The sequence below is a fragment of the Pinus tabuliformis genome, chromosome 9 (assembly GCF_031772625.1).
Source record: "Pinus tabuliformis cultivar Carrire ecotype Pingquan chromosome 9, CPIR1, whole genome shotgun sequence".
Lineage (NCBI taxonomy): Eukaryota > Viridiplantae > Streptophyta > Pinopsida > Pinales > Pinaceae > Pinus > Pinus tabuliformis.
This window is the reverse complement of record NC_142307.1, coordinates 1,736,612,912-1,736,685,000: the sequence shown is the minus strand read 5'-3', so window position 1 is coordinate 1,736,685,000 and position 72,089 is coordinate 1,736,612,912.

The following is a 72,089-nucleotide window of genomic DNA, read 5'->3' as shown; positions in this document are numbered from 1 at the left end:
ATTCTTAGCAATTGGTTATAGAGCTGGAACCTTACCGGCTCATTCCTGGCCTTGATTTCAGTGAATGCCTTCTTGATGTCAGAGCCCTGCTTGCTCTGTTACCTGGTGGATTTAATATCCACACCATGTTGCCTCTCTTGCTCTTGCTGAAAGGAGCTAGATGATGTTTCCCAATTGGAGGAATCCGCTATTCGGTTGTTTCCTCACCCCTTAGGTTGCCTGTTGTTTCTTCTATAAATTCTTCCTTAGACTAGGGGTTCAACCTTTGCCTCTTCTCCCCTTGTTGTTCTGTGGATGCCCCTATGGGTGTCTCTTCCTGCCTATCCCTTTTCTTGGCTCTTTCCTCATTGAGATGAGTTTGTAACACAGGGATTCAGTTACCTTTGCTTGTATTGAAGGGGCTTGCCCTTGACTTTTCTCTTTTGTTGTATCTAGTCGGTCTGTCATTGTCTCCTGCTACTCTGAATGTTGCACTTCCTTGCCTTTGGATGTCCCTGCAGATGGAGTAGTCCCTTAGGTAGGTTGTTGTGAAGTTGTGGCAGAGGTTGTGCCTGCTCCAGGGTGTTGAGGCAATATGAAAGGCACCTGTCCAAAAGAGTCCAGGTCAAGTGTCTTTTCAAACTTTTTCATTTATTTTTCTAATCTCTCCTCTTCAGTAAGTTCCTCAACTAGTGTGCCTTCTACCCATTCCTGCTGATTTGCATATTGTTCAATTTCAAGGATTCTAAGGTGCACATATCGTGTCAGCTTGTTTTTTATTCTCCTAAAACTTATGAAATGTTCAGGGTCATATGGTGACCAAAGAAAACTTTGTTTCAGCTTTAGTTTCTCTCTCATACTATTGTCAGCTTCCTTCCATGGTTCTTCCCTTTCGTTGAAGATAATAGGGCCCAATTGATGCCTTATCTTAAGCTGTGCTTTTTTCCTAGCACCATAGAAATGAGTCAAATTTGAACTACTGAATTGCGAGTAGTATTCCAGGGCAAAGAGTCTCATAGGGACATACTTTGGTAGCTTGTAGGGAGCTAATTGACAGCCATAGATCCTGATCATTGTGTCATTTTGGTAAAAATACCAGTCACCAATACTGTATTCCTTTGAGAGATGTAGGATTTTCTGCATTTCAGCTGAGAGCCTGGAAGGAGGAGTTGTTGACAACAAACAAGTTGCTGGATATATGAAAAGGTCAATAAACTCACAATATGTATATGGGGAGCTATGGACTTGATGGAATACTGAGGACCAAAATATTACAAACCTTCGCTCCCCCTTAGCATCCAATTTTTTGAGGGAAACTGGGAAACTATCAGGTTGATAGTACAGTAGAAAATGGTATATATATGAAGTGTACTTGAACACTCTCTCTCTGTCTAAACTCATGAATTGCTCGTGAATTTTGTTAGCTATGAAGGTGGCATAATCATACTTGACAGCAGGGGGTTGTCCTGGTGTAAACATGGACATCAAGGCAAAGACAGTCTCATCCACAATTTCACTTGTTCTGAATCCCAGGATGTAGGAAATCATGTCTATGACCATTTCTCCAGGCTAATCAAACAAGGCAAGGTGATAGGGAATTGTGTATCTGGAGTAGCAATCTGGTGGCATGAACATCTTGGCAATTCGGTCAACTTCTGCAGGGGATAACCTGGAGGCTTGATCCAGCAAATGTTTCATGGAGAGAGGGACCAAAGGCTGAGTTGGCTTGAAGTGCAGCATCTCATTTATAGATTGAGGGGTGATATGAAAGAGGACATTTCTAGAAGGGTCCATGACTACCCTTTGATAAGGCTCATAATTAGCACAACATTGATGGATGAGGTCAGGGAAGACATTCACTGAAGGCAGGTAGTATATAGGCATATTTGTTATAGACATTTTTGTGCCTTACAACATAGAGCATGAAATGTCAATAATCTAAGGGATCCAAAGTCCCTAAACATGTTGTTCTTACCCTTAGAGGAACAAGGTCAGCAAACCACAGCACTGCAAATCAGTTCTCCACTGAAAAACACTCAAAAACAGGTCAATTTTGGATCAAAGCAGTTGCTCCACTAGGGATCTGCACTGAATGTCAAGAGCTCTATGGTGTACCTGCGCTGCATAGCAAGTGCAACAAAGGCTACCTGCGCTGGGCGTACTTTGACATGTGGAGGAATCTTTTTCTCAATGTGCCAGTGCCTAGGAAGCTTCCAAAAAGACACTTGATCATAAGATTCACCTAATGATGAGTTAAGAGCTTCTAAAACTCCAAGTGGAAGACAGAAACTCCGAGTGAAGAACTGAAGAACAACTGGAGTTGAAGAGGACAACAAGTCACACATCAAGCTGACTTATCTTCACTCCAAAACTCTATATAAGGATCTCATCCCATGGGATCTGGAGGGCGGAATTCAGTGCAAAGAATCGATGTTGGTTTACAGTTGTGAGCATTGGGTGATTGCTTGAGGGAGGTGAAGAAGAGATTTCTCTCCGTCAGGAAGGTGATGCTGGATTGGACCTCTCATGGTTGTATCACCGCCTGAACCTTACTTCCATATATTAATAAAGCATTTGAGGTTCTTCTATTCACATGTGTTTCAATGGTGTATTGTCTTACTTGCGTCTTTGATTTATGCTAATCCTTGAATCGATTATGAATGCATGCTTCTTGTAGTTTCCTTTTCTTATCTTATTTGCAGGATCTCGTGTAGCTGGGCTCGTGAAAATACTTGGAGCTGGGAGAAAGCGGCAAACAAAGGAGATTGGATCAACCATTTGCGCTAGACATCGGTAAGTGGATCTCTCCCTTTTATCTCTTGCATGTCATAAAGAAGAAACTTTAGATAGCTTTGCTTTCAGCTGTTGCTAAGGAACTGTCACCCTTAGAGTGGGTTAGGTTCATTCCGAGTTGGATACTTTCCCCCACAACAGACTGGCGACTCCACTGGGGAGCGTGTCTTGTTGGTAGCTTGTGTTTCTCGCTATTCATTTCTTAAACAAAGAGAGTACCGAATCGAACTGCATTCGAGTCCTTCGAATGCAAAGTAGAGGGCAGCTACTCTAGCCCAGTGCTGGGCATGTTTATGATTTGAAGAGCTGATCCACAAGGACTCTTTTTAGCTCTTTGTGATAGTGTTCATCTTCCTTTAATCATCCTCTAGTGTATGCTTGACTGATAGCCTCTGATTTGGCCAAAAACCGTTGATTTTTGAGCAAACTGTGAGCCGGAATCTCAGAGAGATGAGAGTTGTCTCATCAGTGCAGCTACAGCAAAGGCTACCTGCACTGCAATGCAGGTCCCGAAGGGGCTACCTGCACTGCATCTCAGATTGACAGTGCAGCACCTGCGCTGATACAGTTTTGCCTTGTGCAACTGGGATTCCCCACTGTCTATTGCCCAGTTTTCAGTATTGTTTTTGCAGCCTGTTGTCAACCTGTATAGCCAGCTGAAACCACTTCTCTTTGCCTTCATTCCGCCTCAGTTGTATGAAGAAACCGTGATTGTTCTTATTGTATTTCTTGCTGTCATTCACAGTTTCCCATAGCGAAAGTGAACTAGTCTTGCTATGACCTCTTGGATCTATACCTATGAGAAAGTGTCGTTGTGATTCTAAGAGCTAGTTTATTGCTGTTCATAGCTGCTTGAGCATTTGCTTTCGTTATATGGTTCGAACTTCAGTATTTCTTGTGTTGAAACGAGTGAATCTTAAGGTGTTCTTTTGATTATTGGAAAAAACTTGTTTGCTTACTCTTGAAATCGAATTCGAAATTATACAACAGCTTTCTTTTTGTAATACACCAACATTAAGGAAGAAGAAAAGAAATACTTGCATTGTGCATGTGCATTTTGACAGTTTGCATGTCGATTTAGGAAAAGTGCATCAGTGTGTGCTCTATGATCTGTTTGAAAAGATGATGTCTTTCTTTTCCTTCAGTAGTTAAGGTTTTCATAAGTTGAAAAAATTGAAAAAAGCTTGCTTATCATTCTTAGACTGCATTTAGGAGTTGTATCATACATCACGTGGTGATCCATAAAGGCAAACTGCTAAGCAAGATCAACCTAAAAAGAACTAAATTTATCTAACAACGCTTTGAAACATAACGAAACACAGTAGAGGTCTAGGTAGAGACGTGAACCGGCGTCTTTAAACATAGTGACTGTCGATCTCTACGAAGGTGGGTGATTCCTCCTGAGGGACGATAGCACTAATACGGACTTGTGCCCCCGCGTACCGTCGCGTATATTAGGGGACCCCTATAGGAACAAAGCCTTTATCCATAGGAAGCCATGTCAGCCGCCCTACTGATCGCGATGCAGTGAACACAGCATTCACGAAGATCGACCACTCGTACCGTAAAACGTATTCTGTGGTTTCGCGAAAGGTTTGGCACACCTTTTGCCTAGAACTCCAGAGTAGTTTCTTTTGGCCTTTTTCAAACTCTACAACTGAAAAAGTCCATCAGAGCATTTGTCACTTCGGGCTTGTTAATACATCGAAGGAGACTAGAGTCATCTTTAGCTTTTTCGCGACTCTTAGAAAGTGAAAAAGCAAGTTGTGTCTAAAGCGTCGTCATATAAAATTCATCTTAAACAGAACATAATTACCCCTGATTCCTACGTTGATCTTAAGGTTGAGGACATGGAACACACCAACAAAGGGATTCCACATGATGGGACCCCTAGCCCTTTCTCCTCTTGGGGAGAAGTTGGTGCGCCCCACATGGCCACATTGTCGCTTCCAGGACTGACAATTGGCCTGCCAGGTTGGCTATTCTCAACCGCTGTAGTTCAGACCACCACGGTTCCTGAACAGTTGAGTCAACAGTTAGACCAGTCTAGAGCTACCCTCCAGCCTTCCACTTCTTATGCGCCTTCCTCCGATCCTTCTTCTTCGAAAGGTCAAGCCGCCAAGAGCACGGCTCCCATAGAAAAGAAGAAGGAAAAGAAGCAGAAGGAGCCAAAGGCACCTGGGGGCAAGAAAAAGGTATCTAACAAAAACCCACACACAGCACGGACCGGGCCCAAATCGCCATGTGTCATATGTAGAGGAGACCACTTCCACAGTGATTGTCCCGGTATTCCCCGGATACTAAGGGACTGGTCCCCTCGTTTGCACAGTTCGGAAGCGTCAACCTCTGACAACCAGGTTGAATGCTTACCGTCGACCAGCGAAAGTGAAGGTCCCAGACGACGAAGGGGAATGAGATTCCCCTGCGAACTGTGTGAAGGCAATCACACCCTTCGCCGTTGTCCCTTTTTAGACAAAGCAAAGAGAGTTTTGGAAGATCAACCGGTTGCACCATTGCTACTTCCTCCTGGATACCAAACACTCGCACCAAGTCCTTCGTTGGTCGAAAATACAGCTGCCCCGCTCATAGGGCCAGCTGAAGTGTCAGTCATTGAAAGTGAACCTACTGAATCCGGACCGGACGAAAGTCCAAAGGTCGAAACGGCAGTTGACCCGGTTCTCCCTTCAGAAGTTTCATCTTCAAATACCACAGTCACTGAGGATTCATCCTCAGTTGACACCCCTACCGAAGAGAGTAAGGATGACACCGTCCAGATTCTTTTCATCAACACCGATTCTGATGAACATCAGGGAAATTTGCCCACTCCTTTATCGCAGGAAGGAGCGTCGTCAGGATCATACCCGACCGTATATTCGGTCCCACCACCAAGAAACCTGGTTGTGTCCTTTGATTGGAACCAACTAGGCAGACCCCGGTTACCAGCCAGTATACCATTTAGAATTATAGTCCAAATATACAAAATGGTGATGGCTGGAACTAGCATTGATGAAGGGGCATCTGTGAGTATCCTGACCTCTATTTCTTGGAAAGCACTGGGTTGCCCAGCGCTTTTGCCCGAGACAAGGCGTCTCTCGGGTTTTGACAAAGGAACTAGTCGACCATTAGGGATTCTACCTAATGTGCCTATTACACTGAAAGGGAAGGCTATCAAGATGAGTTTGATGGTCATCCAAGGACCCTTGGATTATAACCTACTCCTTGGATGAGACTACATATATTGCATGGAAGCAATAGTCTCCTCGCTCTTTCGAATAATGTGTTTTCCATATGAAGGAAGAATGGTCAAGCTCGTAGACCAACTTTCACTTCCAGGATCACGCATCGCAAGTAGTCACATACCTATCCTCAATGGTCTATTTGATCAAGAAAGGTCTCTACCTCCGGTTCTTCTTCCTGATGAATGCGAGTAATTCGGGAAAGGAAGGCCGGAACCCAGGGGGCATGCATCCTGGTCTGCTCTGGAGGCAGAAGAAACCTTGGGTGTAAAGTAGAATTTCTGCGGGAGAATATGACTAGTCCGTACCCCGTCCCCTCCTTCTTCTTCGTAAAACAGAAGAGCCGGTAAGAGCTCTCATGCGGAAGAAGGGGCAATTGGGAATGGGGTTGTTCTGGAAAAAGATTCTTTTGTTAAAGTTAAGTGTGTGGCGGAGCGTCGTCATTCACCTTTGTCTAAATAAGTAGGCTCTACCAAAGAAGGGGATCCGTTTGCGGAAGCAAGTAGTAACCATCTTTGGGTAAAAGGCAAGCCTCACCCATTAAAACAAATGTTTTAAAGGATAAGTAGGGGCAGCCTCCAAAGAAAGGGATTCAATTGCTACAACAAATTGTAACCATCTTTGTGTAACCTAATGATAGACATCGCCGAAGAAAGTTTCTGTTTGAAAGGATTAGCAGAACAATCTTTGGGTAACCTGAAAGAGGTAAGCCTCACCTGTTGAAAACAAGGGTTTTTAATGGAAAAGTAGGGGCAGCCTTGAAATTAGACTTACACCTGGGGGCATGCAAACCTCTTGGAATACAAGCTCGGGCGGCTATTTAGTTTTAGGTAGGACTAACCCCGCTAACCCGTAGGATGGGCCGACACCCAGCTTGCATAAAGAGAGGATATGGAGAAATACGTAGGGAGATGAAGCTCTTTAAAAAATAGTGATCTTCCATGAGACCTTACTACTTTATGACTGGTAAAAACGAGCAGTTTTGGCAAAGTTCATGCTCGTTAAAAAATAAACGCAAGATCCGAGCAGTTTTAATGTGGAAATTCATGCTCGTTAAAAAATAAACATAAGCTAGTGAGCAGGCTTCCCCCAGAGTTCAAGCTCATCCAGAAAAAATGAACCGGTAAATAACCATTTGAGACCGTAAATTCATCAGCCATAAAAGCCTGGGTCGTGTTTGTGCACCGTCACATCCACTTTTCATTTGGCCGATCATTCACATCCACTTGATTGTTTACCTATTTTGAGGAACAACTGCGAAGAGTGATCCCACCTAGCCATCCTTGTAATACTGCCGTGATTGGAAAATTCCAACCTGTACCTGGAATCTGCTGCTATCCCTGTTTATCACTCGCTCCTCAAAATATGAGTCTTCTTTGAGCTCTTTTCACTGACTCGTAAAATATGAAAAGTTTGCCAAGTTTTGGCCTTCCAGCTCGTTAAAAGGACTGGAAGAGCTATCCCTCCTCTAGATTTTAATCTTTTTGGACCTGAGGGATTATTGCACAAAAAGATCGAGCGCTTGTCTAGTTTGGCTCGATAAAGATATCGAACATTCATCCCTTCTGTATTGTTTTATACTTTTTCGGACTCAAGGGATTAGATGACGAAAAAGGACCCCTGGAGTCCACTTTATGTACCCTTTTCAGACTCTCTAAAAATGAAAAGGACCGAGTTGTCTTTGTCGCTGGGCTCGTTAAAAATATTAGATAGCGACAAACTTGTCTTTAGACAAGAACGAGTTTCCCTATCGCTAGGCTCGTTAAAACATAGCGATGGGCTTGCCCGAAGGGCAGGTTATAGATCAAGCATATGTTATCCTCCTCAAGCTTGACAAAAATAAAGAGGTACTGGTCAGAAATGACTGGGGAAAATTGGGAAGAACCTCAAAGCTTAATGGTAGCAAGTCGCTCTTGAACATGACACTTTTGCCTCCGTAAATATCGGGTTGGGTTATTATCATTCACCGGTCCCTTCACCATGGTCTCGCCATACCATCCATACATGGGGTAATGCTACCGATCCATCACAGCAGTGTCGTTATATGTTCAAGAGATGTCATTCAGAAAGTGTCAACCGGGTCCCATCCACTACCATACATCATCTTTCATCCTTCCATGACCGCCACCCTGAATCATATTTCACAGATCATTTTCACCATCATCACTAGCTCCGTTCCGTGTCACTGATGTGGGATTCATTAAGGCCCTCCTTTGACGGATCACTTCTTGTCGACATCAGCTCATTATCCAAGAAGTTGATCTAGGAACACCCCCTCAGTACTTTGAAGCTTGCATGCCTCAATGGCAAGTTTCTCACTCCCGGCGATAGGTATACATTAATGACCTTCAACCAGGAGACTTTGCGTGGTGTTCGACGTCAGATCCTATATTCACACCACGTGAATTGTGCTGCAGTACCTTGAGGGTCATCATCATTATCGGTGATTCCTCTCGCGCTTGTTAACGGTTTACATTAGTGACCGGTAATCAAGCGATGTCTTTCCATGTTCGACTTCAAGAAATTCTCACATGGATCGACTTGTACCAGAGTGAAGATCGGACAAGTTTGAAGACCCCGAATCTAGTTTCATCCATCCGGGCTGCGATATATATTCAGGAGATAAAAACATAGACATGTGCAGCAGATGATCATCCTACTAAAAGAGGATGATAATTAAAAGCAGAGAATTATCAGTCTATTATCAGACGATCGTATGTTTATGTACAACAAATGTATTTATAGAGCTGAGCATGGGATATGCCCGCATCAGCTAGATCATGAAAAGAAAGTGTGAAAAGATAATGTATTGTATTGTATTTTGTTACAGGTCACCTCCCGGCGATTGAATGAACTTCGGATCCTCCTAATAAAGCATTTCACCCGATAAACGACCTCATACTTTAGGGGGCAACTGTTATAGACATTTTTGTGCCTTACAGCATAGAGCATGAAATGTCAATAATCTAAGGGATCCAAAGTCCCTAAACATGTTGTTCTTACCCTTAGAGGAACAAGGTCAGCAAACCACAGCACTGCAAATCAGTTCTCCACTGAAAAACACTCAAAAACAGGTCAATTTTGGATCAAAGCAGTTGCTCCACTAGGGATCTACGCTGAATGTCAAGAGCTCTATGGTGTACCTGCGCTGGGCGTACTTTGACATGTGGAGGAATCTTTTTCTCAATGTGCCAGTGCCCAGGAAGCTTCCAAAAAGACACTTGATCATAAGATTCGCCTAATGATGAGTTAAGAGCTTCTAAAACTCCAAGTGGAAGACAGAAACTCCGAGTGAAGAACTGAAGAACAACTGGAGTTGAAGAGGACAACAAGTCACACATAAAGCTGACTTATCTTCACTCTAAAACTCTATATAAGGATCTCATCCCATGGGATCTGGAGGGCAGAATTCAGTGCAAAGAATCGCTGTTGGTTTATAGTTGTGAGCATTGGGTGATTGCTTGAGGGAGGTGAAGAAGAGATTTCTCTCCGTCGGGAAGGTGATGCTGGATTGGACCTCTCATGGTTGTATCACCGCCTGAACCTTACTTCCATATATTAATAAAGCATTTGAGGTTCTTCTATTCGCATGTGTTTCAATGGTGTATTGTCTTACTTGCGTCTTTGATTTATGCTAATCCTTGAATCAATTATGAATGCATGCTTCTTGTAGTTTCCTTTTCTTGTCTTATTTGCAGGATCTTGTGTAGCTGGGCCCGTGAAAAGACTTGGGCTGGGAGCAAGCAGCAAACAAAGGAGATTGGATTGACCATTTGCGCAAGACATCGGTAAGTGGATCTCTCCCTTTTATCTCTTGCATGTCATAAAGAAGAAACTTTAGATAGCTTTGCTTTCAGCTGTTGCTAAGGAACTGTCACCCTTAGAGTGGGTTAGGGTCATTCCAAGTTGGATACTTTCCCCCACAACAATATTAGACTCCCAGATTCTAAATATGTCAGTTTTATTGCTGTAGCTATTCCTTATTTCACAAAAACCTTGAAGGTGAGGTTTATCACCCTCCATGTCATTAATCTGGAAATCTCTATCAGCAAGAGGTAGCCACTCCAACTCCTTATGTGGTGCATTCAAGGGTGCAATATTCAGGGCCACTGGAGCCTCCATTTTTAGTTTGTTAAGTGATCTTTAACTTGAAGTTAGAACTTTTGGAGCAACAGACAATAGAACACTGGTTTTGGTTTTCCTCAGGAAATCACAGACTGAGTTATGTTTCTAGAAATTACTGCTTTGGGTGAAGTTCACAGTAGAAACAGAGTTTGCAGAATTTGATTGGGAAGCTAGGTAAAAGCAAGGGAAAGGGTGCTCCTTTTACAGGTGTCTTTGGGCAGAATTCGCTCAGTATTTGGGCTCTTTCAGCGATTTACAAGCGGAAATGGGTTTGAGTTTCAGTTTTTATGGTTAATTTGCAGAGGAGCAGAATTCACAGGACTTGTTTTGAAAAAATGGGCAAACAGAGTGATTTGAAATATAAAGATGCACAGGCCACAATGTAATTCAACTGGAATTCTAACTGTTCGGGTGATTTTAGCAGAGAGAGTCAAAAAAACAGGGCTTATTAATGAGTTTTTGGTAAATACCTGTTCTATGGCGCCAGGTGTTAAATGCAGGTTGAGGAGCAAGGTGAGGGGCCGAGTTTGTGGACTGAACTCCTCAGGGTGGCGGACTAGAGCTATGGTGGCGAATTGGTCATACTTTGCATGTGCAGTCGTCGTAAATCAATAGGAGGAAATAAGTAAAACTATCGCTTTCGCGACCTTTTAATGAATTTTTGGGTTTTTTCGGGCTTTTTCGTGCTTTTTGTGGTGACATCATCATGACATAAATTTGTCCTGTAGTACGGTATTGAAGGTGACGTGGCAGATGATGTGGTCGCTGACATGGATAGATGAGATGGTGGACACGGCGGACGAAATAGTAACGCGGGCACTGGCGTAGGTGCAGACGTGGTGAATGACGTGAGTAGCGGGAACAGGAGGCAGTTTGTGGTTTCCATCGGACCGCTTTTTTTACGGGGGTGGTTTGCATCAGAACGGACTCGATGCAATAGAAGGGTGACGTGCGTCCTGGGGTATAGCGGGAAAACCGCTTTCCATCGGGAGCTAAATCTCGTACATAGGGGCGGCTCTGATGTCGGCGAGAGCCGTTGGATCTCGAGGGCGCGATCCAACGGTTAACGAGAAGGCAAGGTGGCGGGCGGTTATGGTGCAGGAGCCCACCAACCATTTAATGTTTTATATGCATAGCGGGAGTTTAAAAAACCTTGGTTATCGGGGTATGCGAATAAGTTTATTTAATTAACCGAATGTTAATCAAATCCCAATGTTATTGCGCGACGACTATGGTTATTTGTTTAACCAAAGGTCGAAAAAATACCGACGGAACACGTGGTGGGTTGTTATTGGCCCCAGGTGGACCAATGACTCTCGAGGACATTAAAACATAGCCATATTAGGCTGGGGGGGATATTTATAATGTTTTTGGGTTTTTTATGTCTTTTTATGTATAATAGGGGAGGGAAAATATAAGTGGGAGTTATATAATATAGTTAACATGTTAATATGAATATGAGGGGAAGTGCTAGGTGCATGAAACTAAATCACCTAGACTTGGGGGTGTGGGGAGAAATAAAACTTTACACAAGAAATGTGGCTTTGAGCTTTCAAGTAAACCTGAAGTTTCACTTAAGTTTTTATGGAGATGGAGTGAGGTTAAGAGTTTGAGCAGATCCCAATCTCTTTGAGGGATGTTAGTGAATAATTATTGTGAGGGGAGAGAGGGGGAATTAGACATGCAACATCTGATCACACCTTTGCCATGGCACTTGATATATCCATGAAATAGATCATATTCAAAAGATGACACTGCTGATAGACCTATTTCTGCAACTTCAATCTACTTACCCATTCTACAATTCCTAGCATTTTTTCTTCATTTTGATTGGGTGCACTTGAACTAGCAAACCCTAATTTTCCTCTTTTCTTTTGACTGCCCTCCTATCTAGATCTATCCTTATTTCTTCCAAGGGATCAGATTAAGCAGTTGGGCCCTTTATTTCTCTATCTATCTAGTGATCTGCCAAGCTTGAACTGTTTGGACAGACCTTCATTCTCTATTCTACAATAGGAAATTTAAATATGGACTGGCCCAGATTGAGCTGTTGGACCATCCATCAAGTGAGGCCAAATCACTGATTGCATGATTTTTGAAATTCTTTGCAAAAATAGGATAGTAGTGGCATTTTGACTAGCCACTTTCCTAGTCTTTCTTTGGGGTTCATTCTTCTTGCCCTTTGATTTTTCTTTTAGGGCATACCCTCTTTACATTTTTAAATTTTCTTTATTTGTTTACAAAATATGGAACCTTTGCAGCATGGAAAGTATGATCATATTTGGCACTTCCATAGTCAATCATGAGAAATGACACCTATTGGTATAGGAACCTAACAACAGTCACGCAAGAGTGTTGGCTTGTGGGGGCCTAACCCAGATTCAGAGTTAGATAGCCAAATGAATCCCTGTACTATTGGCCCTTTCGGCAATAGTCCGTGGAGTGCGGATTGAGGTCTCACCTGAAGTAGTATGAGAGGATGCTAGAACCAGGTTTCCACACCCTTGAGATGTCTCAGGGGTCGATTTAGTCCAACGATCAACACCTTTGCGCTGGGTGCTTCAAGCACTCTCCTATCCTATGAGGCCTCCACACCCTTGTTATACTCGCTCTCGTGCAGCCCTAACTAGGGGCTGTGGGGATTTCACGCTATTGGAGCAGTGATCTACACTATTTCCTCAAGTCACACCATGGATATTGCATATCTTCTTATGACTGTTATTTATCTTGACGTACACAGATGTGTTATATTATATTTATTTATTTAGCACATTCATATAAGTTCATGTAGTAAATAGAAAGTAAACTTTCGGTTCATACCCAATATAGTTTAATGCATAAAACATGACAAGATACACAAAAACATGGTAAAAGTTCTTCTTTATTAATGGTTTCAACCAGTTATAGACTCAACCTTCCTTGCACACTCAGTTGTGGACTACTAGGTGTTGAATGATAAAAGATGTCTTTTAAAACTCCTAATTATCCCACATTAATCATCAACCCAGGAAAGTCCTCTTATTTCAAGAGTGTACACAATATGTGCATGCTATAAATTCATAGAGTAATGTTTCTTAAATTTTAGTATAGATATTTGACACAAGAGTAAATGGATGCATCTAGTAAACTCAAATTGCAATTATTAAAGGAAATATGACATCTAGCTTCAAACTCAATCTTCTACTGAAATCAAATCTTACAGAAATTCAAGTAAAAATAGCATCAATCGAGAGCACAATAGCAATAACGCACCTCTTCTTGGTTGATTCAATCTAAACTATACTCAATCTCTATAAAGCAATCAAAATAGAAATGATATCAATCTGAGAGTCTAATAGCGATAACCAAACTCTTATTGCTGATTAAACCAATGTGATTCACTGTATAAGTAATTTACTTTGTAATAAACATAACTCGAATCAAATGACAGTGCCGTAAAAGTATATAAATAACATACAATACTTCAATAAAAGGAAGTGATAAACAGTGAATAAACTAAACTCACAGAAATAGGGAAATTACCAAATGCACCAAACTTTATGAGAATTAGAAATATAACACAAGAAAGTAGTTCAATCCACTAGAGGCTAGGCCCTTAGTTACTAGCAAACATTGCTGAGCTACTTCAAATAATGTGAGGGAGCAGCAACTTCAATTATATATTAATCATCGAACTTAAGTAATGTTACAATATGGTCGCATTCTCTAACAATGCGAGTCTGTAATTAAAATTACAATTTGAAAAATAATCGAGCTTCTAAGTATGGGGGATTTACGCAGTGCATTATATTAGATATCATTTTTTGGGATTCAACTGCGTTAAGTAAGTCATTCAAACGTATGACCATTTCCATGAGAGGTAGTCGTAACTGACTAATTTCTCATGATTTTTGAATAGTTCACTTAGCACTCTATTTCGTAAATGGGGTAGCAAGCTAAGTGGGCTTGATTGTGGGGAAAAACTCCACAGTTAAGTGCACTTGAGCAAGAGGAGTTCTGGGATGGGTGACCTCCTGGGAAGTCCTGGTTACCGGGTGCAAGCCCCGGAAGTGATGATTGATGCTATGTGATTCGTTCTCCACATTTCACTAGTTTCAATCCCACTTCTTCACCCCTGTGAGCATCACCCGACGCAATGAGTGCTAAGTGAACTATTCAAAAATCATGAGAAATTAGTCAGTTACGACTACCTCTCATGGAAATGGTCATACGTTTGAATGACTTACTTAACGCAGTTGAATCCCAAAAAATGATATCTAATATAATCGAGCTTCCCCTTTCTTCCTACAATTGCTTTCTTTTATAATCAGAAAGGGGTAAAGGATAAATATGATCCCTCGAGATATCCCGATCCTAAGGGATTTGCAACTGATTGCTAACTTCAGACACCTTTCCTATTTCACGTTGATCCTTCTAATTCACCCTCATCCTTGTCCACAACGGACGCATTCCATCCTTCATTTGTCGGTTTTTGATGTTCCATCGTTAGGGAACAACAATTCTTCCTTTTCTCGCTTTCCTACATAAAGAAGAGTAAAAGTTAGCTAAATCGTAACTGCAAAAAATTCATCCATTTCTTACCATAATTCGTCAATATATTAGCACATTAAGATATGAAAAAGATCATAATCAAGGAAAGAGATGATGAAATTAATAGTAAATACATACTCATTTCATAACTCAACATACTCCCCTGCTTACCCTGTTTCATGTCCTCATGAAAAGTAAGTAATTCTAATGGAGTGCAGTTAAAGAGTAGGCTGAAGAAGGAGCATAAAAAATTGGTTTAAAACCATGATGTTGAGCTAGGAGCACAAAGGCAGGCCCTTCCTTTCCTTCAGGAAATTCATAGATAGCCCTATAACCTTCAGGAGGATACCAAATGATGGGGCTACGAAACTAACATCCTAACCAATAAGGTCCTTCTCTTAAAATAAGGTTGCCATAGGTGAAAAAATGGGCGGAAACTGCTTTAAAATTTCTGTAATTAAATGGCTCCCTATCCTGCACACTACTAGTGGAGACCGTCCACCTGAGGTTGCATGCAGCGAGATAGCTTTCTTGAATGGATTGAAAATATGATACTCTGTTCTGTACAATCTCCTTATGAATAGGCCCTAAAATTTTAATCACCCCTTCCCTTGTCATCAGACTCTTATGGTTGGCAAGCATTTTCAAAGGGTGCTTGGGTTCACTTCTTACCCAAAGGTCCAATCCATGTTCTTGTCTTTGGAATGCATTATGAGCTTTAAACCATTTAAGTTGGTTTACTGGAAATGAGATAAAGGCTTGGAATTGAACACCTCCCACAAAAGGGTTAGGGTTCTTTTCCACATCCTTCTCTAATACAAAATTGTGCAGGTAAAATTTGCAAAGAAGCCTCTGAACCTTTACACCATGCTATTTGCAAAAATTTATAAAATCTTCAAATGTTTTAATTCAATTGGTTTTCCATCTCTCATGGCTTTAAATTTCAGAAATAGGTATCGTTCTAACAAAAACAAGGCATAATTGGTGGCGGAAGACCTACATGCCAAGACATCTATATATAGTGAACAGATGGTGTCTGTATGGCCTATGACCTTATCCATTTTGAGCTTGATTCTCTCTAATTTCTCTTCTGACTTTCTACATCTGTCGAAGGTCTCACTGTCTGTTGCATTCATTTCCTGAAGCTATCTCTACAGCTCTTGATATTTCTGCTAGGAAACAGTTTGTTGTTCAAGTCGTTCTAACACGAGCCGAGCATGTGCTAATTCTTCCTAAAGATTCAGTATAATGGGATCATTGTGTGTCATGACATCTTTGGCTTGTATGCATGTCTAAGTGCTTATGTTATGAGAAATGATGTTTTTTGTTTGAATCTCTTTATTATGGGAGGTCCAAGCCTCTATCTAAGTAGCCCTGCTATAAGAGGGTACATCGTCTGACTGAGTAGCTACGTCTACTAAAATTGCATGTTGCTCCTCTTGAGTGATGACTGGTTGAGTGGGTATGGGCTCAGTTTGAGTCCCTGTAGCCCTACCTTCATTTAACTATGTCTGTACAACTGTGTTTACTGTCTCCGGGGTTTTGTCTGGAACCTTTCCCACTGTGATTTCTTTTATTTTTCTTTTGAGCCTTTTGATTGTTTTTTGAAGCTTTTCAGGCCAGGGTAACTCCAAAATGGGTAGAAGAAAGCTGACTGATTATTTCATTAAATAACTATTGTTTATATACATAAAATGGACGGATCAGTTCATCATCTTGATGACTGTTCACGTTCCTGTTTACCCAACCATTGAAGATTAGGTGTGAAAATTCCCCCCCTTAATCTGAAGGGATGTTCGTGAGTCCAAGCATCGTTCTGAATCTTTCAAGCTTTTCTCTTCGAATCACTTTGGTGAAGATGTCTGCAATTTGCTCATTTGTGGAACAATGACGGAGATGGATTGTTTTGGCTTCAACATGATGTCGGATCAGATGATATTTAGTATTGATATGCTTAGTACGATCATGGAACTTTGGGTTCTTGGCCACCTTTATTGCAGAGGCGTTATCAATCATGAGTGGAGTTGATTGTACTTGTTTTACCTGCAAATCTTCAAGAATTTTCCTCAGCGACACAATTTCTTTCGTTGCTTCAGTTGCTGCCACGTATTCTACTTTTGTTGTGGAATCTGCTAGAACTGATTGTTTGCGTGATCTCCAGGAGACAACTCCTGATCCAAGACTCATAGCATATCCTGAAGTAGATACCCCAGTTTCTTTGTCTCCATCGAAGTCTGAATCAGAGTATCCAATCAAGCTGAAGTCGTCCACCTGTGTATACTTGATTCCAAGGTCTTGAGTTCCCTTCAAGTACCTTAGAACTATTTTTGTAGCAGACCAATGTCCCTCACAAGGATTTTGCATAAACCTGGAGAGGATTCCAACAGCAAATGAAATGTCTAGTCTGGTAGTAGTGAGGTAGATGAGACTTCCTACAAGCTGTCTATACTTTGTTGCATCCTCAAATTCCTTTCCTTCAATAGATGTGAGCTTCAAGTTTTGTTCCATTGGAGTAGAAAGAGGATTGCACTCTGTCATGCCAAATCTGTTTAACAAATCTCCAATGTATTTCTTTTGAGAAAGAAATATGGATTTTGGATGTTGGGTTACTTCAATGCCAAGATAGTAATGAACATAGCCCAAATCAGTCATTTCAAAACTTTTTCCTAATTCTTTCTTTATGGATGCAATATAGCTTTCATTGTTCCCTGTCATTAAAAGATCATCTACATATACCACAAGATATACAACTGTTTTGCCAACTTTCTTGACAAATAAAGTTGCATCATCAAGATCAAAATGTTTGAAGTTGAGTTTCAGAAGATGCTCAGTTAGTTTTTCATACCAGGCTCATGGTGCTTGTTTGAGGCCATACAAGGACTTCACAAGTTTGCATACTTTATGTTCATGTCCTTTCACAACAAATCCTTCAGGCTGGGACATAAAAACATTTTCTTTTAGATCTCCATTCAAGAATGCAGTTTTTACATCCATTTGATGGACTTTCCAACAGTTCTGAGCAGCTAGTGCAAAGAGTGTCCGAATGGTGGCCCATTTTGCTGTGGGGCAAAAAGTTTCCTCATAATCGACCCCTTCCTTCTGTGCAAAACCTTTTGCCACAAGCCTAGCTTTGTGCTTGTCAAGTGAGCCATCAGCTTTGTACTTGTTCTTGTAGACCCACTTGCAGCCAATTAGTTTGGTTCCAAATGGAGGATCAACCAGCTTCCAAGTGCCATTTTTTATGAGGGCATCATACTCCTTCTGCATTGCTTCTTTCCATTCATCATGAGAAGCAGATTCTTTGAAGGAAGTTGGTTCAAAATCTGTAGGCAAGTTCAATTCACAATCATAAGTAACATCCATATCAACAGGTGAATTAGAGTTATCTACATCACCTCCATCTTGTCGGTTTGTATTTCTGGTTCCTGTTTTTCCAATTTCATCAGGATGAACACTTTCAAGTGTCTTTGTCAGCCACTTTGGGGGACCTTTCTGAGATGGTCCAGGTTGCTCTGTTGATTGAGTTGGGACTGAATCAAGATTGAGTCTCCCAATTCTATCAATTACATCACTTAAAGGATCATCCGGTGTTGGAGTTTCATGCAAGGGAGATTGTTCTTCAGAAGAAGATTCCACATGTTGATCTAGTATAGGAATCCCCCCTTCAAGATGTGGAATCTGATTATCAAACTCTTGAAATGATTTTGTTTTTGTGAATCTACCCAAGCGATCAAGTTGCTGCTCAACAACACTGTCAGATTTGGATGATTCAAGAAAAATGACATCTCTAGATACAACAAACTTTTTATTTACTTCATCATAGAGACACTATGCTTTAGAACTATTTGAATACCCCAGGAAGATACACTTACGATTTCTAGCACCAAGTTTGTTTCTATGTACCTTTGGTATTAAAGCATAACAGGTGGAACCAAAAATCCTGAGATGTTTTACCGAAGGAACATGTCCATACCACAATTCATAAGGAGTCTTGTTTCTTATACCACTAGATGGACATATATTCTTTATATATGCAGCACATAGAACAACATCAGCCCAAAACATTATCTTTACATTTTTGAAGAAAAGCATGGATCATACCATATTCAAAATTGTTCTATTCATTCTTTCTGCTACACCATTCTATTGGGGATTATAAGGTACAGTTGTTTGATGTTTGATCCCATGTTGGCGAAGATAGTTTTCAAATTCATTTGATGTATATTCTTTTCCATTATTAGTGCGAATAGACCCAATATGAGATTGTGCATCATTTTCAATCCACTTATGAAAATTCTTGAATGTTTGAAAAGCATCAGATTTGTTCTTCAATAAATAAACCCAACACATTCTGGTGTAATCATCAATAAATGTCATGATATATTTATTTCTATTTGCAGAAGGAACATGCATTGGACCACATAAATCTGAATGAATGAGTTCAAGCTTCCTATGTTCTCTTGAATGTGAATCATGAAAAGACTGTTTGCTATGCTTTCCTAGAATGCAAGCATCACATTACTTATGTTTTCTAGGAATTCTAGGCAAACCAGCAACACCATTTTTCTTCAACAAGCGGAGACTATCATAGTTTAAATGTCCAAATCTAGCATGCCATAATAAACTTGATGGAAGTGTACCTTCTTCATGATGAGAAATATATGAGAAATGTTGTGCATGAGCAGAGGTTCCTTGCAGTTTAAGAAGTCTTTCTTCTTCTATACCCCTCATGACAAGTGAGTGGTCAGATGCCTTTCTTACCTCAAGCTTGCCATCAAACATATGAATGGAGTGACCTTGCTGGCGGATGTGGACCAGGGACAACAAGTTTCTCTTGAGCTGTGGGAGATCTAGAACATGATCCAGAAGAAAGTCTGGAAGACCAGGCAGTTTAAACCTGATTGTGCCAAGCCCTGATGGCTTTATTTTTGATTGATCTGCAAAGTATACTGCTCCATCAACATTGTCAGTGAAATCTTCAAAAAAATCCTTCCTATGAGTCATATGACAAGTTGCTCCTGAATCAAGCAACCAATCATTTTTCGAAGAAGCAAGTGAAGCATTAAACAAATCTTCATTTACTCCAATGTTACATCGTGCCTCAATATAGTGAGCGGATTCAGGTGCTTTACCTTTGTCTGTGTCATCAGTTTTACCTTTCTGCTGGTTTCTTCTCTGCTCAATTTTGTCCCATGGTAGATTTCATGTAGAAGCATCATGTGATCCATTTCGTTTGCAGCGAATGCAATGCAGATCTGTTTTTTCTGCTTGAGAATGTCTGCCCCCCTGCCTCTGAAGTATCTTCCTCTTCCTCTTCGTCCACCTCTTCCTCTTGTAGAATCTTGAGCAGGATGCTTTTCTTTATGAGCAAGGCAAACAATCCCTTCAGAAGATTCAGGGACTGTCTTCTTTCCAAAGGCTTTCTCTCTTTCAGCAAACTTTTTCACAAGAGAGTCAAAGGTTATATCTTTAAGATTTCCATTTGCTTGTAATGACTCAAGATAATTGGAGTAGGTAGGATAGAGTGCTTTGAGAAAGTCAATAAGAGGGATATCTAGCTCAACCTTAGTGGATTTAATATCATGCATTATAGACTTTACTTCAGATGCAAGAGCATGAGGATCATTATTTTCAGTTCAAGAGTGAAGAGTTTAATCATGAGTTGAACAACTTCAAGTGCAGAATGTGAATCATAGAGTTCTTTGTGGAATAAGATGAAATATGACGACTTACTTCTTCATTTACAAATGCTGCGATCAATGCATAGGCTTTGCTATTCTTGTTTTCCCAAATGACAAGTTCTTTATCTGACGTAGGCTGCACAGGTTCTTTGTCTTCTTCTCCGACACACACTCCTTTCCGCAACTCATTGTAGATGAGGGTGTGTTTTACCATCCGAGACCATTCAGAATAGTTCTCCTTGCCAATGAGAACTATTTCGACCATAGAGATGATTGAATGCATTCTGTAAAAAATTACTTCTGCTAAAAAAAAATCCTTACGTTACAACCTTCAAATCCCTCTAATATTTGCTAAAAGCATCAGCATTTCATTGTACATATCACTGCAATACTACTATGTTTTGAAAAATGTGCAATGGATCACTTCATTCTATTAATATATCACTTCAATATATCAATATATTATGCAATTGAAAAAATGTGCAAGGGATCACTTCACTTCATTGTATTAATATATCACTTCAATATATCAATATATTTTATGCAATACTACAAATGCTTCGGTATATAAGACATTCTGGAAACACCGCAATATTTTGAATGACATACAAACGCTTTGAATTATTTAAACTGTGTAATATCATGAAGTCAACAAACTGCTCAATGCTATACCAAAACCGCCATCATAAATATACATTGAAGTTAAAATCAACAGCACAACACTATACTCTCAACTATCCCAGCAGCTTCGTGTCCACGAATGTATGAAAAAGACCCTCGGGATCCTTTCCGCTTCAAGTATAGAGCCACATGCAATATATTATGTGAACCTCCCCAGCCTGAGGTGTGGCGGCTTAGACATATTCAATATACATGCGTTGGTTGTATCCATTCATATGATTTATGTTTCTGTGTATATAACCCTCGGCGATGTCGACACAGGGTCAGGTCATCACATGCAAAGCTGTTTGGTGAGGGTGTTACTGCGGTTCAACCATAGAGAGAGGAGCCGAGGCGCAGAGTGGACTTGCGAAAAGATTTGAATCGAAATGGCCAGAGCCAGGGCGGACTTGCGAAAAGAGTTGTTAAGCCAGCTCAAGGAGCTCAAGGCTGAGCTTGCCTTGCTCAGAGTTGCAAAAGTCACCGGAGGAGTGCCCAACAAACTCTCTAAAATCAAGGTCGTGAGGCTATCAATGGCTCTGATCTGAGGCTCGGGGGCATGACGAGATATGTCAACAGAGAACCGGATGAAAGAGGGGCAGAAAAAAATTTATTATGTCACCGGCGAGAGCAAGAAGGCGGTAGATGCTAATGTTATCGATGATTATGCCATCGGGAAGCTCAAGAAGTACGATACCATACGATGGGGGAATGTACCTGAGAACAACGAGCTGCAAGTTGGCACCATTTCCTTTGAAATCTCCTCAACGGAAGGATTTTTATTAATCTTCAGTATTTCCACAACGTCCTTAATGATCTGTTGCAGAGTCAGTGCGTCTGGTGTAGAGAGGCAGCGAATCAATGGAACGCAGGGCAATTAATGACTTTTAACTGATGCACAGAGAATTAATGACACTCATGATAGATGCAGCGCTTAGGGCAGAGCAGCGCTCAGGACTGAGCAGCGCTCAGGACAGAGGAGTGCTCAGGACAGAGATAAGGGAGTTACAAGGAATCTGGGACCTGCACTCTGATACCATGTCAGGACAGGGTAACTCCAAAATGGGCAGAAGAAAATTGACTAATTATTTCATTAGATAACTATTGTTTATATACATAAAATGGATGGATCAGTTCATCTTCTTGATGACTGTTCACGTTCCTGTTTACCCAACCGTTGAAGATTAGGTGTGAACAAAGCTTCTGTTGTTCTTTCCTAAGCTTTTTCAATTTGGCTCTATACTTTTTCAGAGGAGAAACTATTTTACTGACAGCCTCATTAGTAGTTTCTGCTTCTAAAGAGCCTGGTTGCTCCCTGGCTCTGCTCTAATAAGACTATATCTCCTGATTGATTATCAGCCTCCCGAATTATCTCTGTCTCTACTTCTTCTTGGCCTACGTTATCTGTTCTTAGGCCTAGCTAGCTGTTTTTCACTAGGAGCATGTCACTAGATTGGTTCTCTACTTCCTGAATGGCCTCTGCATCTGTCTCCACTTCACGGCTTGCATCTTTTGAGGGAGATAGAATTCTGGTATTGCCAGAATTCTAGGAGATTGGGTTGCTCCTAAGTTAAGATTGAGCGGGATTTCAGGCTACATGTAAACATTCATGTTGGCCAGGACTTGGGCTAATTTGAAATCGTGTGACAAACCATCTTGGGGGCTCATATTTGGTGTTGGGGAAGTCCCAATTCATTTCCTTCTTCATCTCCAGAATGCCCTGTTCCTTCCTCAGGTTCTGATTCAGGGTTATCTTGTCCTTATAACTCTAGCTACAAGTCTTGTTCACTTACTAGGATAGATAATTCTATGGGTTGACTAACACTGCCTTGAGGATTTTCAGACGCTCCCAGCTTTCCTCAACCTTGTGGATCGTCTGCGCTTGTGAGTTATGTTCCCTAAAAGAGTAATCCTCTTTATTTTTGGAATAGGGTTAGGTGTTTGTAGGGCTATACCTCCTTCGAGGGCTAATATTAGATCATCCCAGCTTGATTGTTGCTAGGCAAGGTTATAGCTAACTATTAGCCTGATCAGACAATGGCAGCTAACTACTGTTTCTATGTGTTAGGATCGTCTCAGCCTCTTGGAAGTGTCATGTAGTAATGAATTCAATAATGAAGGTAAATTAACAAAGCATTTTCATTTTAGAACTACTAAAATTTTGAGTTGTCATGGCCTTACCACGTCTTTATGCCCATCGCAGGTAATGTAGTTCTGGACAATTCATGCCAATTCTCCCCATGGCTCTCCAAGAGAGGATGGTCGAACACCTTTGCCCTTCTTAAATATCTCCTGTCCTTAATCCATAAAAGCCTCAATAATGTCCTGCAGCTTCAATCGCTTGCCATCCCATACTGGTCCTTCGACCGATAACCTGGATACTTCTGTTATCACAACATCAGATATAGTGATTTGCCTTCCTCTTACCATGGATTGTCCATTTTGTAGATTCCGTAAGAATTCGATGGAAATTTCCTTGTTGGGTGGTTGAAATCTCGTAAAGTATGCTATCCATCCTGCACAGGCTAGAATTTCCCTGGCTTCATCAATGACAGCCCAATGTTAGAGGTTCTCTATGCACTGTTCTTCCTCCCATGATGCTTGAATTCTACAAATGAATAGTGTAGCGAAAATAGCACAGCATCAAAGAGAGCTGAGTGATGGAACAACAAATGGTTGTAATGGCTCTATCAAGTGATACTTTATAAACATAAATACCGTTATTGAGGACTATTATAATGCCACATACTCTGTGATCATGGAATGTCATATCGTTCTGCAAAATCCAATGAAAAGATGACAGCACATGCAAAAGTACACTCGAGGTCCTCACCCCCCTTCGAAATAATAGGTTGCCTATGACCGAATGAATGAAAGGATAACGCACTAGCAGTGAAGTATAGGGGTGATGGATTGGAAAGGTATGCATATTAACGAAAGATCATAAAGGATATTGAAGTGGTGAAATCAAGGCATGTACGGAGAATCATCAATAAGTGATAGGATGTCATGAGGTGATGCGATAAAGAAAAAGGGACAGCATACACAGGAAATAGTACTTTACGTCGTTATTCCACTTAAAATTGTTGTGATCGATTTAAAAAATTACTCATGCATAAAGGTTCAAGGTACGTTAAGGACATAATCTCTCCGTAGAAAAGATAAAAACATAAGAAGAGGGTATTCTAATAATTATTGATGTACAATAAAGCTTCAATACCATCAGCATACCTTCTGTTACCTGCAGGCATCCATAGCCTCGACAGAGTTGCTTTCTAACCCTTGGGAACCATGGTCCTCTATGTATAATTGGGGAAGTGCCTTATGATGTCCATAGTAGAGACCAATGTGCTAGCATGCCAACCAGGTGAAAACATTGCCATTCACTGGGAAGTAGTGAAAGTGGTCAGGCTAGCACATGATGAGACCTCCTATTTCCAAGGACTTTGTTTCTTTATACATCCATTGGGTGATATCCCTGGTCTGGTGGCCATAGTGGGAATGCCACTTCGCTCCTTCCTTATGATCATTGTAGGTTTGCTCGTGATGAGACCCCCTATCCTCCATCTGTGGAAAAAAATCATAAAACTGTTAGTGAATATATCTATATATATATATATATATATATATATATATATATATATAGAGAGAGAGAGAGAGAGAGAGAGAGAGAGAGAGAGAGAGAGAGATTATTTTAATTTTTTTTACACTCCCCATTTTATACATAGAGGGTGGCTCATCACTCCTTAAGAGTAGGGATAGAGGAAGAAGTTTGAACATATCAATCGAAAAAAATATACCCATAATCTTATTGCTAATACACAAAGAGAGTTATACAGGAAAGGGGGGACCAAGCAAGGTACAGATAATAAATCGGTTTGATTTATAGTGGAAATGAGGACAATTAAGTGATATAGATAATTGTGTCCTTTCTTTTTTGATCATCACAAAGAAATCTTGTTAAAGATGATAGTATTCAAGATATTTTCATGTTCCAATAGACTCCATACTTGTTGTCCTTAAATATGTATTGTACTTTTTATGTCATTAAGAGGATCATAAAGAGTGAACTTGGATGGTCTAGGGATGATTATGCAAGGGAGAGAAAGAGGATTTTCTCAAAAATACTTACAAGGTGTTGTTCCTTGAAGGGGATAACAAAAGAAAAACCAACACAAAAAGTGTTGTTCCTTATAGGGAACAACAGTTGTTCCCTGTAAGGAACAACAAAGAAAAATACGCAAAAAAGTGTTGTTCCTTATAGGGAACAATAGCTTTTCCCTGTAGGGAATAGCAAAGAAAACAAATGCAAAATGGTGTTGTTCATTGTAGGGAACAACAAAGGAATATACACGAAAATTGTTGTTTCCTATAGGGAATAGCAGTTGATCCCTATAGGGAACAACAAGGGAAATATACGCTAAAATTGATGTTCCCTATAGGGAACAACAAGAGAAAATGCACAGAAAATTTGTTGTTCCTTATAGGGAACATCAGTTGTTCCCTGCAGGGAACATCAAAGAAAAATACACACGAAAATTTTTGTTCCTGTTAGGGAACAACAAAAGAAAAATGCACACAAAAATTGTTGTTCCTTATAGGGAACAGCAGTTGTTCCCTGTAGGGAATGGCAATTGTTCCCTGTAGGGAACAACAAGGAAAAATACACCAGAAAATTGTTGTTCCCTATGGGGAATAACAGTTCTTCCTTGTGGGGAACAAAAACTATTCCCTATAGGGAACAACTAAGCAAAATACAAGTAAAAATTGCTGCTCCCTATAGGGAACAATAGCCATTCCCTATAGGGAACAACAAGGGAAAATACACATGAAAATTGTTGTTCCCAGTAGGGAACAGCAGCTGTTCCCAGTAGGGAACAACAGCTGTTCCCTATAGGGAACAAAGTAGTTCCTTGTAGGGAACAACATGAGAAAATGGACACGAAAGTGTTGTTCCCTAGATGGAATAACAGTTGTTCCTTGTAGGGAACAATAAAGGAAAATACACACGAAAGAGTGTTGTTCCAGGTAGGGAACAATAGCTACTCCTTGTAGGGAACAGCAGGTGCTCCCTATAGGGAACAACAACTACTACTTATAGGGAACAACAAAGGAAAAATAGAGAAAAAAAACTAATATACAATATACTATCCAAGCAAATCCAATCAAATAGAAAGAAAACAGAAAGGAAAATTTATGTACAGGTTTCAAAGAATAAATTCTTCACTCGACTAGTGTTGTCGAAGGGTTGCCTTCTTCAGTGAGAATTTGTATTATGGAATCTTCCCGTAACTGTTGGTAAAAGGATTCCCTTGTAAGCGGTTTGTGATAGAGGCGTACTTGATGTCCAATTACTTTAAAATAGTAGCCAGACACATCAATGGTTGCTAATGTGAGTGTGCCATTATTGTGCACCTCTTGTATCTCATAGGGGCCTAACCATTTGGTCTGGAGTTTTCCCAGGAAATCCTCGAACCTAGAATCATACAGAAGTGCCCAATCACCTTCATGGAAGATCTTTTTCTTGATGAGGGCATCATGCCATTTTGCTCTTTGTTGTTGGATCAGTGCAGTATGCTGAAGAGCTGATAGTCGAATTTCATCCAATTCATTAATTTGATGTAGTCTATTAATCTGTGCTTCATTCAGATCCAGGCCTACTTCTTGGGCTATCCTCAATGTCTGAATTTCAAATTCTATTGGGAAGATAGGTTCTTTGCCAAACACTAGCTGATATGGGGAGTATCTTGTGGTATTCCTCCAAGTCGTGTGATATGCCCACAGGGCTTCTAGTAATCGAGTAGCCCAGTCACGTCTATGTGAGGCGACTGTCTTTGTTAGTATAGCCTCGATTACTTTGTTGGTACTTTCTACCTGGCCATTTGCCTGTGGGTGGTATGGAGATGTGATTCTATGCATAATATGATGATTTTTTAATGTAGCAGAAACCTTATGGCCTACAAATTTTGGCCCTCCATCCATGACTATTTCTCTAGGCAATCCATACAGCATGAAAATTTGGAAAAGAAATTGGATTATTGTGTCCTCTGTTGCCCTTGGTAATGCTTCTACCTCCACCCATTTAATCACATATTCTGTTGCAACCAGTATATATGTCTTTTGATTAGATGATGGGTTTATTGGGCCAATGAAATCTAATGCCCAACATTCAAAAGGTTCAATGACTAACTGTGGATGCAGGGGCATCTTGTTAGACTGGCTAGGGCGGCCCATTCTTTGGTAGCTATCGCATGCCTAGACAAACTTCTTGGCATCCTTAAAAATGGTGGGCCAATAATAGCCCATTTGTAAGACTTTATGCCTAGTCCTACAGTCTGAAAAATGTCCACTGCAAGGTCCATCATGGTAGGCTTTTATGATATCGAAGATTTTGTCTTCCCTGACACACCTTCGGATATGCATATAGGCTCTTGTGTGAAAGAGGTATCCTCTAGTCCAGGAGAACCGAGTGTTGCGTTGTACTATTAGTTTTCCTTCACTGGGCGTTAGGTGTTTGGGTAATTTTACCACTGCTAGGTAGTTCGCGAGATCCGCGTACCACGGTGTTTTCACGATTACAAAAAATAGGTGCTCATCAATGAACTGGTCTTCTATTGCTGCTAAATCATCTGTCTGTAGCATAAGTGAGAGGAAGTCTGCTATTGAATTTTCCTTTCTTGGTTGATCCTTGATTGTTATGTTGAATTCCTGCAAAATGATTAACCATCGTGTCACTCTTCCATTCGTAACAGGTTTATTAGCTAAATATTTGATAGCATAGTGATCAATATACAAAACCACAGGGTAATCCTGTTATATAATGTCTGAATTTGTTAATAGCATAGATTACAGCTAGAAACTCTTTCTCGGTCATGATGTAATTCAACTCAACAAGAGTTAAATTTTTGCTGATGTAGTATATAGCATAAGGTTTCTTATCTTCCTCTTGGCCGAGAACTACTCCGATGGCCATATCTGATGCATCGGATGAAATCTGAAATGGTAAATCCCAATTCGGGCCCCGTAATACTAGGGTTGTTGATACTGGATGTCACATTTGTCAATCCATATAAAATCGATATTTCCTGTCAAAGCATATAATGGTGCAACAATTTGGGAGAAATTATTTATAAATCTTCGATAATATCCAGAAAATCCCAAAAAACTACGTACCTTAGTTTGTGTGTAGGGGCTAGGTATAAAGAGGATTATCTAAATTTTTGCTGGATCTACCTGAATTTTGGCTGCTGAGATGTAGTGACCTAGGGTCAGGCCCTCGGTCATCATCATGTGGCATTTCTCGTGGCTTAAAAAGAGCCTGGTAGCAATGCATATTTGCAGGACTTTCTCTAGCATTTGTAATCCCAGCTTGATGTCATCTCCATAGGGTGTAAAATCATCCATGTATACCTCGAGTCCCTCATTTATCAAGTCTAAAAAAATGCTAAGTATGGCTCTTTGGAATGTGGCAGGTGCATTGCATAGTCCAAAAGGTAATACCGTGTAAGCAAACGTCCCCCAGGGGTAGGTGAAGGTAGTCTTATCTTGGTCTTCAAGGGCAATTTGGATTTTCTTGTAGCCACTGAAGCCGTCTAGGAAAGAGAAGAATTTTTTACCTGCCAATGTATCTAAAACCTGGTCGATGAATGTGAGGGGAAAATGATCTTTTTGGGTTTCTTTATTAATATTCTATAATCGACACATATACGCCACTTCCCATTCTTTTTAGGAACCACAACTAATGGAGAAACCAATTTTCTATCAGATTTAGGATAGATGAAATTTACATCTAATAGTTTTTATAGTTCATCTTTAACAACATTTTTAGGTGAGGGTTTAACCTTCGTTGAGGTTGTCTAATGGATCTCGCATCTTTCTCAGTATAGATGTGGTGCATACATAATTGGGGATCAAACCCTTTCATATCTGGGTAATCCCAAGTGAAAGCCTCTTTATATTTTCTAAGGAGTTGAATAAGCCTCTACTACTATTCATCAGTCAGGTTTTTGTTAATGTTTAGGACTTTCCCTAGCTCAATTTCAATGGGTTTGTTGTTCTAAAAAATTGTTGTTGTTATTGTTTGGTCATTGATATCTTTTAAGGGATCTTCTTCAATTTCGTTATCCAGGGCTACTTCAATCATGTGACATTTTAGATTAGATACGATATTTGGGTGGTTAATGTAAGTGTTAATAATGTCATCTTATATTTGATTCTTAAATTCAAGAGCATCTGCTACAGTTAGTGTTGATTGAATATTTTCAGTTAAATATGTTACAGGTTGTTTCCTAGTTTTTATTATTGTTAGGCTTGGCTAAGCTGGAGGATATAAGGCTAGATTCTTCACATTACTTCCTCTTACTATAGTCATACTTCCTATTGGACAGCTTATATAAGCATATGCGATCGCTAGCCAAGGTCTTCCTAGAATTATGGGATGTCCATATAGCCAATTTCTAAGATTAATAATCAAGAAATCTGCAGGGTATTCCCAAGAATCTACAGACACCATTACATCCTATAATGTCCCTTTTGGCTTGACAACCGATTGGTCAACAAGTTATAGCAAGGTCATAGTTGGATCTGAGGTTGTGATGCCAAGTTTTTGACAAGTTGTTGTTGTGAGAATATTAATGGCTACCCCTAGATCAACTAATGCATTGGGAAAGGAACATCCATTTATTTGTACTGTGACTATAGGGTTTCTTGGGTCCTCATATTTCACCGGTGTTTCTCTGCCTGATAATAAATTAGACAAAATTCTGACTGCGTGGACAGTTTGTGTTGTTTTTATTTTCCTCGTAGGCTTTTTAGTACACAATTCCTTAATAGTTTTTACATAAATTGGAATGTCCTGAATAGCCTGGAGGTGGGGTATTATTACACAAATATTTTTTAATTCTCCTAGAACATCGAAATCAGGATATTCAATTGAGCGGGCTATAATCAATCTTTCTGGGAATGGTGGAGAAGAGGTAATAGTTTGATCATGGCTCTTCTGGTTAACCGTATTCTCCATTTGAGGTGTTTGTTCTACAAGTAAAGGTTCTTCTAATTGTATATATTTATCACCCTCTAACTCAATTATCTGCCCAGACCTCAACTTGAGTTAATTACACTCCCTCAACTCATTTTCCAGCTCCAGTCCTTCAATAATTTGTACCGACTGGGCTGGTTTATTGTTGGGATTCAGGTTGGGCTGGGCTGGGAACTGTGGTCGTAGATTGGGTTGAGGGTTCTGTTGCAATGTGTAAGGTGCTGGTAGTGTAGGTTAAGGTAGGGGGATTGTTCCTGCTGGCTGGCTTGTAGTTCTTTGCCAGCATGACTACCAGATTTGGTTTTGTGAAGTATAGGGGGGCCATTGGGATGGATATGTATTGTTCTGCCAAAATGGTGGAAAGTAAGAGGAATTTGGCCAACTATTGTTTTGATTTGACTAATTGGACCAAGGTGGCATAGAGAATGCTTGCGGTGTCCAATTAGGAAAAGGTGGCTAGTTCTGCCATGTAGCTCTTGTGTATTGTTGAGAATTATATTGCGAGGGATAAAAGAATGAAGATGGGTCAGTAGGCATACCTGTTTTTCATGCTTTCCATTGGTGATGCTGATTTAACAGGTAGACTGGTCCCATTTCTTCCTCTACTTCTTTGAAGACTGCTTTTAACCTTGGGAGCGATGGGCAATTTTTTGTGGCATGATCTTTAGTGCATATGGCACAGGTCTATACCATATCCAGTGGGCATTCTTTATGACTATGTTTCTTCCTGCATCAAGGGAAAAAAATCACCAGGTTGTGTTCTGCTTCTACTTGGCTTGCATGATGTCTAATTGTGTTGTCGAATTTCCTAGGATATCTATTTTGAAATCTTCCAGCAGGTTGCCAATTTCTATACGAGTAATGCTTCCACCAGAGATTTTTCTGTCCCTAGTGGTCATATCGAGTTCTGTTGGTTTCAGTCTCATACTGCCTCTTGAGCACCTGACACACAAATTAATAATGTTAGCATAGTATTCTTGATATATATCACCTTTACCCATAATATTTAATGTCTCTATCCATTTGTATTTCATCCCTTTAATCAGTGTAGTTTTTAACACATTATCAGGCAGAGGCAGAGTTGCGTAGGGAGACCTTTGGATCTTATATTGAAAACGCTCCAGATACTCTTCCAACGTTTCGCTAGGTCTTGCTACCATTTGGAATATTTCATCTTTTAGTTCCCTAGATCTGCGATAATCCTGATATTTTTAAGGAAAGTAGTTTTCATTTAATACCAATCATTTATGGTGCCCCCACCTAGTCCCATAAACCAACCCAGGGCTTCTCCCTTTAACGTAGAGGGAAACAGCTTTAGTTTCTGGGGATCGGTGGTGTAATCATAACCCCAACATAGTACATCAAATTCAAACAGAAATGCATTTGGATCTTCTGACGTGAGTCCATGAAAGGTGGGAGTATTTTGTAGAGGGATAGCTTTCATGGGTGCGTTGACAGCTGTGTCAACAATAGGATACTATAATGTAGAGGCTTGGGGTGCTTGTGGATTATTGGCCATTTGACCAAAGATATGCCAGTACCCTTCCGGGATCTCTGGAGTTAGAGAGTTATCACTAGGATGTCTAGAAGAGGTGGGAATGATCCTAACAACACTCCCTTGATCTGGAACACTGGGTGTCCTTTGCTCAATTACTACCTGAGGGGATCTTGGTTCCTCTGTTTCCCCTGTTTCTCCTCCTCCTTCATGAATGTTGCAAGAATTCCCTTCTTGTGAGGGAATTGGGTGTGAATTTTCAATATCTCGAAAACTTTTCTCCGTCCCTTCTGTTTTATTGTGGACCTCACCGTAGGCTACAGATGGTGACCCTGTGGCCTGAAGGGAGCAGTAGGTTGTCTGGAAGCAACAATTTGGGGACCTACTGATGGCTAAGATTCAAATTTTCTTAAGATGTCGTCGATAAAATTTGATCGTCCAAGGGTCACTGGTCCCTTAGATTTTTCAGGTTTGGGATGTGGAATTGTATTTTTTTCTGGTTTTTTCTTCTTATTCATTCATGCAAAAATTCAAATATTTATTTATACCTTAAGTTCCTAGCAATTCTGCTAGAAAGAAGGCGAGGGAGCAGGCATTTTACTTGCTCCGTACGCAGGTTCTTACCTTCCGTTTTTAATACCCAGTTCTCTCTCAATAGACAAGCATCAAACACCTACTTCACTTTTCTGTAATTGTGCTGAAAAGCGGGCAGAGGAGCAAGCACTTTACTTGCTCGTTATGTAGGTTCTTACCTTCCGTTTTCAATACCCAATTCTTCCTCAACAACAATTATCAGATATACATCACTCTTTGTAAAATGGCTACACTCTCCTCGGCAACAGCGCCAAAATGTTGGCTGATAAAAGATTTTTTTTAAAACTCCTGTTTATCCCACATTAATCATCAACCTAGGCAAGTCCTCTTATTTCAAGAGTGTACACAGTATGTGCATGCTATTAATTCAGAGAGTAATGTTTCTTAAATTGTAGTATAGAACTTTGACACAAGAGTAAATGGATGCATCTAATAAACTCAAATTGCAATTATTAAAGGAAATATGACATCTAGCTTCAAACTCAATCCTCTACTGAAATCAAATCTTACAGTAATTCAAGTAACAACAACATCAGCTGAGAGCACAGTAGCAATAACTCACCTCTTCTTTGCTGATTCAATCTAAACTATACTCAATCTATATAAAGCAATCAAAATAGAAATGATATCAATTTAAGAGTCCAATAGTGATAACCAAACTCTTACAAGTGATTAAACCAATGCGATTCACTATCTAAGTAATTTACTCTGTAATAAACATAACTCGAATCAAATGATACTACTGTAAAATATATAAAGAACATATACTACTTCAATAAAGGGAAGCGATAAATAGCGAATAAATTAAACCCACAGAAACAGGGAAATTATCAAACTGACCAAACTTCATGAGAATCAGAAATATAACACAAGAAAGCAGTTCAATCCACCAGAGGCCCGGCCCTTAGCTGCCAGCGAACACTGCTGAGCTACTTCAAATAATGTGAGGGAACAACAACTTCAATTATATATTAATCATCGAACTTAAGTAATGTTACAATATGGTCATCTTCTCCAACAGTGTGAGCCTGTAATTAAAATTACAATTTGAAAAATAACCGAGTTTCCCCTTTCTTCCTACAATCGCTTTATTTTATAATCAAAAAGGGGTAAAGGATAAATGCAATCCCTCAGGATGTCCTGATCCTGAGGGATTCACAACCAATTGCCAACTTCAGACACCTTTCCTATTTCACATTAATCCTTCTCATTCACCCTCAGCCTTGTCCGAAACCGATGTGTTCCATCGTTAGGGAATAGCAATTGTTCCTTTTGTCGCATTCCTGCATAAAGAAGAGTAAAAGTTAGCTAAACTGTAACTGCAAATAATTCATCCATTTCTTACCATAATTCCTCAATATATTAGCGCATTAACATATGAAAAAGATAAGAATCAAGGAAAAAAAAGATGAAATTAATAGTAAATACATATCCATTTCGTAACTCAACAATAGGCATCTATGCACTCAGCTACAGAGCCTTCTCCTACTCTACAACCCAAAGACATGACTTACACTTCAACTCAATGCTTCATTGATTCCTTAGATTCATTGACCCATCCTTCGATGATCTCTCTTTACACCTAGAGCCTTGCTCTATTTATACAATCCCATGGTCCATGGACCATGGGTAGATCTTTCAAACCGACATTACATTACAAAAACAAGGGCGGACAACCCTATGACTCTATTATGACTTCACGCTTCGCGCCCACAAATTGTAGAGTCTTTACAATGGACTTAGTCAAAACTTGGGCTTTAAGCCCCAAAACATGCCTTGGGGGCATCTCACACCCAAGAGGCCCCCAACACAAACATCGCGACTCACCCTCGAGTGACTATGTCGGTACATAGATCTTCACGCGGAGACCCTCCAACTCTGTTCGGACAACTGCAAGGTCAGTGGTGCACTGAGCGACTACCTACTGAATCTCTTGTACTCTTTGTTCCAAGACTGCAGTGTCAGAACTGCTTCCCTGGATCTGGTCCTACGTCCCTTGAATCTACATGAGCTTTCCTTCAATTGTTGCTGTGATGATGAAGGCCTTGTCGATCCAAGGCTGAATGCATGCCTTGTTTCAATTCCATGGGGCATGACGACTGTGCTTCTATCGGCTAGTCAGATAGTCAAGCCACCCATGTAGGGCTTTAGACGACTTCCATTCACTTTGCCTGGGAGTGGTTCTCCATTTAGCTTGACCAACTGCACCGCGCCTCTGTTTGTGACTTCCTTAACAACGTATAGGGCCAACCAATGCATCTTGAACTTCCCTGGGAATTTATTAAACTTACTATCATATAGTAACACTAAATCATTTACCTTGAAGGTGCGCAACTTAGTATGTCGATCATGTCAAGAATTTTTGCGCTACTTTTGTACCTAATGATGGAAGCCAGCAAGAAACCATTCCTATTCAAGTTCCTCCAGTGCTTTGTAGTCTGTCATACCTGTGAGCTCTACTATGCATAGACTAGGCACAATATACTCCATTGGTATGATAGCTTCTATGCCATAGCCCAACTAGAAAAGGGTCTGTCTTGTCAATTTCTTGCACGTCATCCTATAAGCCCATAGTACTAAAGTTACTCATAGGTCCCAATCACTCCATTGCGTGTTGCATACTTTGGTCAGCGCAGTCTCCAGTATTTTTTTAAATTCTTCTACTGTTCCATTGGCTTGTGGGTGGTACAGTGTGCTTTTCTGATGATACACCTGAAACACTTCTATCAGTGCGATGATTGTTTCATTTAGGAAATGTGTACCACGATCATTCATCAAGACCTCCAGAATCCAAATCATGTCAATACATGTTCAAACAAAAACTTCGCGGTCGTGGTAGCTGTGCAATGTTTTATCAGATCCACTTCTCCCCAATGAGTCAAGTACTCTATCATGATGATAATGTATCTCATGCCGATTTTTCCTTGAGGTTTGATAGGTCCTACGAAGTTGATCACCCACTTTTCAAAGGGCTATAGCATCATTTGCAGATTCAAAGGCATCTCATCCCTCTGCGACAGCTTACCTATTCTTTGATATACATCGCAAGCCTTGCAATGTGTTTTTGAATCTTGATGAAGGGTTGGCCACCACAACCCTATGAAGAGGATCTTCTATGCGGCTGCTCATCCTGCATAATTTCCTCCCATAGCACCCCTATGTGCATCTGTAAGGATATGGCTTCATTCAACAGGTACATACCTTCACAGGTTTTCATCATTTCCCATCTTATATAGGCGCCCCACAATGACAGAAAAATCTACTGCCCGCACGACCAGTTCCTTCTTCTGCTGGATGGAGTATTATTTTAGTGTAGTTCCTGTTGTCAGAATGTGGATTATATCTTCAAAGTGTCCATCCACTACGTGCACAACAAAGAGCTATGAATCAGGTAATCCTTCCTTGAAACTAGTAGGTTCCTCTCCCATCTCAATGCGCGACAAGTGATTCGGTCTCATGTTTAGGTGTCCAGGCTTCATAATGACCTCAAAATCATATTCTTGGAACAATAAGAGCCACCTGCATATGCGCCCCCCCAACACAGGCTTATTGACCAATTATTTCCACGTGGAATGATTTGTATACATCTTGAAGTGTCCCCCTAGCAAATAGTGCCAATATTTTTGGAGCGCATACACCATAGCCAATCCCTCATGTTCATTGGTGGAATAGCTCTTTTCTACTTTAGGCAATCTTGGACTCACAAACGCGATAGGGTGATCCAAACCCTCTCCACCCTCCTGCGTTAGTACCATTCCCAACACTATACACGATGCGTCAACATGGACATGAAACTTCTCATCCCATTTCGGGAAGACCAGGATCAGCACAGAGGCCAATTCTCCTTTTACTACATCCAAGCTTTTCATATAGTCATCATTCCAGTAGAACGAGACATCTTTTTTCAAAAACTTCTCCATCGACATGGTGATCAGGGCATAGCTTTTGATGAACTTTTTGTAGTATCTCATGTGTGCCAGGGTAGTGCACAACTGTTTCACACTTCGCGACGCTTCCAAATTCACAATCATTGCATTCTTAGCAGGGTCTACCATCAGTCCCTGTTTGCAAACCACATGTCCCAATAGGCTACTAAAGGGAATGAGGAACGTACATTTCTTAAGGTTCAACGTGATTTGGTGTTGTCAACAGGTATCCAACATCAAGCGTAAGCTCGCTACATGGTGCTTAACCAATCCAAATACAGTCGAGTCATCCAGATAAACCTCTAGGAACTTGTGGATATATTCCTTGAATGCTACAAAAACTATGCGTGAAAATATGGTCGGTGCATTCTTGAACCCAAGTGGCATAATGGTGTATTGAAAGCAGCCCCACTTAGTCATGAAGGTGGTGTTGCTCCTATCTTCTAGCACAATTTTGATCTGGTGGTACCCTGGGAACCCATCAGTAAAAGAATATGCTTCTTGCCCGCCTACATTTTCCAATACCTCATCTATGAACAGAGTTGGGAATGGGTTGTGCACACATGCATCATTCAATTTTCTGAGATCCACGCATACTCTTATCTCACCTTTCTGCTTCTTTTCCTGTGCGACCATAGGGCTTACCCAATCGAATTCTTCCACTGGCTGAATGATTCCTGCTGCAAGCATTTTGTCTAGTTCTATGCAGACCTTCTCCTTGTATTTCGGATTCAAGCGGTAAGGCCTCTGCTTAACTAGCTTTGCTTCAGGCTTTAATGTGATCCACATCATTCCTAGATCACTGACGATTCCCTTTAATTCCATGTTCTTGGTTGGGAATAAGTCCTAGTACTCATGGAGTAACTCAGTGACCTTATCCACCATTGCATCATCCCAGTAGTCACCGAGCATTGCATACCTAGGCTTGACTTCTGTACCAATGTTCACCTGCTTTGTCTCTCCTAGCACGATTATGTTAGGGTCTTCCATCAGTGGTCCTTGAACCTTGCGATGGCCTTCAGTTTCTGCAATGTTATGTTTTCGTGCATCCTCATTGTCTTCTTCAATGTTTACATTATAACATTCCAACGCACAGCTCAGCTGAGTAGCCCATTCAGGATTAACCAATTCTATTGGCTCCTGAGGTATCTTGAAGATGGCTACTTTTACTGCTTGTAGCACATCATCAGCAGTGTCCCACCAACAATCCTCAAAAGTGAAGTTTAATAGGAACCCTTCGCATAGGATATCCCATTCACTCGTCCCATGGCACAACTCTGTCTCTATATACCAATTCATGGGTATAACATCTAGGGTATGATAGAACAAGTGCACCCACTCAAGTTGCGGCTCTTCCCCATAGACTTTTGTCCACTTGGCAAGGTGTGTGCATGGATCATCCTGTCCATCATACATGTCTGTTAGATGCATCTGAGGCTTCCCAAAATGCATATGCATCATTCTCCGACATTCGCACCAGTCGTCAAAGCTTCCTTGGTGCGTACCCCACCACTTCGCGTGCGTAGCGCACATTGCCCATTTGAAAGCTTCGAAACGTGGCTATTCCGACACTTCTCTTTCAAACTTGTTCACAAAAACATCTACCTCACTTAACCCATCATAAGTAGGTAGATCCCTTACCTTTGTCACCATGCAATGCAATGATCTTGTCATCATGTTACAGTTGAGTGTGATTACCTCGTGTAACTGGTTCTACAATTGTTCTATCTCTTCGTAAGAATTAGATGTACAGGAGCTTTCACGCTCCCATGAGATCCATCCATCCATGGTGGGATTTAACCAGTCTTGTTATTATGTGGTTATCTTGTAAATGCAGTCTAAGTCATTGTCACTTTCATAGTCATGCACTGGCTCCCTGTAGTGCGATCCTTCTATAGGGTCCAAAGAGACGACTATGCGCAGGAATTTTTTCTCAAATATCATCTTGTGCTTCATTAGGTTTATCACCCCATTCATGTCAGTGGCCCAATCTATTCCTAATAGCATGGGGTAGGGATTGTTATCATCTATAATCTCTATCACTTCGAAGTCTACTAGCATGCTCGCTCCTTCAATATCCAGTGTGATTCCCTGCAATCTCCCCATAGGTATTATCCTTTACTGGTTTGCTATTCACAACTAGATAGGAGACCATTGTAGTATAGGCCTTCCCATGCACTCCCAGGTCCGCTTAGGTAGAACATTCACATCTGATCCTAGATCCAGAATCACTTGGTCCATCTCGTATTCCCCAATCTGCACAGTCAACCTCATTTCTCTTCCCATCCTCGTTGCGTAGCTTACATTCTTCCGGACTACACGCAGTTCTCTTGGCACGGTCCCAATGCATCTATTAATGAGTTCCTGCAATCCTTTTACAACTTTACTATCATGCAGTAGCATCATGCATGTTTCTAGGAACATTGTGAGCATCGATGAATCCATTTTTGGCTCTAGTTTGTCTTTTCTTCCTTGAGTGGAGGCATCAATGAAGCTCTTCTTGGCTTCCTTGAAGGTTTCCTTAGCGCACTCCAAATTAAAATCTAGTTCTTTCGTTGGAGCCTTGCGAACCCAAGTACTATCTTCAGGCTACGTTCCTTTATCATCCCCTATCATAATTCCACTTCAAAGCACAATATTCACATTAGGGTCTTCCTCGTGCGGCTCAAACCTCATCATCTGCAGGTTCTGAGTCAGGGGAGGTTGGAGTGCTCCCTTGTCGTGCAGCCTAGCTATCAGTGTGGGACAATCCTTCGCCTCATGGTCAAACAATGTACAATATAGACATGACGACAACGTTGGATTCATATGATCACAGGCATAATTTCCTAGCCCTCCGTAATTGTAATATATCAACTATCGACAACCTCTTCCATGTCCTCCTCCACCTCGGCCTCATCCGTGCCCCTAATATCTGATTTGTGCCACTCCTGCATTCTGATCAGGGGGCCGCATTTCGGCCTGAACTCTGTAGGTGGGAGTTCTATCCATCATCAGCTCATAGCTTCTACAGGTGCACTCATCATGTCCCACTGATCTATAGAAACTATAGAACAACTGTTTTGAATTCTGCATTTACTTCTGCAACAAACGACAATTGTCCATAATATGGTTTCCTCCTATTTGACAAATTGTGCACCACAAAGTAGCCGTCGTGCTAGGTCCTGCTTATGCATCCAGTCTTAACGACATTGACCCTCTTCCCGCGAGGTAATTTGCGAACACTAGCCAGTGGTTCTTGTCATGTCCCTGACCCTTGCATTTCAAACACCATACCTCTTTGCACACTTCCGAGCAAGTTGTCCTGTCTTGTTTCACACTTTGCATTTCAAGGCACAAGTTTTTCAACTACACGTGGATCTGCTGAACTCCTAGGTTTCGATCCTATATTGGTGTATCATGCAATCTCATCATGACTTCCAAGGCCTCTTCCTGAGTCGCTAACCTTTGTTGTGATAGTGTATTCCTTAAATGCAGTGTTAGTGATGCTACAAACCATTCGTGGTGTTGTCCATCCATCAAAGTCATATTGGCCTTGTGAATTGTGCAGTTCTGTCTCTGATCCAACTCCCAAGGATTCTCACTTGCTAACATTGTGATCTCCTTGAACCTAATGATCGCCTGCACCTCTGACTCCGGCTTGCTAAATTCTTTGTTCAATGCAATTTCGATATCCATGACCCCCGCATTCAGATTGTCATTAGAATACTTAATATACCAGGAGAGCGAGCGATCTTGCAGAGCATTGACCAATGTTGCTTTCTTTATATTATCATCTGTAACTCCCTATTCCTCCTATACAACCCTTATCATGAACCAAAACTAGCCTGGATCTTCACTTCCTATTTCCTTGAATACTAGCAACTTTATCGAGCTTGCCATATTGACTCGCGGTGGTGGCAGAGGTGATATGGGTGAATATGGGGATGAAGGCGGTGACACTAGTGGTGGTGTGGGTGGAGGTGGTATCTGTGGAATCCTCTACCTTATCAAATTGATCGCACTTCTTGGTGAGACCTTCATGAGCTCTTCCTCGCCCCCTCGCAGAGGTGAAATGAAGGGTCTATTTTCTAGTTCTGCAATTCCTTTGTTTCTATAAAATTCCACTTCGCATAGCCCCAAACATCAATTTATTCGTATAATCCACTTTTCAGACAGTAGCATTTTAATCCAAGTGTTCAGAGATTTAATGTACTTACCTCAGGGTCCTTTGAGAAAGCATCACTCTCCCTCACTATAGGTGACTGAAGTATCTACCGTGAACTCAATAATGAATCCTTGTATGATTCGATCGATTCAGTGATTGATAGCACGTGCGATTTCATCCTCCAATGCTTCCAATCCATGTACCAATTCTGGAGTCCACACAATAGGATTATTGAGTCTCCACCTTAGATATTTGCTAGCTTCGTCATCCACTCGCACAACTCAGTAGGGAAAGATGCGAAGAAAATTTCATGGATTTCTGTGTATAGGTAGTAATCTAACCACTTTTCCATTAATAGTCATGGATTCCTATTCTCCTGCACCATGAACTTGTGAATCTTCCTATCCAACCAATCTTCAATTTCTTTCTTAGTTGGATTCCAGTGATACGACATCAGATATCTCTATGTAGATTCCGGTCCCGACAACAGAACCATTTGTTGGCTTGTGGGGGCCTAACCCAGGTCCGGAGTGAGATAGCCAAACAAATCCCTGTACTACTGGCCCTTTTGGCAACAATCCACGGAGCACGCACTGAGGTCTCACCTGAAACAGTATGGGAGGATGTTGGAACTAGGTTTCTGCACACCTTCGCGAAACACCTTCGATTTAGTCCAATGGTGAACACCTTCACGCTGGGTTCTTCACGCACTCTCCTATCCTATGAGGCCTTCACACTCTTGTTATACTTGCCCTCGTGCAGCCCTAACCAAGGTTGACAGGATTTGGCGTTGCTGGAGCAGTGATCTCCACTATTTCCCCAACTCACACATGGATCTTACCTATGTTCTTGTGATAGTTAGTTATCTTCGTGTACATAGATGCCTTATATTATATTTACATTTTTAGCACATTCATATACGTTCACACAGTAAATAGATAGTAAACCTGCAATTTATACCCAAGATACTTCAATGCATAAAAAAGGAGAAGATACACATAAATGTGGTAAAAATTCTTCTTTATTAATGCTTTCAACCAGTTACAGACTCAACTTTCCCTACGTATTCAGCTTCAGGGGTCTACGCACTCAGCTGTGGACTACTGGGCCTCTGTGCACTCAACTACAAAGCTTTCTCCTACTCTACGACCCAAAGACACGACTTACACTTTGAATCAATGCTTCATTGATTCCTTAGATTCATTGATCCATCCTTCGATGATCTCTCCTTACACCTAGAGCCTCACTCTGTTTATAAAATCCCATGGTCAGCAAACCATGGTAGATATTTCAAACTGACATTACATTACAAAAACAAGGGCGGGCAACCCTATGACTCTATTATGACTTCGCGCTCTGCGCCCACAAATCATAGAGTCTTTACAATGCACTTAGTCAAAACTTGGGCTTTAAGCCCCAAAACATGCCTTGGGGGGATCCCACGCCCAATAGAGAGAAGGCTACCCAACAGAAGAAACAAGAATCTGTTGCTACAACAGTTGTGGAGAAAGAACAGGCTATGAAGGAGTGCATTGGGATGGGGTCCCCTGGGTTAGTTTGGTGTTAGATAACCCAAATTATGGTACAATTTTTGTCAATGATGTAAAGTCTCCACGATTTGTGGATGCGGAGTGCTTAGATGATTAGGATTCAAAGGGGCTTAGCCCCTTGTTTTGGATAAGTTTTGAGTTGGTTTTTTAGGTTCACCCATGGTCCGTGGACCATGGAATGATATGAAAAAAGTTTATAAATAGTGATTCTTAGCAAAAGGAAGAAGTAACTGGATAGAACTAAGTAAGAGTATTGGGGTTATTAAAGAGTCTTGGGTAGGAGCTAAGGTAGGAAGCCTCTGCTTCTTGTGCTTAGATAGAGAAAGAAAGGCTCCACAACTGAGTGCGCAAAGGCCTAGGTAGACTCTACAACTGAGTGTGTGAACCCCTGTAGTTTTGTGCACAGGGTAGTTTGAGTCTGTAATCTGTGAATTGAAGATCAATAAAATATAGTTTTCCACAGACTTACTGAGTATTTCTGATATATCCGTTAATGTTATATATTGTTGATAAATGACTTGTTTTATGAAAGACTAGTTGAATATTACACGATTATCTTGAATCTATCTTAATAATGCACACAATGAATGTTTAACCACTTCTGCAGAGCTTTTAGTGATTTCTCTTATGTTTACTAATTATTTAAGTAAATATGCACAAACCCAAATTAAATATTGATTTCTGATGCACATAAGTAGGTATATTGACTATTAAAGGTCCGTAAGGACTGGTCATGGACCTTTGTGAAGGTGTGAAGGCCGCTTTAACTGAGTTGTAGTAATGTTCCCTAGGAGTTTATTGATCTACATGAAAGCAGAGCCAAGTCATTGGAAGACATCACACTAGTCTCTAGGTGCAGAAACATGGTTTTTGCATCCACCCATACTGCATTGGGTGAGAATGCAACCTGCGCTATGTGGGTTGTTGTTGAAAGTGGTAGTAGTGTAGGGTTTTGTTGGGTGGCGCAATTAACTCCGAACTTGGGTCAAGACCCTCTAAGCAAAAAAATGGTTCTGTTGCCAGGACCGAGATCTTCTTGAAAGATTTGTGTGATGTCACATCATTGGAATCTGACCAAGAAAGAAATTGGAAAGTAGTTGAATCACAAGATTCATGAATTCACTAGGTCACAATGTCAGTCAGTAGGATGAGCAACCAACGACGTGGAGATTAGCATAGTGTGTGTGCAAGAAGCAAGTTGGCTTGCTCGTCAGAACACCCACTTCCTCATGTAGCATGGAAAGAAAGTAATGTAACCACCCAGGCTAGGCCACTTCTCCTTGACCATCATACGTGTAAGTGGACAAGAGATCGAAAAACACCCCTATGATGGAGACATCTTCACAATTTGAAAAACATCATGGAGGGAGAACAGTGCAAGAATCCATGAAAGGTATGAAAAGGTTCAAAATTGGATGAGAGGACACAACTTGTCATCTGACCCTCCTTCTAGCACTAGAAATGTTGATGGTGCTAGAGCCCCCAACATGTCAAGGAGATCTCCCCGATAAGAAGTCCCAATTAGACCTCAGACCATTTGGTGTAGGAGTCCCACTAGTGGTTTGTATGGTAATTCCTTGACCGCAATTTCACACTTAGGAAACTAAGATAACTCTGTCAGTAGCAAGGGTGTGACCACTGCAGTGAGTCAAGAAAGGTGCATGAGAGGTTCTAACACAGGTGGGAAGGGAACACATGAGCGACGATGCATCACAAGGTGGAAAGAAATTCAACTGGAAATCCAAAGTGATGGTTAAACCAACAACGCATCTACAACAAGATTCATATAATTGCATACAAAAACAGTTCATACAAAACTACATAAGTTTAAAAACATACACTGCTACAACAACCAGAAAAATCCAACTACAATATCAACATATGCATGAAAACATGTTGCCTCTTATTATTTAAAGAAGTGTAAGTTCCAATCATACAATACATCCATGTAAACCTACTAGCCCCAACATCAAAACGTTATAGCCACATCCGCCTGCTCCTCCAAAGAGATGAACTAGCTCCGTGCAATGGAGAAACCAAGTCGCATTACAATACTGTCCAAGATCTCTCCAAGATAGTCTTATTGGAAACTTGGCTGAGAAAAAGCCCATACAATGAGTTTTGAGGTTCTATTTATAGCAAATGTTGGGGTGACCCTTGACATTCCCCTTTGTGATAGTTCATCTACCCTCATGACTCTTCATCTACTATATTAGTATTACATCCAACTATTGCCACTTGACTTACACTTGACATGACGTCACATTACAATGCACATGTACTCATGTGAGACACATGGCTTGAGCAAGGCATGCAAGACATCACTAACACTCGGTCTATTGTGATGAGACCAACTCTTCGACATTCTTGTGATGGTGAAGGTGGTGAGCTGATGCCAAGATTGGTCACCTGTGATGGTGTGCATGCACCTATGGTGACATCTTGTCAAAGCAAACTCTTGCCTCCATTGCAATGGGTGTATTGGTTCGGCCCATTCATCTAACTCATCTGCTAACATGCGCATGGTGTTGGGTGTGGTTGAACCGACAACACATTGATGTACATTGTCTGTGTTGATATTCAAGTGTGCATTTGTGGTCATGAGCATCAACTTGCCGAAGTACATGTTTAGCTCCAAATTGGCTTCCTTCTTGTGTTCACCTTGGTGAGTGTGCTAAATTTGTTGGATTGCATGCATGAACACAATGGCATGCATGCTGCTAAATCCATTTCATGCGATCTGTTAGCGCTTGAAATTTCACCTAGGCTGAGGAAGGTAAACCTTCAAGGCAACATCAAACCATTTTACCTCGTAGCTAGCCCTACGGGGTATGAGAAGGCTCTCTCCGGTCAATCTCAGTAAAATATTCAATGGACAGAGATGACCAATACAGTGACACTGATATTAGGCTAGTAAACTGATTAAAAGGTTGATTTGGGGGTTTTTTGGGTTTTTGGTGGCAATTGGAGGGAGTGCAATTCAGGGTGTGGGGATTGAGCTTAGTTTTTGCAGGTGGGTCTTTGGGGCAAGGAAGGAGTTTGTGCTGATGCCTTAAGCTGAGATGGATGATCAAGGAAGAAAGAGAGGGAGCTAAAGAGGGCAAACAATGACTTTGAATCCTCTTTAGACAGTGGAAAACATAAATATTAAACAAAATTGAAAGCTGAGCATGGCATGCATGAATTCAAACTTTATCACTTCTTTTGTTTAATTAGCAGCAATAGAATAAGAGATGGAACACATAAACACACTTAAAATGACAAGTAGGAAACACACCATCAACACAATAATCCACAAGAATCCACAATGATGTCTGCAAAACCCTGGCCTTCCTTTTCCTCAAATTGCAGAGATACAAGTAAAATATACAATAGAGCTTCTCCCTCCAGAGTCCAACCATGAAAATGAGTAAGAGAAGGCATAATATAGATCATCTAACTCCTTTCCCCACCTCTAGGGGGTCGATCTCAGCTTCCTAGGAGCAGTTTGAACTAATTCTAAACTGAGCACTAGATAATAGGCAGTCAAAACAACTTGCCTCTAAAACTTAGGTAACCCATCCATGCATTTAATATTCACTATTTACATCAAGGAAACTTCTAGAAGTGTTAAAGGAGAGTAAATGTATCCATGTGCCATGAAAATTACCCAACAATCCATCATTTACATACAACAAAAGTCAACCAAAGTAAAAACAGTGTTTTGCAGGCCGAAATAGTCAAAATGGTGAAATTTCCCTGAGTGGTCGCGCCCCTCCATTGGAAAGGTCTATGAGTCTACTTTCCAACCCCACTGGAATTTCTGAATTTGGAGTTGATTTGACCCATCAAAAGTCATTTCTCCCAAGGCAGCTTTCTGCAACTCAAAAAAAGGGGCAGAAAGTCAAAATTTGCATGTATTTTGAGCTTTTGGAAGTCCAAATCTCCATAAAATTTGAATTCCATCCATAGGAAAGTGTATTTTTGCATGAAAATTCCAAAAATGTAGAGTTTTCCCCGTTCTGAGTTGTCCCCACGAGTGGTCGCGCGCGGGGTGAGACCACTCCAATGGCCAAAACCTGTAAAATTCTGAAAAATGCCAAAAATGCCTAAAAACTCTCAAAATTTCTTGAGTTTGCTGCTAGGAGGATGCTAATGAGTATCATGGTGAGTGAGAGAGGCCTTGGCCAAGATGCGGAGGGGATTTAGCTTTTTTCTCCGTTTTAGTGCCTCGGTCAAACTCCTTGGATCCAGCGATTGTAATTTTGACATTTCTCTAAAACCATGACACCTGTGCAAAAAGTGAAGGAGGTTTTTCTTATTTGGCATGTTATGGACAAAAACCTCTCTCAATTTTCTAAAATTCATCTTTTATTGCTCTGAAACATCATTTGAGTGAAACTTGTCCCGATGTGTGAAACAAGGAATTTTGTCGAAATGAAGCGAGATGAAGGGGATAGGGGGCTTCTAAATTCTTGGGGAAATTTTTGGGAGTGGGGAGAGATGTTAGGAAGTAGGGGAAAGTGGAATCTCAGAGATTGAGTGAGGGGAAGGGGTCGAAAAGGGTAAAACACAGGCCAAACCTAGAAAATTGCCAGATTGTAGCTAGAAACTAGGGTTTGTGCAAAAATGAGGAATTTGGGGGATCTAAGGGATGGGAAGCATTTGATAGGGTATTTTAAGGATAGGGGAAGGTGTATGAACATCTGGAAACAAGTTTTGCCGATGATTTGACCGCCTAAGAGAAATTGGCTTCAAAACCCTAGGAGAGGGAAATGAACTTGCCAAAGCACAACTGAAGCATGAACAAGATGTAAAATGACTCATTAGACACTGACATGATAATGACAACCCTATGAATGATGATAGGCTCAGCTGAATGATGACATGGACTGACATTTGGGCAAACCCTAGACCTAATGCCTAGTGACCAAATTTTAGCTTGAAGACTCACTGAAATGACAAAATTTGACCTTGACACTTCAAAATCACTTTGTAAGAGCACATTTGATCACTGGAGGAAGGCTGGAAAGGCTGACACTAACATTGGCTCCAATGGGGATGGTAGCTCCTTGGAGGTGCCAAGAACCTTAGACCTCTGGGAGAGCAGACCAGTGCTTTATTCATTGGGCAATGGAGTCATTATTTCGGCAAACAACACAAGACTTTGACTCATTTATTGACTGAAAACATGACTGAAAACTGACTGAAACTTAACTGGAACTTGACTCAAACCGACCTGATGGCAAACTGAAATAACTTGAAAAAACTCACTCAACAGACCAAACACAAATGACTCATGACCGACTTAAAACAAAACTTTACAAAGCTTTTTGAAGGGCAGCAGTCCATCAAGATTTGAAATCATGATGACAACCACCTGTGTTTCTTACAAGACAATATACATCAAACTATATCATAATGCCAATGTAACCAATCAAGAAAATGCCTTTTTGACTGATTCTCCCAATCAGATCTCATGAGCAACAATAGATACCGGTAACCGGGCATCCAAAAACATAGCTGACCATGATTTCCTTCATCACTGAACACTGCAATAAACACTATCACTGCTGGTTGCAACAAACTTGCTAGAGGATCGTGAAAAACATGAAGATTTGCCACTATCACCTCTTGCTGAAAGAACAAGGTTTCCTTTGCTTCAAATTTTGATCTACCTTCATCATGTGCTTCAGTAAAAGTATGCTCATGGGCTTCAAAAATCTCTGAACAAATGGATGAGCAGATCTCTTCTTGGAAAAACATTTCAGCACATGAAACATATGAAGAATCTGAAAGGTAATCTTGTATGCTATGATCTTCGGTAGTCAGACATTATGGTGAGTGATCTTCATATGATATGACAGCCGGATTATCATTATCTGTTTGCTGATCTACAAGACAATCATCTTCTTCAATAAAGGAAGAAGTTTCCCCAACACTTTCCTGACTATGTATGCATTGCAAATCTGCTGTAGCTTGGGATGTAACAAGACCTTTCAAAAGCTGATCTATCTCCTCTTCAGACAAAGGAGACAATGCCTTTTGTTTTCTTCTGCTTAAACAATAATTATCTTCATATGACAAGGCATTCAAACTATCATTTTTTACTGAGTTATTGAAAGGAGATTCATCACTTACTTGCACAAAGATCTCACCTTGCTGTTCATGAACATCTGAATCCAAAACTCTCTCTATGATCTCAACAATAGAGCTCTCTTTGATGGGTTGCATGCTGCTGTCTTCTTCTGTGGGCAAATCTGAAACAAGCTCTTCGCTTTCATCAATTACAGCCATATGGCCATCTTCAACCTGCTGATCTTTATTCTGCTGCAAAATTTCCTGATCATCTTGATGGGTATCCATTAGATTCTCTTCATATTGCCGAATTGGATGTTCATACAATGCTTCCATGATCTCTTCATCCATGAAATTATCATCTTCATAAAACTTCTCAAGGCTTTCAATAAAACTATAAGCATGCTTGCAACAGTCTTGAACTAAATTCAATGATGGATAAGAGTCCTTATATCGTTCAATGAACATAGCATGAAAATCCTTTAAATAGTAAATACAAGAAGGCGGCAAACTTTCATACCATGATTGAGCTGCACCTTCCAAAGTGGCCAAGAATATCTTCATCAAGCAATCTTCGGGAAAATCCACCTTCAACTTGCGAATATGCATATGAAATCTAACTAGATGAAGAGCAGCAACCTTCTTACCATCATCATTGTAGGCAGATTCCTTAACCAATCTACTTTCGGAATCTTATTTGGAAAACCTGGAATGTGATCTCGGCTCAAGGGAGTATATCTTCTTGCAATCCGATCCATCTTGAAAATCTCAAAGCTACTGATCTCTCTGCAGTGAAGTCACCATGAAGCATTGATCTCTGGAGTTTTCAGTGAAGGAGTCGCCAGTGAATGATTTCAGCCTTTCAAGTGTCTGATCGTTGTCCACCATCAACAATCAGATCTGAACTTGATACATGTACTGCGGTAAAGTGTCAATGAAGCGCTATGTTCACAAGCTCACGGAGATTGACTGAAGCAGTGTTTATCTACTAACGCTGATGTAAAACAAGAGCGTTTTCGAAGGCTACCTGGCGTAACTTCAGGCTCCGTCTAAGACTTAAGAAATCACACTACAATGAGCAAATTATCAGTTTGTTCTTCCCCAGTATGGTCGCCAGTATGTTAGTGCTTGAAATTTCACCTAGGCTGAGAAAGGTAAACCTTCAAGGCAACATCAAACCATTTTACCTCGTAGCTAGCCCTACGGGGTATGAGAAGGCTCTCTCCGGTCAATCTCAGTAAAATATTCAATGGACAGAGATGACCAATATAGTGACACTGATATTAGGCTAGTAAACTGATTAAAAGGTTGATTTGGGGATTTTTGGGGTTTTTGGTGGCAATTTGGAGGGAGTGAAATTTAGGGTGTGGGGATTGAGCTCAGTTTTTGCAGGTGGGTATTTGGGGCAAGGAAGGAGTTTGTGCTGATGCCTTAAGATGAGATGGATGATCAAGGAAGAAAGAGAGGGAGCTAAAGAGGGCAAACAATGACTTTGAATCCTCTTTAGACAGTGGAAAACATAAATATTAAACAAAATTGAAAGCTGAGCATGGCATGCATGAATTCAAACTTTATCACTTCTTTTGCTTAATTAGAAGCAATAGAATAAGAGATGGAACACATAAACACACTTACAATGACAAGTAGGAAACACACCATCAACACAATAATCCACAAGAATCCACAATGATGTCTGCAAAACCCTGGCCTTCCTTTTCCTCAAATTGCAGAGATACAAGTAAAATATACAATAGAGCTTCTCCCTCCAGAGTCCAACCATGAAAATGAGCAAGAGAAGGCATAATATAGATCATCTAACTCCTTTCCCCACCTCTAGGGGTCGAGCTCAGCTTCCTAGGAGCAGTTTGAACTAATTCTAAACTGAGCACTAGATAATAGGCAGTCAAAACAACTTGCCTCTAAAACTTAGGTAACCCATCCATGCATTTAATATTCACTATTTACATCAAGGAAACTTCCAGAAGTGTTAAAGGAGAGTAAATGTATCCATGTGCCATGAAAATTACCCAACAATCCATCATTTACATACATCAAAAGTCAACCAAAGTAAAAACAGTGTTTTGCAGGCCGAAATAGTCAAAATGGTGAAATTTCCCTGAGTGGTCGCGCCCCTCCCTTGGAGTGGTCGCGCACATTGGAAGCTGTGCTTGAAGGCCTTCCTAGTGTCCAAATCAGGTGCAAGATAGCTTTTTGGAAAGGTCTATGAGTCTACGTTCCAACCCCAATGGAATTTCTGAATTTGGAGTTGATTTGACCCCTCAAAAGTCATTTCTCCCAAGGCAGCTTTCTGCAACTCAAAAAAAGGGGCAGAAAGTCAAAATTTGCATGTATTTTGAGCTTTTGGAAGTCCAAATCTCCATAAAATTTGAAGTCCATCCATAGGCAAGTGTATTTTTGTATGCAAATTCCAAAAATGTAGAGTTTTCCCCGTTCTGAGCTGTCCCCACAAGTGGTCGCGCGCGGGGTGAGACCACTCCAATGGCCAAAACCTGTAAAATTCTCAAAAATGCCAAAAATGCCTCAAAACTCTCAAAATTTCTTGAGTTTTCTGCTAGGAGGATGCTAATGAGTATCATGGTGAGTGAGAGAGGCCTTGGCCAAGATGCGGAGGGGATTTGGCCTTTTTCTCCGTTTTAGTGCCTCGGTCAAACTCCTTGGATCCGGCGATTGTAATTTTGACATTTCTCTAAAACCATGACACCTGTGCAAAAAGTGGAGGTTTTTCTTCTTTGGCATGTTATGGACAAAAATGTATCTCAGTTTTCCAAAATTCATCTTTTATTGCTCTGAAACATCATTTGAGTGCAACTTGTCCCGATGTGTGAAACAAGGAATTTTGTCGAAATGAAGCGAGATGAAGGGGATAGAGGGCTTCTAAATTCTTGCAGAAATTTTTGGGAGTGGGGAGAGATGTTAGGAAGCAGGGGAAAGTGGAATCTTAGAGATTGAGTGAGGGGAAGGGGTCGAAAAGGGCAAAACACAGGCCAAACCTAGAAAATTGCCAGATTGTAGCTAGAAACTAGGGTTTGTGCAAAAATGAGGAATTTGGGGGATCTAAGGGATGGGAAGCATTTGATAGCGTATTTTAAGGATAGGGGAAGGTGTATGAACATCTGGAAACAATTTTTGCCGATGATTTGACCGCCCAAGAGAAATTGGCTTCAAAACCCTAGGAGAGGGAAATGAACTTGCCAAAGCACAACTGAAGCGTGAACAAGATGTAAAATGACTCATTAGACACTGACATGATAATGAAAACCCTCTGAATGATGATAGGCTCAGCTGAATGATGACATGGACTGACATTTGGGCAAACCCTAGACCTAATGCCTAGTGACCAAATTTTGGCTTGAAGACTCACTGAAATGACAAAATTTGACCTTGACACTTCAAAATCACTTTGTAAGAGCACATTTGATCACTGGAGGAAAGCTGGAAAAGCTGACACTAACACGATCAAAAACACTGCTCACCATGTCTGCTTTGTGCTAACTGCTAGGATGGATCTTTAACTTTTACGGGCACAGTTTCATCCGTGAGTGCTTGTTGCTCCCACTGATGTTCCTATTCCTGATGCAACACATTCATCTATCTATGCAGCTTCATGTTCTTCCTTGAGTTGCTGCTTCAGCACATGCAACTCCTTGTTTGTTCCATTCTCTGTCTTCATGTGATCTTCATGTCACACCATCACCTCATAGACTGAGTATCCTCAGTGGATTTTCTTGATCTTGCAACTTTGTTTCACCCCTGTGTTGTCAATAACCTTCCTCTTGCATAATTTGCTTTCATTGCATTCACTGCGTTCACTGTATTCGCTGCATTCATTGTGTTCGATTCATTCCCTGTGCTAGTTGCATTCGATTCATTCCCTGTGCTAGTTGCATTTGCTTCATTCACAGCGTTCACTGCATTTGTTCTGTTTTCTATATTCATTTCATTTGTTGCGTTCGCTGCATTTGTTGCATTAAGTATGTTGCCTTTAGCTATTGTTCATGACGCTGCTCGTTGTGATATCTTGATGTTCTTGTCTACGAACAACTTGATATCATCACGAGTAGGCAATCTCATAGACATTTGATCAACTGCATCTCCAGGTGTGCTCTGAATGGTGTCTTCGACTCTGCCCTCTTGGAAACCATTGTACTTGCACTTCTGAGAGGCAGATGAATGCTTGCAAAACCTAGAGACATGGCAACACTCATGGCAAGTAATCTGTTAGAGGGAAACCAAAATGAACTTAAGAACTTACTTGTGACATAACTATGTGACTGATCATGAAGGTTGCACAATTTCGGCCAGGAGTTCAAGAGACTAACTGCTAAGACTGCAAAAGGCATAGTTTGGCCTGCTGGGAGATTGACTGACTACTGGAACTGCGCAATGCATTGTCCAGTCTAGCTATTGACTGCTTGAATTGCACAATGCACAATCGCAATTGGAAATGGTTGTAGGCTTAGTGACTGCATTGTGAAATTTTCCTTGCCAGCAGTCACTGTCACTTAGGATTATGCAAAACAGGCCTACGGAATAGTTACTGGGTAGAAATGCACATTTATGGAGAGGAAGGTAGAGCCTTCCCTCTTAGGATTGTGCAATGATGTTTGGTGAGGCAGAGTTCAAGCCAAGGTTGGCCAGACTCACCGACAAGCAAACAAACGTGAATGTGAATGCGAATGACAGATTCAAAAAACGGAACAACATGCATGTGGGTGAGGCAAGTCACTGAACCAACGACTGTTCATGAAAAATAATTTCATGCATGCGACAATATTGAGATAGCAATGAAAACAGAAATAGTGCTAGGAGAAGCTAATATACATGTAAACGACAACAAGCGTTCAAAGACAAAAAACAAACAATACTCATATAAGAGAAAACACAAAAAGTGACAGAAATGCAACATAATTCATGGAAAGTGGGCTTACCCAAAAATAGCTAAGCTCAATGTGCCCACAGCTCCTAGATGTGATGTGGGATGTGAGACCTACAAGGTTGATGTGAAGAATGAGCTCTAAAGCATCCCATTGATGAGTTTCGATAACATCGAGGTTGTGACGCACATGCCACAAATCGAGGTAAAGTGACACTTGGTGGGAGGTTTTTGAACTGATCCTTGCATGAAACCTCCAAATGCTAAAAATAGATCCCTAAAACAAGGGATTCCTTTGCATGTTTCCTTGGTAGAAGTGGCCCATGCATGCAAGTCAATTTTGCTCGGTCTCAGAGGGAACTGGTCAACTCATTTGCACATGCAAGAGGTTGTTTGACTGTTGGGAGAAAATACACATTTCTAGCTATGAGCTGGGCTGGCTGCCCAAGAGATTTGCACAATTTCTAGGTAGAGCAACTGACTGCTGCCCAGATTTGCACAAATTCTGGGGTGTGCAACCTTGCTGGGAAAATTGTGCAATTTTCTCTATGACGGTTGGCTAGCAGAATTGCACAGTTATGTAGCCTAGTGGGCTACCAGATAGGATTTTTCAATTTATGGATGGAAGGTTGGTTTCCCTCCAGAATTGCGCGATTTCTTGGGAGATCTGCTCAACATGTAGCTGGACCAAGTCTAGGTGAACAACCTGTGAGGAGAATGCATTGAGTTGTGATCGACAGGCCACCTTTGTGAAATAAAAATACTGAAACTTGTGAACTTGACAAAGCAAGGCAAGCTACTATGAAAAGTTGGTAGGGAGGCTCGAAAATGAAGCTAAGGAAACAAAATTTAGGGTGGTTGTAGCTGCTATAATAGGTCCATAATTTTCCCAATATGGAAAATATTACTTTTTCACTCCTCAAAGCCATGCCCCATGTCAAGGACTAGTGGGAAACCTACTTTGAGCAGAGGGATAAGGAACCCTCACTATTTTCAACTACACCCACTTGGAATTCATTCTGAGGCACCATGAAGGAACAATATTACACTTTCAGGAGTTATGAATATAAATATATAAAATGGACCACACAATGACAAGGAAGGAACCAAGACATGTCGGAGTTCACAAATATTTTTCATACCCTTCACACGAAATTTAGTATCAAGGATTTTGAGAGGCATCTGGTACTCAAGTATTGTGGATGTATACACAAATACATCCGAGACAAGATGGAGTTCTTGAACATCTGCTCACTTGGTGCTACATATAGATATGCTATCAAAATTGAGAAACAATTTAAGCAGAAGAAGCTAGACTTTGGATCTACGAAGGGAAAAGGCACCAATAAACTATAAAAAAGGGACATAGCTAAGGTGCGGTGACCCACGACAACCTAACCAAATCACAAGCAAAGAATAGCACCACAAACATGAAGAAGGACATAGGTAAAATGTTGTGAGTTCCATAAGAGACCCACTCATAACACAAATGAATATCGTGCCAAATAATCCCTTTTGGATGAGATAAAAGATTCAGAGTCTAATGCATGTTCTGACACCAAGTCAAAACATGACAAGGGGAATGGAAATGGGAAGCATATTATCAATGTAGAGCCTAGTGCCACCATCTCCACCACCAAGTTCTACAATATTGATCTTGAAGATTGATAGGAGGGGAAACATCTCTTCCACTCACAAATATGGGGGAAAGGTTCTCCATTGTAGTTCATTATCAATAGTGGCAGCCAAAAGAACCTTATCTTAGCTAAGGTCATGAAGTAGTTGGGCCTACTGATGACATCACACCTATTGTTTTTACCCAACAGGGTGACTATCATGCCATGTATTAATATGCTACTCCACGATGGTGGGACTATTTTATGGCATCTCAGAATAGGTCCATGCAAAGATATCCCTATATTCTTGAAATAGGGATTTGTATGATGTTACCTCATTTGGGGAGCATAGTGCCCCTAATGATATTTCTTCGAAAATGCTAGTTTTGATTGAAATATATATCTTATTGGTAGGTGAGATATTAGATATGTTCCCTTTCTTCAATGTGTCTGGCGTAGGGATGGGATTTTTAAACCACTCTACCTATCTTAATGGCAGGAAATCCTTTGAATCTATGGTGCAAACATTGTGTGTCGGTGCATCAAGAGGAACAAAGGAATTTTTAGCTAGGAAGGAAGAGTGGTGATGCATGGCATCCCAAGGACACTCGAGCTCCATAATGTCCTCCATAATATCTTTATTTGAGTGAAAAATATTATATAATGTTGAACTAGGTTGTGTGAGGTCATGAGGGAGGAGGTTCATATTTGTTGTAATGAAATACAAGCAAGACAATGATTCGGTGGTTGATTACATAGAACCTAGTAATGTTGATAATGTGAATATGGGATGGGTCTTCACATTCAGTAATGGTACCAGTGTTATGGTGGGTTTAGCTGTCATGAGACAAAATAATGATGAGTAGACAACATGAATCATGGTTCCTATGGAACAAGAAATAAATCGTATGAGATGTTTCATGTTGTTAGCATTAAGTGGTGGTAGAATTTTCGTAATGGCAGACTGATGGTGAGTGAGAGTGGGTTTCAGAGATACTGTCAATGTCCTAAAAGCCAATGTATCTTGCTTTATGTGAGGTTGGTGTTGAATTCTAAGGTGTTAAAATGTTTGTAACATAGGACATGTCTCACAATTATGAGAGTTAGTAGTGAAAATACTGAACACAAAACTATTTATAACACAATAAATGGAAAGGGTGTCAATATCATCCATAGTGTGAGACAATCACACCTAGTTGGTATCATGAGGTGGGTCATTCCTGGGTGTTATAAGCCTCTAGACCTAAATATCAACATGATGCATGCCCTTAATGCTTCTCTCATTGCTTGAAAATGTTGAAGGTACTGACAATTCCACATGTGGTGTTCTTGAGAGAAATATGACACTGATGGCATAAGTGCCTAGCTCGATTGAGTCATAGCATATGGACCAACAAGCAAAAGATGACTCAAATCTTGCCCAATTCCCAACATTTATTTACCAAGCAGTTAGGTCTGTCACATAAGGCACACGCATGCGGTAATTTTGAAAATGTGTCTTGAGGCAGTTTTTCCTTTCTTCTAGATCCTGATAGATGGCCATGTGGGTTGACACATTTATGGTTTCCTAACCTTGTCTCAAGTGGTTTTTTGTCTTAAAATACGCACAAGATGGACCTAGATTCTTCATCCCCCACTGATGTGGTATTATCTATGGATTGGGTATCTTGTTTGACTAAATATGTGTTCTGAGCGATGAATCTATGTATGAAATCTAATGTTTCACTAAATCTTGGAAGGTGTGGATGAAACTGAGTATGATGGTTTCCTGCACAAATATCAAAACTTCTGCATCTAGGTATGTTGTTGGGGTTGATGTGTATGTTAGGGTAATACCTCCTAAACTCCCATACATCGGGACATTGGTTTATGAAATGGTATCGTTAGTCACATAATGCGCACACAAAGGTATGTTGGGGTGTCTGATTCTGGTTGTCTTCATGTATGGCCAGAGGTTGGGTGACTAGAAAATTGATATGAAAAATCCAATTAAGAAACAATACCATGAAGAACATAATGGAAGACATTAACCCTACTTTGCAAATGGCTGTATTTCATGGCACATGGACAGAGGATCCCGAAAAGCATGTCTTTTTTTGTGAAGAGGTATGGATTGTCAAAAAAGTCCAAGATGAATTGATCAAGGTTGCATAGATGGAGATCACCATCAAGGATCACACATTAACTTGTTATATGAAATTTAAGGATACTTTTCTATCATGACAAGATATATCATTGGGAGAAACGAGGAAGTAATTTCTTATAGAATTCCAAATACCACAACTATAATCCTAGTGTATGATAGAGATTAAGGACACTAAATAGAATATTAATGAATGAGTATGGGACTTCATTCAAAGGTTTAAATTATTTCTAGATCGAATGGAATTTCAAATTATAGATGTGCAACATAAGGAATGGTTTATTGCAGTATTGTTACCACATATACGTAATCCATTAACACAACAAAATATTGTGTCATAGTCTGAGGCCCTAGAAATTTCCATGAAGTTTGAAGCATCTCATATAGGAAGAGAAAACAACATTGGAATGGCACAAGTTCAGTTGCAGCTAGTAGCCTTGATAGTCCAATTACAGGATCTAAAAAAGGGTAACGATTTTTTTTTTATTTTGGTGTACAATATGTAGGAAATAAGGTCACCCTAGGAATGAATTCCCAATTGCGACAGAATACATGGCTATAAGGGCTACAAATCCTTTAGCATAAGGTAGAGGACTATGGTGTGAAGTTTGTAGAGTATGGGATCATATATAGACAACCTATCATATGATGCAAAAGTACTAGAGCACAATTAGAACTTTGGTTTGCATCTTTTGCAAGTCAATAGGACATCATCCATACTTTTTCTTGTCACCCTCTGCAAAATGTATTTTTAGCTGCTAAAAGAGGGAAAAAGAGTAGAGAGGTTTGTAGCCATATTCCAAGCCACAAAATAACTCAAAGCTAATTCAACCCCTCTCCATTGAATATTTCTCGGAATTATATTTCCAATGGTATATGGAACTCCCCACTTGGACTCCGAAATCAAAAGTTAGAGCAGATTGAAGTTTCCCTTCAAAACCGAGAAGAAAAAAGGGAAAATGACTAAGGGTAAGATCCTGACACATCGGAGGTCTAGAGTGATATCAACATATCAGTAGTCGGTGGGTCCAGGCCATATTGGTGATTGATGTTTTCAAAATGTCAACCTTAACAATGTTGTGATCAATTAACGATGATAGTTTTAAAGCGTCGAGATTGTGCCTTTACTGTTAAAGCATTGGGGAGGGCCTAATACAGGTTAACAAAGGATTTCAATGTAAACCAGAGCTAGACTAGGCCTATTCTCCGTCCTCCAGTGGGACGTGTGGAAACGTAAGATTGGTTTCGATAAGGGGCGCATGGTGAGAAGAGATTGGTTCTAATAAATGACATGTGGCGGTACCATGGACATGTGGAAAGTATATTTGATGTTTTGAGGGGTCATAAGAGGCCAAATCAGGGTGATACATGTCACCTATCACAAGGTGACACATGCAAGAGTGATGATGCCACTAATCAGAGATCGGTGTTCACAAGGTGAGGCATGTTGTTACATCAAAGTTAAAACCTCGATTGTGATTCGCAGTTAAAGGGTCTCCGATACAGGGTTTGGCCCACAATCACATAAAGAGCCATCACATAAAGAGTTGAGAAACCAAGGGCTATGCAGAAACGGTGATCAGTGATCACAAGTTTAAGGAGTATGAAACAAGGACAGGATGAGAAATCGTTGATTTTCCGACCTCCGATATTTGGCCAAGCGCACGGTCTATAGAGGAAAATAAAAGAAAAGGATACGAAATATTTAACAAAGGAAAAGGGTTATCAGACACGAGTCCAAAGACTCTAGCACCTTAGGGCTAAGCCCTAGGTCACAAACCCCTAGTCATATGAGAAGAAATTCACAAAGGGGCTAAACCAAAGGGGGCCAAAGGAGAGAGATCGGGACTCACTATTCTGTAACACCTTTAAGCTAAAAGTATCAATGCAGTGACATTCCGATAATATGGTACAAAGATTTAAAGGCGTATGGGTCAACAATTAAGGCATTGAATGAAGGATGGAGTAGTGGCAAATCAATATGGGTTGATCTTATGGAAACATATGTAACAAGAAACCCAGGACAATAATAGCCACAGGTGATGAGCCCTAGTATTGTAGCAAGGATCTTTCAACTCCTAGGGAAACCAACTTTACTTTATCAACACAAGGTTCGTACAAACTTGAAGGTGGCAGTGCTATATGCATAGTAGATGCAACAATATACTCTTCTCACTTCTCAGCCGAGGTGATAAACCACTAGGGTTTTTCAAACTAGTCTTCCATTGACTAGAAGGAGTTTGACTAATGATAGTGAATGTAAAGCTATATTTAATGCAAAAAGGAAATACTTACCTATTTTAAGGAAATGAAAGTGCTAAATAGAAAGTGCTATGAAATGACATGAAATTACCTAGTTGAGAATTAACACACAATACTTGTAGAAGAGACCAAATTTAACCTTGCATTCTATCATATCACTATCTGGACTAAGTAGGAATGGAAATTATCCTAATATTGGTATGATTGATGTATGCATGCACTAGCTAAATATTGCAGAAAAGAGTCTTTTGGTTTTCAATTTAGAAATATAAATTCTAAGCTAATAATATGATCGTTTGCAGGGGAGGAAGGTATGGAAACGTTGGTCCAAAATGGAATTGATGGGTATGGAAGTCAAGTTGAAGGCCTATTCTAGGCTCTAATCATCATTTCTTCCCAAAATAGTCTAAAACATGTTGTTACAGGGTTTCCTATAGTTACTACAGGATTTCTTGTACTTACTACATGATGTCCTGGTTTACTACAGGATTTCTTGTAGTTACTACACAATGTCCTGGTTTACTAAAGGAAACTTAGTTGAAGGTTGTAGGAAGGTAGGGAAGGTGAAAGGAAGTGTTGGGAAGATGTATGATGGTAGAATAAGGTATGGGGAAGGTGCACACTATGTTGAAATTTGATGACTAAAAAGTTTCTTGTAATCCCAACCCAGTTTTAGTTTTACCTTATCACTCTCATTCAGTTAAATTCCCTTTCCCATAAACATACATTCAACATATAGAATTCTAGAAATGAAATTTTTAGATTAAAACACATGGGACTATCAAAACATGTTAAAAATAAATAAGGATGTAAACAGGCCAACAACCCATAGAGAAAAAAATCCTCTAGCACCTCTCCTAGTCCTTGCATCAGTTTGGCTGACCTCTGCATGGCTCCCAGACACTTTGTGTCAACCCCTTCTTGAATGTGTCATCCCTGGGCTTCTCTGCATCACCCACGCAGGCCTTCTAGTGACTGCACAGTCTCCTACTACCTCTGTGTCTCCCTCTCCTACCTCAGCACTGGTCTCTACTGGTTGATCCCTTCTCTCTATTCCATACTTGATGCCTCCTGACTACTCACTAGACCACTAGTTAAAATTTCTTAGCTAACCCCACTCCAGAAATTGAACTAACTGGTCTCCCTCAGTGTGTCCTCCAAGTGACCCTCAAGCCTCCTCTTATACTTTTCTCGCTGACAAATCAACGACCGAGATTAAGTCCCTAATCAATGACTAAGATTAACTCTGCCTTGATCCATGACGTTTGGACCCTTATAACACAGTTTTATATTAATTCACATTAATCTTTTATTTTCCCTAATTTTAGACTTAGGGACTCCATTAAAAATATTAATCATTTTAATATCTCCCAAACTACTTAGAATCTCCCCAAACCATTCCTGGGTATTGGAGATCGCATGTGCTTTAGCCTCTCCACCAATTTTCCTAGCTAGGTCACATCCAATGCTACCCCAAATCAACATTTTCAAGGCTCCCTCGGATCGAGGGGACCTAAGCTCATCCGCGGGCGCATAACTGGCACCCTCTCAAGTATGAAAGAGACAATGAGAGCACCATACCCAAAACTCTATTGGGTCTAAGTCTTGCATGCTGTCAACTCTACCTTCAACTAATGAAGAATTTCCTTGCACTAGTTGGATATCTGTGACTGGACACAGTCAACTGCAAGCAACAATTGGGCCTTTATCGCCACATGGGGAATTTTCGACCCCGCCAAGCACACAATCATCCATAAAATGGCCCTCATAGATTTGTATCTAGTCCTCTCTATATGGACTCTATTGTTGATGAGTCCACTCTCAGGGATGTCATAAGATCAAACCAGCTCTAGGGTGGATCAGGGAGTAGCCCTACTCTTGGTCAGGTTTTCCCATGCTCCTCTAAATGAAAAACCTGTCAAGAAATATATATCATCTCTGTTAATGGCCAACTCATGATCCCTAATCCTAAACACATGTTTGCGTTCATCCCAACATTGAATAATCCAGCTCAAAAGGTCCTCCTGACCTTTCATCAAGTCCAAGTGAGAATACTTCCTCAACCCACAGCGGCGTAATGCAGGTATGCAAGTTGGATCATTTGGCGTTAGCAATTCTTGTCGGTCATGGGCCCGTTCTCTCCATATACTAGTCATAATGGCTCAAAACCTACACAAATCAACCCAAAAATCGGTACAAATGGGAAAAAAAATCTCATTAAATCACTGCCTAGGGTTCTGGGGTGCACCCTCATGCACTAACGCCACCCTAGTGACAAACAGGGAGGATTAACGCCCTCCCCCAAGTCATAAAGGGCGTTTAACACTCCCTATGGGCCTGGAAGGGGCGTTAGGCACAATTCATGAACTAGGGCTCCGTAGATTTCCAAAACATCACCATAAAAGTAGCTAGAAAAGGATGAATAATCCAAGATTAGGGTTTTGGCATCTACGTGGGACTAACAGAACATCGAATGGTCACCCGGATCTCCCACAAGTGTCTGTAGAAAATCTGCACCTCTTTAGCTCCAAAACACTCTCACAGCTCTCAAATGATGCAAATAGTGAAAGTGGAGGCTCAAGAACCCCCTTATAGTCACTTTGGAGACATGAATTATCTTAGTTGCAGTCAGTAAAGTAGAAGTAGCCCATTTCCAATGATATTTATCATGTGCCATGACCCCGTATTGACAGAAATTGTTCATGTTTTGATGAAAGAATTTTCAGGATTGAACAGCAGAAATCGTCGTGTTTGATTCTTAATCAATGCTTTCTTTTATGGGATGTTTTCTCGCTCTAAAACTGAAAAATCACTGATATTTTCATCGTCAGGCTCGTTAAACACTTACAAAAATGGTCCGAGTAACTCTTTTTCCCTCATTTTATAGCTCACTAAACTAAAAAATATCGACTGGGCATTCTTTTTGGGAATTTTTCCTCGCTCATAAAATCGAAAAAACCCCAAGTTCCTTCTTCAATATCATTAAAAAATTATGAATAAGCTTCGAGCATTCTTTTTAGGAACTTTTCTCACTCGTTAAATTGGAAAAACCCCAATTTTTCGTCATTGCGCTCATTAAATACTTACGATGACAATATGAGCGCTTTATTTTTTGGGACTATTTCTTGCTCTTAAATCGAAAAATCCCCGCGTTTTTCCCTTCTTTGGGATCGTTAAATCTACGAAGTAGGAATGAGAATTTCTTTTAACTCTTTTTCGTCACACACTAAACTAAAAAGAATACCTTGAGTTTTGTTCATTTGACTCGTTAAAATTCAATAAAGGTCTATTGATTTTGTCATCATGTGACTCATTAAAATTTCACGACGAACATTGAGTTTACTCTGTCTCCTTGTACTCATAACAAAATGAGGCAAACATCTATTGGGCATAGGTTTCTCTTTATCTGAACTCAATAGATTAACTTTCAGAAAAGGAAGCATTCTAGGTATACTATTAAACCTTTGTCACACTTCGTTAAAAACTATGACAAAGGGACCACCTTGGAGTCATTCTTTAAAATCTTTTCACACTCTCAAAATATGAAAATATCACCGTGTTCTCTCATCTGGACTCATTAAATTACACAGATGAGGAATATAGTTGCTCTTTTTACGATCCTTGTCAGACTCTTAAATCATTAAAAAGATTGGTGAGTTTTCCTGTCTGGACTCATTAAACTAATCAGATAGGGCATAGAGTCACTCTTTTGATGTTCCTTTTCAAAAACTTAAAACATGAAAAGATCGATGAGTTTACCAATCTAGACTCACTAAACTAATCTGATGGGGAAGTGGACAATACAATTGCATTATGTTAGATATTATGAAAATATTTTTTTGGCAGCAATTTCTCCCTTGAACATGGCACTCCCTCAGATAAACCTTCCTTGTGACAACCTCTCAATATGAATCTTATCATCCTATGAGTTTAGCCTATATGCCCCGATGTTCTTGCATCTCTTTATCCTAACACTCTTTGGCGTTCATGAGTCTAGTGCTGCATGGTTAAAACCGTTGTCGTGCCTTCTATTATTCAAGGGAAAACCTTTATCTTCTGTTTCCTCCATCAAACCATCAAGCATATCCTATCATGCCCTTTGTCACTTTGACCCAATTCTCAAAATATTCCTCAAAAAACAATCATTCTTGTCCCGTTTCATGTCGACTGATGTAGGAAACCTTATTTCCTACCCTTTGACAAGTCTCCTCCTATCGACTTCAACACTCTATCAAGGAAGAAGACCCAGAAACACTTCAATGCCTTGGTACTTGTACAAATCAGTGGTAGGTCACCTAATGTTTGGTCAGGGGTTTTCATTATTAGCTCATCATTAAATGACTCTACTAGTGTTCAACGACAAGAACATTATTCACACTCGCTAAATTGTACAGTGCATCTTGGATATCATCACAATTATTGGTGGTCATCCTCACGTCTATTAACATCTCCATTATTGACTGGTAATTAGATGATTTCATGCATGTTTGACATCAACACCTATATTCACATGTATCGATCTATGTTGTTGTGGTGAAGCAGATATCAAGACCTTGGGTAGAGTCTTGCATCACTCAACCTTGTTTCCTCTCCCAAGTTGTGTTTATTATTTTTTTGAGACTGCTCATCAGAATGATCATATTATGACACAGGATCTACATTGTGTTTATCAGTGGCCAGCATCGTCATATCTCTTTTCTGAGAAAATCACTCTGCCATAGCTACTGAGCGTGGGAATGCCCAACTCAGCACATGATTTTAGGTGTTTTATATATATGTGTTGTATCAGGTTTCTCGTACTGCCTGAAGCTCTGATCCTCTCTCTGTTTTTTTCAAAGATAAGGACAATTAAATATAAATTATTTTGGTCATCGTCGTAGCCATTGATCTCACACTTTAGGGGGCACATGTTATATAGGAAAATGACCTCCTCATTAGGTCAGAGGAGAAAGAGATGATGACTGAAGGAGTGACCAAGTTCACAAGCCCAGTTGTCAAGCTAACGTTGTCTAATCATTAGAAACCTACTTTATAAAGCTTCCTAGCAAGGCTAAGGGTGCGTTAGTGCCCGAAGTAACTTTGTTTGTTACCTCCAGAAGAGTGCTAGTTAACCCTAATGAGTTTCTAAGGGTCAAAGTAACGAGTTGACTAAGAAAATATCCCTAGATTCTCTCCTATGTCAGCTCATAAAAGCAGGGAAACATCAGAACTTGACCTGTTTGGGGGAATTACTAATTCCTAATGGAGTATGCAAACGAGAATGATCTGAATTTAAATAGGAAAACAACAAATCATAGAGATAACCATAAACACAAAGATGCAGTGGAAATAATGCTTCATTTCATTAATGTAAAATATTAAAATATGCTTACAAACAGCAATGGAAATAAACCAGCTAGGGTGATGGTATCTTATCTCTGAGAAGAGATGTGGTGGCTACATGCCTCTAAACTGTGTTACAATGAGGCTCGAAGACCTATTTATTGTTGAGAAACAATGGAAAACCCTAAACATCCAAAAACCTAACCCTAGAAGATGAAACGCCAAACTATGGGCCCCATTTGGGTAAATTGGTACATCAACTTCCTGGGGTCGTAACTTTGGCATATGATCTCCATTTGGCATGCACAATATCTTGTTAGAAATATCTATCTGAGAACTACTACTTTGGGAAGAGGAGTATTAGTCCATGGACCCATGTTGCTCCCATTTTTCCCAAAAAACATCGTTTAGGGCCTCAAAATGGGTCTGAAAGTTTAGGACCTGAAAAACTGCTAAAAATAGTAAATTGTGCTACAATTAAGGAAACTGAAAAGCTGAAAGAAATAATGGGGGGGTCCAAGTGGACTTGGAAAGTGGCCACCAATATCTACCTGGATCATTCCTCTCCCCTTAGAAAGCAACAGTCCTCATTGCATTGAGTTCCTCCATGAGATGAGGAAACTACTACTGAACTTGGTCCCTGGTGAGCCACTTGCCTTGGTGAAGGAGTTGGCCTACTTTGACAACTCGATATAGTTGGATATTCTGTTGGCGAGTGTGCTTGATCTATGTATCCATGATCCGATCAGTTGCAACTTGTTCCATGCAATCCGGATTTAACTCTGTGGGTGTGAGTTGTTCTACAATGTTGGATGTGTCTAGTAATGGTGGAAAGTATGGGTAAAGGCGGTCCACATTGAATACTGGGTGCAGGCCAAGGAATGGGGGAATGTTGAGCTCAAATGCATTGTCTCCCATAGCCTTGGTAATGGTGTAAGGACCATGTTGGAGTGGTCTGAGTCTCTGATAGGCTTCGGTAATGTGTTCCTTTTGCAAATGCAACCAGACTTTGTTTCCCACCTGAAACTTGTGTGGCACCCGATGTTGATCATGTCGCTGCTTGTACTTGGCATTTGATTTCTCCAAAATTTCATGGACCTGCTGGTGAATATGTTGGATGTTCTCAATGAAGCTGGTTGGCTTATCTGTTTTGGACTGGACATGAGCTGAATCTACATGAGTAGCTGCAAATGGCATGGCCACATCAATGGGACATAGTAGCTAGAATCCCAAGCCCATCTGAAAAGGGTTGTGGCCAGTCGAGCTGTGAAGAGCCCGGTTGTATCTATGTTGAACATAGGGGAGGCTCCCATCCCATGTGCGTGGATGCTTTGAGTTGTACATGCGCAGAATGTGTATGATCATCCTGTTGACAACCTATGTCTGGCCATTAGTTTGAGGATGGAAGGTTGTGGACTTAGTGATTTTGGTGTCCAACATCGACTAGAGACTGGACCAAAATGTACTGACGAACCTGTTGTCCCGATCTGAGATGATAGACTGTGGGATCCCAAAGTGTACCCACACTCATTCAAAGAAGAGCTTAGCACTAGCTTCTGCTATGATATTCTTCTTGCAGGCCGCCATAAAGGCCATCTTCAAGAACCTATCGATGACCATGAAAACACAGTCGTTTCCAGCTTAGTGGAAGGAAGGCCTGACATTTAATCCATGGAGACGAATTCCCAAGGTCGACTAGGGGTAGGAAGCGGGGTATAGAGGCCTTGCTTCTTGATTGTCAATTTGGCAATGGAGTAGGCAGTGGATGATCTAATGTACTTCCTGACATCCTGTTGAAGATTCGGCCAATAGAAATACTCCTACATTACTGCCACCATTTTCTTAACCCCAAAATGCCCAGCAGCTCGACTATAGTGTGCTTCCCAAATCATCTTGGTGCACTCACTTGAAGGAACACAAAGGTGACCCAGGTGGCATAATAGGGCATTCTAGAGGTGAAAATTTGGAATATGCTGACCCTCCAAGAGTATGTGGTATGTGTGGCCAAATTCTGGGTTGCTTTTGTAGAGAAGTAGCCAATCAGAAGTCTCGTGCCCACAAGAGTTGAGCATGGTGGTTAACTCCATGATCGGTGGTCAACTGAGGCAATCTGCGACATTATTGGTGCTGCCCTTGTTATACTTGATATTCAAATGCAACTGTTGCAGGTATGTGGACCACTTTTGATGGTGATCATTCTGCAATTTCTCTTGGGTTTGTATGAACTGCAGGGGTCAGTGGTCTGTGTGGATGATTGTTTCCTTCCCCAGAATGTAATGCTTCCATTGTCGGTAGGCCTGCACAATGGAATACATATCTTTGTCATAAGTGGGATACTTTCGGACTGTGACTGAAAGTGTATTACTATGATATGCCACTAGATTCCCGTGTTGAGTAAGGACTGCCCGGTTGAGCCTCAAAAATTACTCTTTCCCTAGCAACTCTTCTCATTCCTTTTCTCTGTTTTTCCATAAGAAATATGCATTCTCATCACCAATGACTAGTATATATTGTCTTGAGAAGGACATTTAGTGATTTACATGTTACGCTTTTATGTTTTGCTGTTTGAATAATTTTTTGTATATTAGCTACGGAATGCATCCTATTCTGAAGCTAATCAGTTGTTCCACAGCTACCTTCATGCTCTAACAGGTTCCACGTGTCAGAAGGAGAAACTAGCCACATGAGCAGCTTGGAAATCATCATGACATGGACCATGTCCTATTCATTTAGCCTAGGTCAACAAAGAAGATGGCATAAGACTACGGTCAATGGATAAGTCAAATGCAGAGAGGCCGAAGGTAACATGACTTTCTTTCGTGGTTAATTAATATGTTTCACAGTGATGGAAAGTGTTATCTGGAGAAACTACCTGTGCCTACGGACTCCAATAGCCACCTGTACAATTGAATCCAACAACCACCATGTCTTGGATTTATGTTTCTAGCAGCTGAGGAATAAATTACGGATATCTGTCTTCTACGTGTTTGGCTATAGCATGCTTTTTTCCACAAACAGTTATATGGTTTTTCTTATAAATAGCTATGTAAAGGATAGAAGAAGTTAGTAGTAATAGTAATAGTTTTATTGTGAAATCAAAGTTCTAGACTCTGTAATTTCTGGGCATTTTGTGTCCCTATTTTAATATGAGAAGACCACATGTTTTTATGAACATCTGAAGGAATTTCTTGGAGTTGATTGAGCAAGTAGCCTAATCAGTTGCAGAGGGCCCTTGCACTAAAGAAGGTTTCATTTCATTTTATTTTTATTCTTCTTGTTAAACTATAAATTCATCATTTTCTTTCATAGTGTTTATAATCATTTTCTTACTAACAATGTTTATAATGCAATTTCCATCATTTTCTTATTAATAGTGTTTATAATTTAGAGCAGTTTCCATTAGCCTGATATCTTTTTATTTTTTTTCATTAGTTTAGAAGATAGAACTCAATGGTGTAATATTGTTTCTTCAATTAAAAACTAACCTTGTTTCAGGATGAGAGTAGGATTGAAGAATGATACGGATACACTCTTGGATAGTTTACTTCATTCATTGTTTTGCTAGTTTAAATTCTCAATTAAACTAATCAGTGTCATTTACTATCTTTGCCATTTCATTTTTAGTTTACTGACTCATGGTGTTAATGAATGTTTATGAAAAACCCTTCAAGTTGCTAATTCATCCTTAACTAAGTGGTTGAACATTTCATCTATGCAATGAGTTATTTCTTCATCTCTGTATTTTCTTTTTCTTAGATTAATGAAGTACATAATTACTCAAATGTCATCCCAAGGAGACTTTCTCCCAAAATTGAGAGGCAAAGTGTTGAGCCCCAAACTTGCATCTTCCCTATACACCTTTCTAGCATTTTTCCATTTACCTGGACTTCCTAAACTATCAAATCATTGCATATTAGTTTAAAAAGAGCATATAAAGTGGTTTCCTAACTATGTCTTGTGTCTGCTGTTTGATTTAGATTTTTGCTCATTCAGCTGCGGAATCTTGTCACTTTCCGCAGCCAGTTCAACTTTCCACAGCCTTTTTGTTAAATTCTATGTTACAGGTGTCTTCAGGTGAATCCAGCCACATGGGCAAGTTGCAAATGACATGGACATGGACCGTGTCCTATTGGCTGAGTCGAATCCATCAAAGAAGGCCATGGTCAAAGATTATCAAGTGATGGTCAACCTAAGAGTCCTATGGTGACAAAACTTTGTTTTTCACCACGTGAAGACTTGCGTGGCCGTTTCTAAATCTCAAGAGATGTGTTAACACATGTGGACTGCTCCATGAACTGAATCCAACAACCACCCTCCTTATATTTAATCTTCATAGCTACCATAATGCTAGATTCCTGGACGTGGTTGTTCACGTGTCTTTTATCAATGCAGATTTTAGGAAAGTAGTTATGTTATCTTCTGTTATAAATAAAGCGTTCTCATACGCATAGTAGCTAGTTCTTGTAATGTAATTTTTATTGTTAACAAGCCCATTGTGCCGTGACATTTTCTCTATGTTACGACTGCATTTTAATACATGAGAATTCTCTGTTTATAAGCTCAATTCGTGGTTGATTGCTGACTGCGCGAGGTTGTGCAGAGGGCCCCTGTACACACCGAGGTTTCGTTAATTGTTGTATAGTTTCATGCTTTATTTCTTTACGTTCCTTATGCCATAATCGTTTATTTGTATATATTGCACTACTTATGGTATTCACGTTGATTGTTGTCCATAGTTTTTATGCTTTCTAATGCTATTAACTGATCAGTGTCTTTGCTTCAGATTACAATAGGCAGCCCGAACATTTGCACATAGCTTTATAATGACTAATGACATGGAATTATTCTTGTCCTTCTGCTGATTTATTTTCTTAGTTCTATTTCTAGCACTGTTTTATTTCTTTCAGTTTTGTTCATTTACTTTTCTGCAAGATAGATATTAAATTACTCATGTCATTTTCAGTTACCTCCAAAAGCGAGAGTGAGTCAAATGGTGAGGGATTGAAGTATGAATGCGTAGTTTGATATTAGTTTATTTTTCTGCAAGTTAGTTATTGAATTGCTCATTTCATTTTCAGTTATCTCTGAAATCCAGAGCGAGAGGAATGTTGAGGGATTGAAGTATGAGTGTGTAGTTTAACAATAGTTTTATTTTCTGCAAATTAGATATCAGATTGCTCAAGTTTCTTATGATTACCTCCGAAAGCCAGAGCGAGTTGAATGGTGAGGGGTCAGAATATGAGTTTTTTTCTGGGGAAAATAGAGTTCGTAATTTTATTCATAAAATGAAGAAAATTACATGTTGTAGATGCTAGTAGCATATGCATAAAGCCGTCCGTGAGAAGGACGGATACAAATAATAAAATACAAATAACTGCAAGCCTAAACTTTGCGGCCCTTTTTCTTCTCCACTCTACGCCAACCCTGTGTGTCAGGAGAGGGAACAATGATAGCCTGCATGGATACCAGATTGTTCACTGGTGATTCCTTGTCGGATTCAGAGCCTTCCGAACCATGAGTTCTTTTGATGCCACCTACATCCAGCTGAGGATTTTGCTGGGTTTGAATTTGGGGCGTTTCCCAATGAGGGTCTGGGGAGATATCATTTTGTGTACCCTGTTGTTCCATATTTGTGTCCGATTCCTCTTGGTTGACTGCCTGTTCTGAGAGTATTTCCTCTTCTTCCAGCGGATCCGTGTGCTGCCATCCATTGGGCTTTTTTTTTCTGTTCTTGTTTCCTTTGGGATTCTTTTTAACCAGGGGGCAGGAGTATTGGAGGTGTCCTGTTTGCCTGCAGCTGCGACATCTGAATGCGGTATTTTCATAGTCAAGGGGCTGAAGCCACTGAGTGTTGTTGAAGTTTAGTGAGATATGTTCAGGCAGCCCCTGACTCATATCCACTTCAACGCAAATTCTGGCGAAGGAGAAGATTCCTCTGCATAATCTGTCCTCATCCATTTTTATGAACTTCCCTAAGGTATTCCCAATGGCTGCTAAAAATAAGTGATGCCAGAAATGTAGTGGGAGATTATGAAGCCGCACCCAAACCAACATTGTTGTGATTTTCATAGTGTTTGCATCAAAATCAGCGAACCAAGGGGTAACAAAAAGACCAGCATTACCCCAAAACCAAGGCCCCTCAATAATGATACTATCCCTTTCTTCTTCTGTATGGAAGCTAACAATGAAGAAGCCTTTTGAGCATAGATGTATATCGCAGTCTGGAGTCCAATTGGAATAAATCCACTGATGTAAAGCATCATATTTAGGCCAGAAGCCATTGAATCTACATATTATAGCAGTTTTAGTGAGGGCAGAGTGTAGAGCTGTTACCTCTGGCATTGTAACTTGGAGCCTTGGGGATTCCAGCTTTTGATCTATATATATGGGCCTGGTAGCTCTGTTAGTATCACTGGTTTGTTCTGCATTTTTTCTTTACCCTTGACTGCGTCACGGAATGAAGCTGGCGTCTTTGAACCGGAACCTTTGCATCCACCACGCAGCCTTAGGTTAAGAAATATGGTTGTATCTTGACAGATCCCATATTCCTGAATAGTATGATGGTCCTGTAGACAACGTCTTGCACAAATCAGGTTCTGTTGATTTGATGGTATACCAAGTTGATGTTGTATTTCTTTTTTAAGCTCTTGTATGTTTGAGCCCATACGGAGTCTCATGCATCGGTGACCTTCCCCCTGGTAGTGTTCAGCCACTTTGTGGGTGAGCTTCTGTGGATTGTATGTGATCTATGTCATTTCCTTCGCTCCCCTGTTTTTATGCGTCTCATTTTTGTTATTCCCCGTCTCTGCTCCCCACTCTAAAGAAGCCTCTGTGGTCTGTCCCCTTGCTATTTTGCTGGGTTTACTCTGTCCAGTTGATAGCCAGGCTGTCGATGCAGAGCTCCGCTCTATTTTGGTACCATGATCTGCCTGGAATCTGGTGCCTTCCTCATGCTTGTAACCCCCAGGGCACGCGTCTAAGGAATGGGCAAAGGCCACCGAGGGCCGCACTGAGCAGATGTTGGCATACAAGAGATTTTGAGTCCACGCCTCCATTGCCAAGTTCAATGTGTAGGTCTGTTGCTTCATGGTTATCTTGTAAAATATCTGTTCCAAGAAAAGACAAAAAATCACCTCCTCTGTATATGCGAGATTCACAACAACCAACAGGAAGTGAGTATCAATGCCCATGACGGCAGGTGAACCGATTAGGAAGAGAGTCCGTCCAGCGTCCACCCCCGGGCTCGTAATACCTCCGGGAATTCCCAGCTCTACCCCCTGCTGCATACCTTGGGCGAACAAAAGCCCCCTCTCAGGCCCTGAATCACTATTGGGCACATACTCCCCTTGTCCCGCTTCCTGTGCGTGAATCAAACTGTGGAGGGAAACCCACTGCAGCCTTTGAGCCCCAAAACCCGTCTGATTCGACAAGAAACAGGGCGTCCATAGCATTTCAGTTTGCCTATGAGGGCATACCACCGAGAGCCCTTGTGCTAAGAATAAGCCAGAAAGACCAAGCATGGACGATGCATTCGTGTAGTAAAGAATCCTCCATTGCCGCCATGAATCATGGCCGCCATGGCTGCCCTTCAAACCGACAACAGGTAGGGGCAAAGCGGCCGCACCCAGGAAAGCGTTCTTGCATAGAGTAAACCCTTGCTCCATCGTTCCCGCTCCAAAATTTCGATCTCCGTTCTGTTTCTTTGGTTATATGTATATATTTGGGTCAGAATATGAGTTGATGTAATGTGATTTTAGTTTACTTTGCTTGCAATTTTTGAATTTCTTTGAGTTCAGTTTCTTTTATATTTATACAGCAGCAAGGATACTGGGTTTCATGGTCACTAGCTCATTGTTTATTTAATTAGAATAGTGGTACATTTTCATTCTCTTTTAGGAATTGATTTCATCATTGCAAGTTTTAAAACCTTTTTGAAAAATTTTGAAGTTTGGAAATAATTTTAAAGGACATCATTGCCTTGAACACTTACATCCATACTTGACTTTTAGAATTTCCATCTCACATTAGGTTATCAACAAAGA